This window comes from Bombus pascuorum, chromosome 17, assembly GCF_905332965.1.
Source record: "Bombus pascuorum chromosome 17, iyBomPasc1.1, whole genome shotgun sequence".
NCBI classification, from domain to species: domain Eukaryota; kingdom Metazoa; phylum Arthropoda; class Insecta; order Hymenoptera; family Apidae; genus Bombus; species Bombus pascuorum.
In genome coordinates, this window is record NC_083504.1 from 2,919,158 (window position 1) to 2,991,246 (window position 72,089).

General features: G+C 43.6%; 1 protein-coding gene across 2 annotated transcripts; it reads right to left on the reverse strand.

The window, feature by feature from the left end:
- Positions 1–414: 414 nt before the first annotated feature.
- On the reverse strand, positions 415–41,220 carry LOC132915485 (homeobox protein abdominal-A homolog). Of its 2 annotated transcripts, none has more exons than XM_060975322.1 (3): positions 39,052–41,220; positions 35,063–35,095; positions 415–11,118 (listed from the first exon to the last, which is right to left on the reverse strand). In XM_060975322.1, exons 1-3 carry the CDS (start codon positions 39,800–39,802, stop codon positions 10,691–10,693), a joined length of 1,212 nt encoding a protein of 403 aa, XP_060831305.1. In that variant the 5' UTR covers positions 39,803–41,220; the 3' UTR covers positions 415–10,690. The 2 variants fall into 2 exon arrangements, with proteins under 2 accessions (XP_060831305.1, XP_060831306.1); XM_060975323.1 differs by having other exon boundaries at positions 415–11,091; positions 39,052–41,218.
- Between the last annotated feature and the right edge of the window lie 30,869 nt (positions 41,221–72,089).

Genomic DNA, 72,089 nt, shown 5'->3' on the forward strand with positions numbered 1-72,089 from the left:
CTCCGCTATAATACCCCAGTGGCTGGAAACGGGCAATCGAGACGTAAACTTCGATACTCTCGGAATTAGCCTCGGAGAATCGACAGAAATCGCGGGCCGTTTGACGTTTCGCCACCTTTTGCTCGAAGTACAAAAAAGAAAAAGAATAAAACACTCGCAATGCCGTACACGAGAATGCATATTTGAATTTTTTAAACGAGTTCGGTCGAATGCAATATTTGCATCTAATTTTCTCTTTCTTGCGTAATTTTCGATTCTTCTTAAATTCAAATAGGATTATAAATAAACAGATAGATACAGATCCGTGTTTCTCGGTATCGAAGGATATATATATCTTTGGATATTATGAAATTCGTTTCGAATAGGAGACACTTTTGGAAGCAAAGGGCTCGTAGAGATTGATGATGCACCCTATAATTTACTATACGCTTTTATTTCGTTTGTATATCATAGATATAGCTTATGAGTATAATTCTACATCAAGTTTCGAAAATGGATACATTTACATTCATTGTCAATGGATTAACTTTTCGCCTGTCAATGTCATCGTCAATCGCCACCCTCGTCGTCGTCACCTTTTTCATCGTACGGTATAATACTAATTCTTGAAATAGTCAGTAGACACGAGACTCCATTATTCCGTTACTTTTATTACTCTTAACGTGGTAGGTAGGTATTGAAGGACAGCTACGCTCTCTTATCGTTCTAGCATTACATTAATTAGGTATCATCCAGCGGCACGCGAGGAACCGCGACTCTCTCCACGACCAACCAATCAATCGAGCGAGCGATCAACAAAGTCGCCTCTCGATCAATTATACTCGATCGATCGATCGTCGCGGTCCCTCGCTCACTGAGCAACGTTAACGTTACGTAGTGTTAATATTTACATCGAAGAAACTCTTGAAGTAATACACGGCTTTCCATTCATTTAACGTAGGTACAGCAAGACGATAATTATAAGACCTAAATATTCTCGGTTTTCTGATATTTTTTTTCGTATGTTGCCTTTTTTCTTTTTTTTTTTTTTTCTTTTTACGTTCGAATGGTACATGTGTGAGTATGTGTACGTTACGTATGTGAATTTGCACGGTGAGGATGTGTAAACACTTGTATATCGTACGTATACGTGTTCGTGTGTATGTCTGTGGAGAGATTTGAAAACGTGTGTGCACGGTTCTTCCGACGAATGGTTCACGAGTTGAACTACAACAGTACCGTGAGAAGAAATTGGATGTCGAACTGTTGTACGATAAAAAAAAAGAAAAAAAAAAAAGAGAAAAGAAAAAAACGAGGAACAATGACTTCTGTTTTTGCGCAGAGAAAACAATAACGATCACAGTACATCGCGTCGAAGCATCGAACACTCGAAAGAGAAACTTTCGATATGAAAATCCCACTGTCATTGGCGACTCGAGAGTTAAAGAATGCGACATGTGCACAAACCCGGCTACGTGGCTCTTACTTTTCTAATTACGTTCTTTTTTTCCTCCGTTTTTCGGCTCGTCTTCGACTTACTTTCTAAGAATAACCATCACTCGCGTATATTATACTTAATTCTCGAAACAATAAACAATATTTAAGTAACCGTGTAACGGCGCAGGACAATATATAGCCGAGGAAAATTATTTATAAGGACGAAGAACTTAATAAAACGGAAGTTCGAGAATCGCACGATCGTTTTACTGGGAAGAGATAAAAGGGGAGAGGGAAATTTCGCGTTCTCGCGCGCAACGCGAAAACGCGCGAATAGTCGATGAGACAGCTACCCCTTCCTCTCTGTTCGAACGTGAAATTCTCGAGGCATCATCGACCCGCTAAGAAACTAACCGGCAGGATACACACGATGTTGTACACTCGTGAGCATAGAACTACCATAAAAAAATCCTCGTTAAAGGTAACAATATTCAACGCACGCGCGAAAAATGGGACAGCTGCCAATAATAGAAACAACACTTAGAGTGTAGACCACCGACACGTTCGTCCAGCCTATCGACTTCCGGAACTAGTTGTAAGCAATGGAAGCCAAGGAATCATTATGTTTGCGTGCACAACTACGATGTTTTACATTTTAATGAAAATTTTACTTAAGTCTCCGGAAAAAAGTGCTTACATCTAATTCCGAGTCTATGTGCGTAGCGGTGTTGCGTAACACACGCAAATCGATCGTAAGATTCTCTAACGAACACAGTAAAAAGAGAAACTTATATAGAGATAATATATTACAATTAGATGCATTTTTTCGTTCAAATCGTTCTTGCTTATTCTTTTCCTTTTGTTTTCGAAAGACCATCGAATCGTTTCGTATCATGGTCGCGCATTTTTATGGCACGGAGATCTCACTCTGATGGTCTATCGCGAAAGTGCTCTCTGCTGATTACGAGACGAAATCGACGTCTTTCGAAGTCGCAACGTTTTTATAAATATCTGTACATAATCTCGGAAACGTACAAAAAACGATAATAGCATTAATTGTATGATTAAAAGAAAAAAAAAAAAGAAAAAAAGAAGAAAATAAAACTCGGCAATAGTCTCAATCACACTCTTACATTTTCGCTTCGCATTTAACAAAAACAAAACTACAAAAAACATGTAAAATAAACAGCTCATAAATAAACAATCAGATTTAGTACGTAATAAAGAAAATATAACAAATTATTCCATCGTTTTATTCTCATCTTTTCATATTTTTAATTCTATCTGCATCCTGTCAAACGGACTCCGATGTCGTGTCCTTTTAAATAATTCCATCCTTTTTCAATACCAATCAGTACGCATATATTCGATAATAGTTGAAAATTTAGATTTCTGTGAAATATGCCACGTTGCCCAACGTCTACACGTACATAGTACAATTCACGCGAATATTCCCTTTCATTCTATTTCTCTCATTCACACGCTTCCGATTAATTATTCTCTTTTTCTCATTTACGCAGACATAGGTCGTCCTCCGTTCGAAGGACACTCACATCCCCTTTTTCTCTTCCATTCTCTCTTCTGCGCTTCAGAACGCTGTGACACCGTTTCGACCAACGCTCGAGCCACACTCCACAGTGTTTCCGTTTCACACAATTTCCTTAATTCGGATTAGAGAAGTGTTCATGTACGCGCGTGCACGCATCAAATTTCCTCTTTTCCTTTAATTTTTTCTTTGATCTTCCAACACTCTCGAGAGCACCACGCGACACGCACGTATTCCATTTCATCATTTATCGAATCGTCAAATCGATTCCAGAAGAGCGACGATGGATCGTGGTTGGTTCGTCATCTTTATAATTCCTGTTCCTTTTTACGCGAGTTTGGCAAGTCGGGCAAAAGTTGTACTACTAAATAGCGATGCTTTTGTTGTCAACGTTGTTCGTGTTATTTCCTTATTTTTGTTACTTGTGTTTTTGTGAATCTGCACGTATATATATAAATATATACATATATAATACATATATAGTAATATATATAATATGTGTATATATATACATATATGCGTATGTATAGACCTAATCGATACAGTTTTAATTCAATATAATACATCTATAATAATGGTAAGAATAGAGCGAGTAATTCGATTAGATGTCAGGAGAGGAAAGGGTAAATGATTAAGGAAGTAGGTTGGCGAGGGATGGATGAAAGGATGGAGGTAAGATTAGGGGAGGGTGCGAAAGAGAATAAGGAAGCGTTAGGAAAGTTACATGATATGATTACGCGTCAATTATTTGGAATAATATTCTATAACAATGTAGATGCCATTAGGTAGCTTAAAGATAAGCCGAGAGAAAGCTTCGTATGTGGACGGCGCCCGCACAGTTTTTCTTCTGTTACTCTAAAAATTCACGTCTGACGCGCTGATCCTCTTCGGTTTTTGCCCGAATGATTTGGGAACGCGGGGCACGTTCTTCTGCGACGCGCTACGTTTTATTAATCTCATAAAATCAACGTCAATTTCCGTAACAAATTGGCGACACTGAGTATATATCACCGGGAACATAAAAATACTCGCAACGAAACTTAAAACAGAAGGGGGGAAAAATAGACAATAATGTGGACGATCAACACGAACGCTTATAAAAGAGAAAACAATGGAAACGATGCAACGAAACGATGTAACGTAAACAACTGGCAACACGCAACGAACGATCGGTTGTTTGAAACTGTTCGTCAATGGGATTACAATTAGAAACAACGAGAGGACGGCACGCAGTCGAGGCACGTCTCAGCGCGACTTATCCTTTCAGGATGAACGAGCAACATGGTTCAAGGAAAAACGTAAAATGAACGGAATTCGGTTACTAGGGTCCCGAATGGAGCGAGCCGAGCAGAGGAGTGGAAAGCGGAAACGCCTAGGTTCCCAAATCGTTCGTTCGTTTAGTCGAAACACTCGACACTGCTTTCTCGGCGAGAGGCTCGTGTGAATGCGCGTCACACACACAGCTACATTTAATTTTTTTCTTCTTTTTTTTTTCTTTCGTTTCGAACCGCAGTCACTAACGATTAAAGACTTAATACATACGTACGTATATAACATGATCGCTACGAATCTCATCGTTGCGATTACTGTACAAACTTCTCAGCTAATTAATAATGATAATTAATTATACTTAGTACGCGTTACGTATATCCCTAATTTGTCGGACGTATCGGCGCCGCCACTTCCGCTAACCACGTTTCCTGGCCAGCCGCGTCACTTAAGTCGTTTTAAAAAACAGACTCTGTACACGCAAACGGTATTAACATTCAAAACAAAACGTAACTATGCTATGTAGTAATAAAAATAATAAAAATAGTGTCGTCGATAATATTATCAATAATAATAATATTAATATTAATAATTCGTAAATAGAGTCACGTGTAAAGCTTTTCTACAAATAGTTACACCGATTCTCGGGACTCGATCGCGTCACGTGCATCTTTTCCCTTCTTTAATGTTCTTTTTTTTGTTTCCCCCGTAAAAAATTTCTCTCCCCTTTCCATTAAATTTCTTCAGTTCCCTTTTCCATTCGTCCTTTTCTTTTTCACATTCGTATTTCTTTTTACGTATACATTGAGCCGAAGAAGATTGAGGCGCGATCGCACACCTTCCTTTTTTTATTACTTTCCGTCCGAAAACTGTCGATATAGAACAGAAATAACCTTAAACCGGCAGCACGAAATGCATCACGAACAACGTATCACGCCGATCAAGGTCGCGCGTTTATATTGCTACCCCATTAAATTCCGTAACTGAGATTACGTGGACCGGAACCGATATGCGACTTGCGTGCGTCGACAATTTTTCTCACAGTTCTCTCCGCTTCTACGTCGCTACGGCCACGTGCGTCGATTCTCCTCGATCCTGCTCCGAAGAAGGTATAGTTGTGTCGCCAGGAGTCGCAATAATACAACGTTACGCACGCAGGCGAAATCGTAAGAAGTAAACCGCGACATGTCTAACATGATCGCCCTAACGTCGGACGCGAACAGAAACGAGAATCGTGAGCAGACGGACTTTCCAAGTATAACCAAGTACGATTCTTCGTTCAAATTCCTTCGAGCGAGCGCTATGAGCTTCGTCTTTCAGAAAATTCGTCGAAAGTGTTCGACTTATTGTTTGTCGTTGGAAGAAACAGAAAGGAAGAAGAAAAAATAGAAACAAAAATTATAGAAATAACATATAGGAAAGCAAAATAAGCAAGAAACAAATATTCGATTCTAACATGATCGAACGCGCGTCTCGTCGATTCTCTTAACTATCAACGTCGTCGTCGTCGTCGTCGTTCGTTGACTGTGTTCATCGAACTGCGTCAGTATTAATTGGGACCCAGCGGCAACTATATATTTTTCCGAGTATCCCGTTTCCTTGGAACGTTCCATTCCTATCAACTGAACCGTATATCCTACCGTATCTTATTATATTTTATATTCTATGTCGTTCGCGTAAACGTAATATTCTTTTTTCTTCGCTTTCGTTTATCTTGCTCGTTACACGTTTAAGACATCGTTACAATTAACGGTATGCAGAGGTATATTCTCTATGTGGAGGTCTGAGGAAGGTGGCGTGGAGGTTGAAGGAGCAAGAAGGGGACGGGTGGGGGTGAAGGTGGATGGAGATAGTTTACATGAGTACATCTCGTGCGTAAACTCGCATGCTCAGCTTAATCGTTACCTTTACGTACGGCGATATTTATGTATAATAGTACTTTAGGTAATTAGCGGTATAGTATTAATATGAATACGGTTTTTATCCATTCACTCACTCTCTCTCTCTCTTCCTTTCTCTCTCGCTCTCTCTCTCCCTATCTCTCGCTCGCTCAATATTACTTTTCCTTAGATTTTCCCCCTAAAAACGATGCGATTTCACCTTCATTACGGACGTCTATTTATTCTTTACTTTTTCACTATATAATAATAGCTGCTCTAGCTGATCTAAAAATTGTTCCTTTCCTCCCTTCGATTTAACAAAATCTTATTTTTTCCTGTTTCTTATTCTTTTGTCGCGTAGATTTTTTTTTTTCATTTCTTCTTTTTCTATTAATCTTTTGCTTTCTATGTATTTTTACGTACGTCATACGTATTCTAAATTTCATTTTCATTATGATACTACTATCAAAATCTTTCTTTTTCTATTTGTTTCTTCGTTTCCCGAGCACGGTAGAACAAATTTTCTTCCCCTTTCGTTCATATACATATATATTTATGTATGTATATATATATATATATATATAACGTACTCGTTATTTTTAACAATATATAATACGGTATTGTGTACACTATGATTTTACATCGTAAATAGATAGTCATTGAGCGATTCGTACAACAGATCCTCCGCCTTCATGGAAAACAAATCTTATGGTTTTTCTTGGTTCGAGTTACGTATATGCGTTTGTTCGCAGCGTTTCAACGATTCGTCGTAGCTGTTTCTCAAACAGATCGATAAGCAATTCGCCAATTTCTTTCGAAACTTTGAAAATCAAACGAATCGCTGGAAATCGCGAGTATCGGAAAAGGATGAAGAAAAGACGTTCGACAGGAACGAGAAATTTTCGACGCGCAAGTCTCAAGAATATTAACTTACGGAAGACCAAATGACATCGACGATACATTCTATATTGTTTCGCGATAAATAATATTAAAAACCGATCGGCATCCGAATGGATAATCGTCGAATATGGCGGAGGAATTATTTTGTACGGATCGACATTAACGGGGAGGGGAAAAAAATAATTAGGTAATAATTTATATAATCTGAAAGATCGGCATTTCTTTCTCGGTTTCCCTTACTAGTCCTCTTCATCGTTACGAATTCTACGTAAGTAAATAGCAACAACGGCTTCTATATCTATGGAAAAAGGTCTACCCTGACACCAAATTACGTATTTAATGTACTAAGAGTGAGATACTCGTCCGGTGATGTGTCTTTGTTTGCGTAAAAATCTCTTGCGTGTATTTAGAAGTTTGTTCTCTCTCTCTCTCTAGTGTACTCCCGTTTTCTTCTCTTTTTTCCCGATTTTCTCGCCCCTTTTCCTTTTTACTACGGCCACTCGTGCGTTCGATTATCGTCCGCGGAAGCACGTTGCTGTCCCGTGATGCTGGACGCGAAAGTGTAACACAGAGATACTCGGACATGGAAATAACAAATCGATGAAAAGTATTGAACAAGAAAAAAAAAAAGAAGGAAAAAGATGGAAGGAACAGAACGAAATAATCATCTGTTCATTTTTAACGATTTCGATACTCGAATTAACACGGCTATATATATAATATGCTCGATATAACTATGATAACACTACGTAAAATTAACAGACAAAAATTAACATGTGTCAACGCGAAATGAGCGAATAACGTTATTAAGAAGGAAGAAGTATGAAAAGAAGAAAGAAAGAAAAAAACAATCGTAGTTGGAAAATAAATTTCTCTTAGAAGAACGTGGCGTTCGAAATGGTCGCGGGATCGGTCATGGATCGTGACCGCGACCCAATTAAACAATGATCCTCGCCAATAGCGTAACGATAAATTATCTTAGATAATATGGAAAACGTGTTGCTTTTATACAAGTTATCTTGCATTAGTAAAAGCCTTAGCGATACCTTGCGCGATATCATCTGAGATCTAACTGAAGCGATAAATGAATGTGAATGCTCATCGACGAGTCAGCCCCTCCCGAAATTGACTACTACCTGAAACGTTTCAATTTTTTATTCGAAACACGGTCGTACTGGTCGGGTTTATCGGAATGAACGGCGTTCTCGAACGTTTGAAACGTTCGTTCATCGAGATAGTTTAAAACATCGTTATCGAGAGATCGAAAAAATACGTGGAGAAGAATAATCTCGTTTTCTGTCTGATTGATGATGATCTTTCCCCATGTAGTTTCGGATGTAGTTTCCTAACATCTTCGTGCAACGCTTCATCGCTCATCGTGGTTTCGTCAAATTTCCTCGTAAAAAAATAAATTTCCACGCCTCGGGCTTCCTCTCGACTAATACCTGGTACTAATCGAGAGGAACCGACGGACATTCAGTTTTAGAAAAGAGAGAATTTATCGTTGAAGGAATACCAATCGAAGCAACGACGCGTTCCAACGCCGATCTTTTTCAACGTTTCGCGAGAGAACATGGCCGATCCGGGTCGGAGAAACGTATGAAAAGAATGTCTAGAAGGAAAAAAGAGAAACGAAAAACTGAAGGAAACACCGATTCGCAACGGGTTCGGTTAGAACGGTTAAAGGATATTTGCGTCAGCGAGAGCAGATCTGGCGTAGTCGGCACGGACGTCAGAAATGGCAGAAATATTATCGGGAGCGACGTTAATTTACCTAATTACAACGCGAAGTCTCGAAGAGGCAATCACGAGCGTAAACCACGGTTAATTAACTCTGGAAAAGGAGCTCAGCAAATGGCATCGATTTGTACCACTAAATTCCTCTCTCGTGGAAAGAAGTCGGCCAGCGGCACGAAATTGCTTGTGCGCATACGGTCGAATGCATGCGCCACTAGTTTCGTTATAATCGGTAAGAAGCGCGGTATCCGAAGAAGGTATCTGAGGTATTCAAAGTCCGCAATCGCACGATAGGTATGTTATGTTTTAACGAGGGCGTCGAGAGTTCTCTGGTACGATCCGTTTGCCATCCTTTCCGCCGCTCATTCACTCGCGCGAGACCAATCGTAACGCGAGTTACCCCGGCGTTATCGGTTCATCCCCGAAGAACAAGCTATATCGAATCTACGCGTATACCGTGAGATTCGATTTTCACTCATCTTCTTGCCATATCCTTCTATCGGCAATAGAGAAACTCTCTTCGACCAACTAAACTTTGATCAGGATATTTCGGAGAAAGCTGGCGGATATACGTAGACGTTCCGATACGTAGACGCGAAGAAAAGATATCGCGATGATCAATGTTGGTAACTGTCGTATGGTGAACGAGAGATAATTAGAATAATCGATCGAACTTGAAATAGAGAAATTTGAAAGGTCAGGCCCGCGATCGTCCATGTTCCTTGGCATGGTGGAGAGCAACGAGTTTCGTGTCTCCCTTTTTCTTTTTTTTTTTTCTCCGTTTTGATCGTTCAGCGGAATTAGACGAATTCTTCGACAGCCTCGTTTAATTACTCCCTACCACTCCTCCGTCGGTATTAATTGATCGTCTCGTCGGCGCTGCCGTACACGGGATCTTCTGTTATACGGCAGGGCGGCGTTAATCCTTCGGCCTCTCCTCGTTCAAGCTAATTCTAGTTCGTCGGTTTCCGACGCGCGATCGTTGGCTCCTCGTGTAGTCTGTGTGGCAGTTATCACGCCAACTGATCATCCCCGCTGTTCATCACCCGGCAATCGCGATGACTCGTCGCGCCCGATTAACAATTATTACATTATACGCTCTAGGAATCAGTCACAGGCTAGGTCCTTCCTTTTGGCCCAGCCAAATAAGTACGTAGTGTTTTTTTTTTTCTTTTTTTTTTAATATCTTTTTCCGTTTTTTCTTTTTTTTGAGGGTGTGCTTCTCGCTTCTTTTATACGCTTCGCTTTTCTACTACGCTCCTCTCTCTCTCTCTCTCTGTTTTCTAACGACTACGATTACTTCTTCCGCATCCTATTTCTCCTTCGTTCCTTTCTTCTTCCGTAAAAAACAAAAGAGACAGACAACTTCAAACATCGTTGCGCGCTTTTCTCTCTCGGTTCCCTCGTTTCCTCCACAACCTTTGCAATCCCCGAGTCTCTGCCTCTTATCGACACCGAGTCTCATCGGAGAGGGGCAATGGCACAACACGGTGCACTATTGTCGTTACTCCGAGTCGTAATCGTTCGCCTTCGTAAAACCGTCCTCTACTGCGTTTCCTCTTCGTTTCCCTTTCTTCTCTTTAAACTCGATACGAAAACAAGAGAACAGAGATCACTCGATAAAGTCTTCGTAGTACGCGTACTACGTAAAGTACGCGAGAACACCTTCTTCTCAGTCAAGAGAGCGGGAGGAAAAAGAAGCCCCGAAGAGACAGGCCTTCGTGTCCTAGTCGGTTCACGCCGGAAGAGCAAGAAGAGGCGCATTTTTCGTGCTTGCCCGCGTTAGTTCGATTCTTCTTCTTTTTTTTCTCTCTCTCTCTCTCTCTCTACACGTTTGGCCAACCTCTTATCAGCTACTTCGCTTCGATGTATGCGTCTAGGCTGCTGCGTCCAGTCTCTTGTTTCTTCTTTAAAAGAAAGACAACCGGCTTAGCAAAGTCTCCTATGTGGGCACCTTACTGACCGCCTTCAGAAGATCGCTCTGCGTCTTGTCGAGACCGCTCACGTGATGTTGCTGCTGATGCTGCAGCGCGGCGTTCTGCTGCTCCTGCTGTATCTTCGCTTGCTTCTCAGCCTGCTGCTTCTTCATCATGTCCTGTTCCTCCCGTTCCCGCCTGGCCTGCTCGTTGATCTCTTTCACCGCCCTCAACTCCTTCTTCAGCTTCATCCGCCGATTTTGGAACCAGATCTTGATCTGTCGTTCCGTGAGGCAAAGGGCGTGCGCAATTTCTATTCGTCGCCGTCGCGTCAGGTAATGGTTGAAATGAAATTCCTTCTCCAACTCCAGCGTCTGGAACCGTGTGTACGTCTGTCGACCCCTACGCCTCGGACAACCGTTCGGCCCTGGAAACGTCAAAAACGCAGATTTGCCTAGGTTAGTTTTTTTATGCAGGAAAATTTGCCTTTTAACCCTTTGCACTACCACAGTCAACTCCTGCCACGTCGATATGCTTACCACGCTCGTTGTCCCCTTGGTCGAAGATAAATAAAACGTCGCGCGAGTTACTCGAATGATCGGCACATTGATAGTGAAAATTTGGAAGAATAAGTTGACTGTTGACTCGGTATAATGAGCACGCAAGAAGTGCAAAGGGTTGAGTGATCAAATTATATTCAATAGCTGTACGTTTGAAATTAAAAGCTCCCTTCGCTGACGCACGGAGGTCGATCTTGAAGACGAGTTTCGTTTACGAAAGCTGTTACTCTATATGGTGCACTGACTCCATTTTCATCATCCATTATTGATTTATTTATTAAACTCGCTTACGTAATTGCTGAGCGATTATATGCATTAGCCGGTTATTACGTATTAGTCGATCCATCAACTTCATAAATGTCATTAGCCGCGAACACCAACTATGTGCAATAAAACTGCTACTAATTTCACGTTTTTTCGACCATATAAATTTGCCGTTCTTGTTTCGTGACCGTCTCGCGAACGTAAGAAGGAAAAGAAGGCTACCCCGATTACGAACGAGGTTTTTCGTTACGTAAAGTTCAATTCTTTTTTCACAGAATGACCTGCGTTTCGCTTGTCGAGTCACAAATCTCAACTCTCTCCTCGCTTTCTCTTTCCGTGAAAAAAAGCTACACGTTCGGATGGTCAGTTTATTGCAGGGGTTGAACGAGGTAAAAAGTAGAAAGTTTTGGAGAAAAAAAAGTCTACGTGTTCATTTTAAATAGGCGTAAAGAAAGATTGAACCCTTTTTTGAAATATCTTTTCGCCCAACTTTCTCTGCACCCGCAGAGTCAAAGTCGTAAAATGGGATACGCAGAGCGCACTGAATTTTTTATGGTGTTTAGGTAGCTATCGAAGCACACGACCGCGCTAACCAGGTAAAGACTCACGCTTGTCACCTGGCTTTACCTGGTTTCGTATCGGAAAACTTCGCTTACCCAGCCCTTTAAAAACCTGCCCGAGACAACACGCGATCCCAATATCTTCGACATTTCCATCCAAGCAATTACGCAAACCTTACATTTAGCCATCCTAATTGATATCTTTTCACTTTCCATTGCTAAATACCTAAGTACTAAGAAATTACGCGAACGGTGATTTCGAAGTTTCAAAGGCACACACAGTTTGGTTATTTGCGATTTATACAGAAGAGAACGCAGCTAAGATGGCCGCGAGTTGCACCATAGACGCGCGATAAACTTCTCACGGGCAATTTTCGCAATTGGCTCGAACGTAATTTTACTTTTGGCCGGCGGCGTAGAAGGGTGGGCTCAGCGTTTTCAGTTCGTCGCTGAGAAACCGGTTCTCCGGCGCAATGAACAGTCAGCCATAATACCATCATTCTCGGGAAGACGCTGAGTGGCTATATGATTGCCACGTGATGAAGCAAATACGCGCTACCGACTACCAAAAGATAGCGAGATTTTCTGTTCGATGAATTTTGTCGTTGATTCGTACCAAAATCGTAACCGATCAGTTAAAGACGAACAACATTCGATGCTTATAAAATCTTTGCCCGTGTCCCTTTATCTATCGTTCGTCTTTCAGAGAAAATTCATTTCACTTCATGGAGATGGAGAGATAGATGACTTTGCGTGAAACTTACGCGAACCGTCGCAAATCCCGAGCAAGTATCCTCCAGTAAATCTTTAACCGGCGTATTTCTCCATTTTCTAGTTCGCGAACAATGCTTTGAGAACTGGAAGCTTCCGACACACTCTGAGGAAAGCAGCCAGTAACACGCGGCATGACCCATCCTGTCGTCATTGTTCAAAGCCAGACAAGAAAGAGGAAAAAAGGGAAAAATCGCGAGGGAATGCAGAGAATGCTGATATTGAATTCAGCATGGCCGTTCGCAGCAGTGCGGTCCAGGATTCACTGGGTGTGTATGTGCGCTTGTGCACAGCCTCCGACGAGGTTACACATATTCGCCAATTCCTATCCATGTGCTGTGTCGATGCGATAGTAGTGGTTGTGCGTACGGTGCGGGTACGGCCGTGAGATCGGTGTGCGAGGCAACAACAACGGAGCCAACGTGGTTTTTCGGCAAGCTTGTGTGCGTGAGTTTAGCTCACGTAGGAAGAGAGCCCGCGCGGCCGGTGCAGCCACAGCGACAGGGTGGTTGCTGAAGCTCGAAGGGTGGGCCATAGGTTACCTTGGCAACCGGAGGGAAAACCATTCCATCCTGCTGGCGGCATATCATGCCAGGGGCGAGTCAAGCAGCCAGAAAACCCTTCGTTGCATCCTCCCTGTCGGTCCTTGCTCGCCGCCAAGCCCTCGCATCTCTTCTCTCTCCTCTTTGCTCTACAGGCGCCGCACGGCTCTCAGAATTCGTTGGTTCCTCTCTTCTCTCGACCACCGGTGAACCCGATTGTCCCCACACACTTCAACCACCATAAATATCTACGGGACCATCGGCCGAGCGCTGGCGCGAGCATTATCAACAATTTCGCTGGATCAAGCTAATGTCCATGCAGAATTTATAGATAACCGTTCTTGCCGCCCCTCCGGAGGGAGCTGTCTGGCCAGGATTTCGTCGGACGGGGTTAACAGCTGGGCGTGAAGCTCGTTTGCTCCCGGCAATGCTTAATTTATGTACCTTCTTCCTCCTCTCCTTCGAATATCTTTCAATTTCTCCTGCTCCCTTTGCTTTCGTTCAAACAAGCGAAATACGCGGCGAGCGAGAGGTAAACGCGTCCGACGTTTCAAACGTAGAGAGGAACGAGGCGAGACAACGCTGCGAAGGAAATTGGCCGACGTTAGTTATTTTCAAACGGCGTGGCACCGATAACCCTCGATCGAAGATCGCCGATAACCTCGCACTATGCGATTAATAAAAAAAGTGACGAAAGAAGCGTGTAATATGCGTCTGCCAGTCTGGCACAATAGATAATCCCCTCTTGCTTCCCTAACACACTACAACGACCATTTTCACTCGTTTTATGATCATTCATTCTCGCGTCCTCTGTTTGTCAATAGCGCGATAAGCTGGTTTACATTTGCAATTGATAATTGATTAATCATAAATCAACAGACTCATAACAATCCTACAGCATGGCGATACAAACAAACAGAGACATGGAGAAACCAATTTTTTCACATAATTCCATACTCGTCGCCAACTTTTTCCATAACGAACCAACTCGTGCTTCGTTCTACGTTCGTGTCGAGGCATCGAAACTTCCTCGATTCTATTACATCGCAATCGCGTGACACGGAACGAGCACGGTGACAGTGATCGACGATGATACCCGTGATTTCTGCCTGCAGATATCCGTTAATTAACAGCAAGTCGCGAGTGATTCAGGGACAACGGAGTTATAGCTGACAGGCGGTGGTCCATTTTGGCAGAGGGCAGCCGTATGATACGGCGTGTGCGTGGTGCTACACGACGCAGCCTGTAAACGAGAAGGGCGAAGGCCTGCGCCTAATTGCGGCCATATATTAAGTTTAATACCTGCTTTAGGTCGCCGCACGCGGCTTCACCGTTCGTCGAGTAGACGAGGATATTGCGGAAGTTTGCCTGACTGTGTTCGCCTCCCCCTACGATTGCCACCCCTCGCTCGCGTTTCCTACTACCGAGATTCTATCAATGTTGCCCGATCGCACGGTTGTCCTCTTAAGTTCGCGAATTTATACGAAATCCATGGAATCGAACTTTAAACGCTTCGATTACGCTCGATCGTTTCTCTCGGGAAAAACTTATCTCTCGTCCACTGAAGAGACGCGAGGTTAATTCGCTGGCTGAAATAGGGCGTTCGGGGGGCGGTGCATGAAACTTGGAACATGTAACCAAGTTTATACGTTCGAGATGGATTCACTAATGGAGGGTTGGTCATTTCGGAAGCTTCGCCCCGTTTATTCGGTAGAAAACTTCGCTCTTTCTTCTTTTTTCATCCTCTTTATCCACTACTTTATTGTATTTTGCAGCCTTCTAGAATTTTCAACGTTTACCTTCCAATGCTCTAATCGACATAAAACATCGTTCAATTATTCATTACGATATCTTGTAATTATTAGCCATTTCAGTAAATAGCGATTATTTTTCATATTCCAACGACGGTTAAACTACAAGGTTTAGTGAAATAAATTTAAAGTTACCTCGATATATTCTGAATAGTCGGGAAACTATCAGCTTCACGATTCTAACATGCGAATCGATAGGAAATACGCTTCGGATGACATTCTTTCCCCTGGACACACCCCACGTTAACGCGTCATCGTATCCGGCAATCTTCGATTACTTTCCATACTCTTCTCGCCCTATACGATAACCAGAGACGCGATAAATCGTTTCCAGGGCGGTTAATGTCAGTATCAGGTTGACCATCATGAGCATCAAGGGCCATATCCGCTGCGATATCGAAATCGTGGAAAATGATCGTCCTGTGCGCGTTCACCCCGCAATACTTATCAGTCCTTCATATTTTTATTTCGTGCATGGCGGCAATCGTAGAAACGGTGGTTACGCAAGTCTGCTAAATACCCGTGGGGATACCTCGTCGAGTTTTTGCCGATGTCTTGGCGCAACGACCAAGGGAATTGCGCAACTCCGCGAAAAACGCATGGAAATCGCCACAAATTACGCCGTGCGCCAAGAATTCGCAATCACAAAGAGAAAGGTGCACGCCGCGTGGAAAAAATCATCCGCGTTGCGTTCCTCCGCTTCTGTGTAACTTCTGTACTATTACCGCAATTGTGGAAGAAAAGAATCTACGGCTACGTCGAAAACGTTTGGCGCAGTTAACGCGACAAGAACGGGACGTCGATCGGAATCAATAAAAGTCATGCTTAACGCGATTACGATTTACAATCGTGAAACCGTAATAATAATAATTTCGAGGGTCTAGCAAAAAGGAGAAAAGCGGCGTCAAGTGGAGCGGACTGTCGTTCATAGCGGAACGAAACGGTGGGCTGCCGTACGTACCACAATAGCGACGCCAATAGAGGCCCAGGTATCGTAAATCTAGACGAGCGATTAAACGTCAAGCGCGCGCCTCGTACGTTCCGTGTGGTTTTCGCTTCTTCCGAAACGCGGTCGAAAACAATGACGGCGTTGCTTTAACAGCCATTTTGAGTCTGGCCATTCGCACGACGGCGTTATCGGGCGACGGTGCTTCGTGGTTATCGGTCAACAAGCGCTTTTTCACCGTCCGTCGAATATCACCGTGCAGCCTTTATATTTCGTTGCGTAAATTACTCCGTACCGCCCATCTTTCTTTATTCGTTCGCGTCACGGACACCATTAACGAAACTCGATTAAGAATACGAAATGCGACTATTTATAAATACACGTTTGCCGTTTGTTCTACGTAAGCCACGTCGCGGAGCCGGCAAGGTTCAATAACTAACAGGTCTCCTTCGACTTTGACGAGTTTGTAGTAAGGCGACACAAAAGTAAAGGTAAATCGATTAATAAATAATGTGGAATATATCGAGCACACTTTACCGTCCACTTGCTTCGAACAGGGATAGAAATAGAACGACGTTTCGTAGGACGGATGAAAGGAGCAATGGAGGAGTTAGGAGGCGTTAGGAGGAAAGAGCCGTGCAGTTTGAAATGGAAACGAGATACAGCCACTGACAGCCGGAATAGCGTCGATCGCCTGGTAAATTCGCGTCTCGAGTTTTATTCGTCGTACGTTTCACTTACCTTGTCGCTTTTATTCGGCATTATTTACGCGACCCTGAGTTATTATTTCACCGAAAACACCGACTGGCCGTGTTCACGGGCGGTAAACACGTCTCATTCGCCGCAACACCTAACCGTTCCCATATATTTGCGTTCCGTGTGCTCGCTTTTTCCTACGCGCCAACCCCTTTCTTCCTCTTCGTGCGTCCGCTAAAAGCAACCCGCCTCGCGTTAGCGGAGTAAATTCAAGGATGAGTCATAAAGCGCGCATAACTCGCAATGACGCCGCAAAGACCCGATCGAGCCGACTCCTAACGAGATCGGGATTCGTTAAAATTTCTCTGGAATTCCTGGTGGCTCGTTCAAAGAAGTAAGAACGCGCTCGAGTAACCGGATAGCATGGAGATACAGTTGCCAACGAGTTTTAATCGTAATGCAGTTCCGTGTTCGTACGCGGTTGATTCACGTTTATAAAAATGTCTATGCCGAACTCCTATTTGCATGGTTAGGTCTTGGAATTTTATATCGACGAAGGAAAAACAAACAGGGTTATACGTCATTCCAGACGATGGAAACGTATCGATTAGAAGAAATTACACAGACGGTGCCACCACCGATACAAACAGCGGAATGTCACGCTTAAATTAAACGACCAGATTTAATCGGCCGTCCTTTCGTGTACCGATTACAATAATCACCCGCGATCGGCGGTGCGCATAAAATTACCATAAATGAATCTCGCTCGGTCATGCTCGGTATCTCCTATGTCTGTTCCGACTGTTCTCTCTTTCCCTTCCTTACATTCTCTTTCGAGCAGCTGCATAGACAGAGTTTTTCCTACGCTCATGTCGACACGGGGTGCTAGGTCGTGTTTTCCGCAATCTGTCGTCACACCTGGATTCCTTTCCAGTTCCACGTATACTTCCAACGCTAGGCGATCTCTTGGCAGCAGTCGAATAAGGGCAACCACGAGGCTACGACCGTGGAAAAGTAAGAAATTCCGGGAAGCTTTAATCGGTCCGGAGAAAGGGACAAGTCACCGCGACCAATCAACGCGAGGTTAACGTCTAGGTTCGCTAGATATTTGCGAGGGATGGCAAATCGGCCACGAAAAGTGCGAGGATTAGCCGGATAAATCGCTCGAGCATGGTGGAGCCTGGAATTGCCACTAAGTAAGAGAGAGAAAAAGAGCGAAAGAGTGAGTAAATGGAGGAGTTATCGCGACCATTTTGCCCAGTCTCCGTCTCTCTCTGATACTCGTACACCGACGTCCTTCTCGTTCAGGGAACGACAGAGGAACGAAGCCTTCTGGCTCGTTCGGCCGTTCTCTAGCGGAGGCTGCAGTGACCCGAGAAGGCGATCAAGCGATTCGTGGGTCGTGGCTGGGCCGTATCTTCTCTCCCGTTCCCCCTTCGTTCGGCCTGTCTACATTTTTCACCGGCTCGAGATTTTATTTGCCCGCAGTGCCGCGAAATTAAGCCGTTTTGAGATATTTATGAATGGATCGGGCACCAGCGCTGGACCAGCCGCTCGAACAAAGAGGCACGCCAGCGCCCTCGTCCTCCGCCACCACGCGATTTGCGACTGTTGTCAAACTAGATGCTGCTGCCTTTTCGTTCACGCGAACCTCCCTCTCTCTCTCTCTTCCTACATCCTTCCGCCCTCTCTTCAGCATTGTCTATGGAATTCCTCGAATGGAGCCGGATAGCAGGCATATCTGCTATATGATGTCACGTATCCGAATACATTAGTCGCTGGTCATACGGTGGCTTTTTTTAGACGGCAAACGGACGAAGACGTGATTAAAAGTTAAAGTCGTCGTGGGCCTCGTTAAAACTTTTGGCAAAGCGAGCCGTGTTTCATCTTATAGAATGCCATTTTCACTTTCTATATTTTACGGTACGTGCGTCTCTTATCTCTGAATGTCTTCTTTTTTTCTTTATCGTTTTTAAATGTAGCCACAAGTTTTTTTTTATTCAAGGCGCTGCTATAAGAGGTACGAAGATAAGGTTATCAAAGTTCGATGCTCTATTTGTCGGCTGGAAATTTTACGATAACTCAGATCCGTTTCGAGAAAACGACCTCTGTCAACATGTCCAAAGAGAGTTCGCTCCGACTCTTCCAGCAATTCCATTCACTCGTTTGACAAACGATCACAGCGTAATGATCTCGAAATCTCTGGCAGCGGCACCGTACCAATAAGAACCGACGTTATTCCAATCGCCTGATCACTTTACCTAACTATGAAACCCGTCGTCTACGTACCGGTTCCTAGCGTCTCGTGCCCAGTCCCGATAGCTACGTATGAGTAACAGCGTACTAGCCGCGACAGCACACATTCGAGAACTTAAAATCGCGTAGGAGGCGGTGAAATATACTTCTTTCGAATTTCCCGTCGCGTCGATAATCTCGTCATCGACGGGAAGAAATTTGTGCACCAGTTCGATGGGTAGCTCTATTTATGGCGAAGAACGCGACGAAAGATAGCGAAGCGAATGCAATCCGCGGAGAAAGATAGACGCGAGGGATCATCCATCTGTCGTCAGCCTAAAAGCAGTCTCTGCTTTGCTGTCCACTTTTAAAAATTATCGATCTCATCCAAATACGTTACACGTACCGCTCGGTTGACTTACGATCTACACATTCTCGAGGGGAACCAGAGCAAGGAGCGATAGAAACACGCGGTTGCGACGTGGGTGTCTTTAATCTGTCGGGCTGAAACGAGAGGAAAGGAAAGAAAGAGCAAAAGGTAAATGGCGAAACGATCTCACGGGAGACTATACGTACAGGTGCTCACGCACTCTTTCGTCACGCGTGAGTGTGCGTACGTATAGCATAGCTTCCATCAGGACTAGCAATAGGCTTAAATCCCGATTGGTTGGACAGCTCGTTTCGCTCTGGTGTGTGTGGCGAGCTATGCGTTCCAACACGCGCCTATGTACCGTGTCATGGAAGGGTGTAGAAGAAGGGGGGTGGATATATATGAGGGTATGCCGTTCGTATATATACGGGGTGGTAATAAAGGATTCCGACAAGGATGGATGATGAGAGGGGAGAAGTTCGCTCCATTGTTCCCGGTGGAACCCAAACGTCATCTATAAGGGTGCCTCCCATTATCTGCCGTGTATCTGCCTCACGCACACGCATTCAGCCAACCAGAGTGGGGACGCGTTACGCACACAACAGTGAAACCGGCGAGATCGGCTCTCTCTACCCAGATGCGCGACATGGCGGTGCCTTTCACGGTGTGTGGAATCGTATCTACATGGCGGCTGACTGTGCAGCTATTCCTTCTCTGGCAATAAGCGCTCTAATCTCCCACGAAATTGTAAAGTCACCTTGGCAGTGAAATTTATAAGAGAAGCCCCCGACCCGGTCTGATGGCACGAGCAACGCGCTCGCATTGCACCTCAAAAAAAAAAAAAAAAAAAAAAAAGGAAAAAAAAGGAAGAGAAAGACGGAAAAAAACGCACGTGGTATCTAGTTGTTTCTTCTGTCAGAGGATACGCCTTTCTTTGTCTCGTCTCCTGAACCGACTGTACAAAATATTGCTGTTTACGACACAACGAGAGAAAGATGATCCCTGTTCGCATTCTTTTCCCAAGAGAGAACACAGGTTTCGATTTCGTCGAGAGAAAAAGAAGCGTGGTCCTATAAACGTGGACGACGATAGAGGATGGTGGTAGCGCACGTGAGAAAGAATTTCCATTATTCGACGTCATGAAACCGTGCGAGCGCGATAATTCGAACGCTATAGCGACCCGCGTAAATTGCATCAGTAGCACCGGCGCTGAGTTGGAAACGTTAGTGGAAATGGTACAAAGCCGACAAATCGTCCATGTCCCGTAGCAATTGCGATATATCCTCGCCGAATACGACGCGTTACGAACGGTCTATGAGTGCGATTCGTGCGAGTCACTCGCGCACCAACGTCTAATTAGCATACGTGATATGCCTCGTTTATTTTTTACTTCAGTTTCATTTCCCATGTTTCATGGAATGAGACGTAACGCCGTTCGATCTTTCAAATGGCGACAATTCCAACAAATTTGATCAAAATCGTAATCCTTTACGTTTTAAATAATACGAAAAATAATATTCTCTTGTCTGTTTAGCCTTTTTCGTTGTATTTCAGTTTAAAAAGGGCGCTTACATTTGTTAATTGCGCGACACACAGCATGCATAATTCTCGTTGTTGGAATGGTATCGCGGTGAAGCGGTTGGCGACCGAATCTCTCAAAAATAAACCAGCCGGCAGCACGCCAATCCTAAAATACACGTAATCTCGTGCGCGAGCTAAATGGAGGGCCTCGATACGATCCTCCGGATTAAATTTTAATTTTACAATAAAGAATGACGTATTAGAATGCTGTTGGCAAACATTCCGTCCCTCGTAAGAGTCGTAAGGGAGGCGTGCGTCCCCTTTCGTACATCCTGGCTGACGCCACCCCTCTCCGCCCCCATAACAGGCCAGCAGCGCGAACAACCACCCCATAGAACCCCTAAAACTCTAATTACGGCCTTACATTCCCTACCGACCGTCTTCTACCCCTGCTCCTTTTCAACCCCCCTCATATTTTCCAACATTCTTCCTCTCCGGCCGGGTCCTCCTCTTCTTCTTCGCCCTCGTCACTGCTACGCAGCCCTCTCCTGTGCACCATTACATGCAAATGCCACGGCTGTCTCCTTCCGCTAATAAAAGTCGTGGCCGCGCAATTTAGAACATCCGACGTACAGTCGCAACGGCTTCCGAAAGATACTCGAGACGAGACACGGAATAAGTTCGAGGAGCTACCGACACGTCGGCGAAATTATTACTCATTAGCAACACCCCGGAACACGACTGCGATCCCGGTGTTTTATGTTACCTACTGGCCGTGCACCGTTTGAATTGTTGTTTAAAATGCTGCTTAAATTATAGCGAAGCGGGTACACGTCGTCTTCCAGCGAAGCTCGTAAACGTTTTTAGTGCGCGTTGAAAAAAACCAGCTGTCCCCTTGTGCTCCCTTATTCCTCACTAATTTTTCCAGTTGCGTACGATTGTTTCAAATATTTAAATATTATCTTTGATTTGATAACATTCGTTTCGAAGGTTTCGTAATAAGCTGGACCTCGATATATATTAATTAGACAGAAGTAAAATAAGACAAGAATCGTTCCTTTATTGAAAGAAACAATTGGAACGGATAAGATCTTGGCCGTAGGTAGCGGTAAGAGCAGGAGTAGCTATCGTCGCGGTGAGGAACGTTAGAACCCACATAATGTTTAATCAGAGCACGTTGCGGCTTTACGATATTAGTTCCCGTTACGCACCCTCCTTCACCCTTTCCTTCTGTCGATCTTTCCCATTCTTCGCCCCGCCTGTTCAACCAATGGATGGTGGACCGACCTTTCAGAATCTTCCGAATATTTCGAAAGTTACAACCCCGCAGTGTTTAACCTTCGACAGGAGATGGCTGAAATGTGTTTGCTCGACTCCCTTCCAATCCACATATGGTGACAAGGACGTGTACATTGTACATATTGGCCGAAGGATTATATCGCTTCATCGAATAGAAATTGTGGCTCGATATCAAGAAGAATGTAGTAAAAGTTGAACGTACTCTGTGTGTAAAAGGAAACGATATATCTATAAGAACGCGAATAAGATGAAGATAATTCGAATTGCGCAATGTAAATATTTTCATTCCATCGTTACAAGCCAAATAACTTTAAACTCGAATATGACGTATTTATTTTATGCGCATACTCGTGCGGGAGGATCGCGGAGAAACAGTCTGTTGGCCTAGTTCAAGCTCTATCCTATCTACCTACATGTGTTTAACTGCTAATTTAAGGTCTACCAAGTTCATTGTGGCTTATAACGGTGTTATTGAGTTCAAGGCGAACGCCATCTTCGCACTCGCTAAATAGATAATGCCTGCTCTAGATGTACCAATAGTGGACCACAGGATTTTGTGGCTCCCTGGAGGACTGACCACGGGGAAGCTCCCTATAAATCTACTAAGAATAATTCGGAGGGTACGGTTTTATTGTGAGCTATTTATCGATCTTCGCGTTACTGCATTACGGAAAGAAACAAGCATCGAACTACACTCTCGTTTTTGCTCCGTTGAGCTCCATTTACCGTGAACATCGAACCTTCCTACTTGCTGATCCGCCCACGTGCCTCCGCGCTGGTCAATAGTCAAAATCTCGCAAAAAATCTCCTGTTCAACCCAAGTTACCGTAGTTACGTTAAATGTTATAAAATTAAACAGACTCTATATCCGTTGCTTTTTACGTCACGAGGTCTTCCATAGTATCCCACATACTTGAAATTTAGAAACTCTTTTAAAATCAAAAGATTCGCTGCAAAGTCATTCTCACCCCTTTCCACTATTCTCCGCTAGTCCGATTACTTGATTAAATAAACCAGACAGACATCCATCCGCTAAAAACCGGATTTTTAGACTAGCCTTAGAATGGTGAACAACCTACTAGAATCGTTTCTAAAATTTCGAAATCCGACGCAACGAAATCTGCTCACGGATCGTGCTCCGCGATTCTAGTTGACTGCAACCGAGGGCGAAGAAGACTTTGCCAGGCAAACACGCGTATAATAAAAGTCGTAAGATAGGCGAATTCCTTCGGGAGCCGTAGCGACCGCTGCGCACTCCTCTTCAGTTTACTCGCTTCTAACTCCTGTCTCTCTCTTACTCTCTCTCATTTCTCCTCGCGATTCTTTCGTTCGTGCTCGCACGGATACGCCACGCGGACAAAGGGGAATCCCCCGCGCATGCGCTCTCGTCTCTTGGTTCTAGTAACGATTCCACCCACCCCTGTTATAACTTGTCTCCCCCACCAGCGACCTCTAGCCCCTCGTCCGACGACCACCATCAGCCTAACGCAAGCTACGGGAACGGACCTGGTGTACGTATATCTAGACCTTCGCACAGACTCAACAAACACAAACGTACACCATTCCACGATGTGCGTATGTGTACGTATTGGTTGGATGACGCGGGTGATGGGTTTGATCTGATTTTCGATTTCGAACGACCGAAATGTGCAATGTATTCAAAGCATCGAGATACGAGCCATAGCCGTTCAAAGGTTACACTTTTTTCCCTTAAAACCTAATTTCCTTTCTTTTTTTACCGGCTGTTAGCTTATCTCGCGGCCTCATGAATGGGACCGAAGAAACGAGTATCGCTATTTGTTTGAAAATCGTAAGTTATTCGATACGAGGTATTAGTCGAAGATAATAGAGAGGAAATTAGTGCGTCCCGAGGGCGGTGAGTTCATAAGGGCGTGATCAGGCGCAATTATGCTTCTCGTCGGCCGAAGGACAGCATAAACCGCGATTCGAACTGGATTAAAATATAATTGAATCGCGCCAAAGTTATAATTTCTTCGATCGGGAGCTCGTTAAGGGGACTCGCGCTGCGCACGAGGAATTAACTAAACGATCCGAGCACGACTTCAAAGTATCGAGGGATAAAAAAGAAGAACAAACGGAAATGACGCGTATATTCTGTGGCGATTCGGAGGTTAAAGTCGCGTTTAAAGCAGCGAGAGCAAAGAATTGTCATTTTTAGCGATCTTTAAACGATGCCATGGCCTTTAATTATGTCCCAATTAACTCGCGTTCGGGATTCCATTCCTTTTTTTCTTTTTGCTCGAACCCGTCACTATCGACGCGAAGCACGAAAGCAGTTTCCACGGCCAACGTAGAGAACCAAATATGTCTACAAAGCGCACGACAACGATACGTAGATGGCCTCACACAGAGTCTCTTTTCGTGTACGTGTCCGCACGTTGTGCGCGTGTGTGTGTGTGTGCATCGAGCTCTTCTCCGCGCTAACACTGCCACGAGAGAACACCCATACACATGTACGTAAGCGCAAGAACATGAAAGTACAGGGAAATACAGAGAGACAAGAATGTGCACTACGCTACCGGTCGGGTTGTTCACGTACATAAGTATAAAGAGAAGAGGCGTAATATCCTCCAGCGGAGCCGCGGGACGGTACAAAAGCTGGAAATGGAGCCTTTAGTTTTTATCGAGGGATAAAAGTCGTGATAAGCTGTATCAGGGGTGTACCGTGAAAGAGCACGGCGACGTACTCACGCGATATCTAGACCGGATCGGTGCCGGTGTGTGCAAGTGTACGTTGCCCCCTCTTTCTGTAATACGACGGGGGCCACAGTGAGCTTCGAAATTTCGAAGGTTATTGTACGAGATATTCCGTCGTGTCGTTCCACTCTGCGACCAAGGCGTCACGAGACTTCCATGAGCGAATCGTGGAAAGCGTAACGATCAGGTTCGAGCGTCGTTGATAGAATGAAATTTCTTAATCGTGCGCGTTTAACCCGCAACTTAATTCGCTCGTAACACATTTAAGCGCTATATGATATTTGTGGCTGCTTTGTCGAAACTATCTACCGCTATCATACTATCGCGCATATTAATTGGTATTCGAATTCGTTTATAATTCAATAACAGTTGCTTTCTGTTCATCGCGTAGCATTAATTTCTAATCAGAGGTGAAATATCGAGCCGTAACGCGATAATTTCCAATTTGATGAGAGTTACCTCGAAGGGCTCCAAGTTGCACACGCATCCCATCTTCATCGAACGTCAACTGGATATCCGGGGGAGAAGGCTCGATAATGGTTAACCGACCTCGAACAATTAGAACGCCGCCGACTAAATTCCGAGGGGCGTAAATCAAGCCCTGATCGTTACGCGAACGTAAACATCGTAATTCTGATCGGCAGTAAATCTACCTGACATCGAGGTGGAGCATTTCGGAGCAATTCCTTCGTTCGGTATTGGCTATCCGAAGGCATAGATTATACAGGCGAGTCTCTCGGGAGAGGAAGGAGGCTCCAGCTTCGACTCCTCGTATCCTTTTCCCTTTCCTCCGCCATTCTCTCCCAAGAGCAGAGAGCCGTGGTCTTTGCCCCTTCTCTTCGTCCAGGTCTCTCTCTCCTCTCTCTCTCGCCTCTCACGGCTAAAGGTCTATATCGCGCACCGTCAAACCTACCCGAATTGCTCGTCGTCGTGTTATGCAAACGGGCACATTTGTTACGATAGTACTCGCCAGGGGGTCGTTCTCCACCAGCGTGACATGGTATGGCGTGGCGTGGCGCACAGCCACGGGAGTAGCACAGCTATCCAACCGCGCTACGCTTTCCTCTCTCTCTCTCTTAGATCCGACGACTACGTAGTTGAACGTCTGAATCGCATTCTCTAGCCGGTGAGCACGTTTTCTCGCCTGGACAACGTCGTTTCGCGTGTCAGCGCTATGTTCGTGCAACTACGAAAGCGTTCCTCTTGAAGAACGCCAACCACTGTCGCTAACAACACAGCGCGCAATAATCAACTGCACTCGTTCGCGTTCATCTTTATTAAAGTTTCCCGTAAGCCTCTGTTCTAGCGGATAAAATAGAATTTCAGTGAGAAACTACGTGTCGATAGCCTGTTTCGCGATGGAAATTTCAAGATAGAATAGCGATAGAAAAGCAACAGCCGTTTTATGATTTCATATAATGAAAAGATAAAAAGCGTTTATGCAAAAGCAAGCGTGGTCGATTGTTCGACGTTGTCGCATTTAATTAAATATCGGTTAATTTAATCGACGATCAGGTAGAACCGATTTAAAGGATCGTCGATTTGTCGGTAGACGCCGAGGAATTCTACGGCTATTTAACGATCTTCGCACATCCTTATTCGTCACATATTTCACCGGATCGTTCTATCCTTCCCGTAAAATTTTATCGACCGTGAAAATAACACTCTGTCCGTGTTATATCTACCAAGTGACATTCTCCAAGTTTTAACGACCGTCACGCACCTCCATATCTGTCGGCTGAAACTTACCTCTTTCGATTTGATTTTTTCGAACTTCGTTCTATCGATACGAGATGTACGTGAAACGACGTGTGCATAAATTTTAACATCGAGAGAAACGATTTTTCCACCGGCTGAGATGTAAGAGGACGGCGCGTACGAACGATTACATTTTCACGAGTAGGATTTCGACGCGAGGATCGAGGGAGAAACAGGCAAGATCCTCGTTCTTTCTTCTGTCTACGATCAAATGAAATGTAAAACGCTCCCATCTTCATTTTGAAGCAAGGAACTTTGCTTCCGGTTCCATTGTGCATTCGAGCGAGCGCGAAACGCCGAGATGTCCCAAGTTTCGGTCGAGAGATGCAATTTTTCTCTTAAACGCCGCGCTAAAGTTGAAAGTTTCGGGCATAGCGATGAAGACAAGTTCGACGCAAACTCGGCTGCTTGCAAGAATAGGATACCAACGAAAACTCCAAACGAGATGTTTGTTATAGTGGAACTTTTAGCTAATCGCGGCTACGCTGTCGAGGAAATAAGGCTCGAATTCACTCGAAGAGGCGGGAATTTCCTTTTCTACGTGTATTCGCCGTCGATGAGGACAACTTTTCTCGAATTAGTAATTGGATTTTGAGGAATTATGCAGCCAACAGTTAGCCGAGAACCGGCATTGTGTAACATTATTCCTAACGAAGAGAGAAAATTACTTCTCTCTCTCTCTTTGCAAAGAAGAAAAATCGTTACGCTTTTGCTAAAATAAAGAAAATCAAGTTGGACGATTAGGATACGTTCCAAACTCGACTTCTCTTGCGATGCAAAGCGAATGCAACTTGCAATTAAGGCGCTCTCCTTTAAATCGACCGCGAAATTATTTTTCCGGTAATTCGAGCGACGACCTCATGAATTTCCAGACAGCATTGGTATGCAAGACACTGCGAGGATCCAACCTCTAAACCTAAGTTTTCATTAGAACGGTCGTACCTACCGCTATCTCAATCCTCCTTCTCGCTAGGTATAATCGTATTTTAACAAAATCCTGTTAGCAGCTGAGAGCCGGCCAAACGGCCATGGCGAGCGCACTATTTTACTCTAACTACCTACCATTGTACAATGCCTCAGTCTTTTGTAATTTCGCGAGCGCAAAATGTTACTAACTTGAATATTTACCAGCGGCCTGCCGGCTCCGCCGAGAATCAAGCCGAATTTCATGGAATAATTCAACCTGGAAATATTCTCGCCAGCCCAAAAATTGCAAAACCTCTACACACACGTTGGAGAACTAGGCGAGAGAAATAATACGCCAGACGAAATATCGTTCCTCTCCTTGTTCCCTTGTTACGTGTCTCGCGTATTTTTTCCCCCACGGTGCAGCTTCAGACGACTTCAAACGAAGGGGAAACGAAGAAGAAGAAGAAGAAATACACGCTGGTGGAAAAACGAACGAGCCAACTCGCGAGCTATCGAGAAACAGATAGCGCTGCCAGTGTAATTACGATAAATTGTTCCCCCTACGATAATTATCGGTATTCCTGGAATGGGATACGTCGCGAGTCCGTGTTTCTCCGGTTGCTGTTCACCTACAGTCTACAGTTCGATTTTTCCGACCCTTTCTTCCCGCTTGCGCAAATGGCAGCGCTGAATATACGATGGAACACGACACACACCGCCTCGGCTGCGGCTCCCCTGTTCATCTGTTCGCTGAACGAGTTTATAAATTAGAACACGCTCGTGTGCGGCTTCTTACGCCAGTCGAAACCGCAACTTGCATGTTCTCTTATTCATCCGCGTGAAACAAAGGTTCCGATACTATTTGTATTTTCATAGACTTCACTGAATTTTAACTAACTTGGTAATTTCAACTTCCCCATACATGCAGAGAACGAGAATCTTCTGAGAAATAGATTGTTTTGAACTTAAACGCTGCTGTTCTCTTCCGGTCTATACGACTCCAAGTAGATGTTATATTTCAATAGACATTGTTAAAGTACTTTTGTGTATTCCCTGTTTGTTGATAATAAAGTTATTTTTTAAAAAAGGAAGATATCTGGAATAGCAGAAAAATAGCAGAGTCAATTTAAACAATAATAATTCAACAACAAATAAAACTCTAGTGGATTAAATTGAAAAAAATCTGTTTGACGTTTATCTAATCAAATTTCCACATTAAACTTGTCCCGTTTGTAGAATACGGATTTACGTAAAAAGCTTGTGAAACTACAAGCTGACAAACACAACCTGATTGATTCCTATAACAGATACGAAGCCTTTACTTTCACTCGGCTGAAAACCACTATGATTTACGAACGTCACCAAGTGGCATCGGCTTTTTAGTTCTTTCCTTGTCGTAATAGATCTCCCCGTAAACTTTACTGCTTTTTAAGGGATGGGAAACAGCGCGCGCGACTGTCGACAAAGGGTGCGGTGAAAGTTTACGTCAGGTTTAGAAAAAAAGCCAGTTTTCCGAATAGAAGTGAAACCGTAAAAAAGGCTAAAGAAAAGGGTCGACCTTGTAAAATTCGACCAATCCTGGAGAAATTTTTTTATTCCTGCTAATAACCGGAAGATACAGCGGCACATGAACGAGCGGAAAATTCGAATCGAAAAAGAGACACAGCGTTGTGCCTTGGAGTGCCAACGTTATTTTTATTTGCCAGGTATAAAGGTAAACAAACTCCGAACAACGCATTATCGCCGTTACTTCTAATCGTCAATCGCAGTTACGTTTATAGTTTTCGTAATACCACCGATCGATATAAACACACGAACGTGCTCTGTAGGGCATTCATTATAGCGAGTTATACAGTCGACCGGCGAGCGCAGACGACGAACGACGAACGAACGACGATTACGACCGGCGTATACTACGTCTGTACAGGTATTTAAAATTATTTTAACATACACCGACTATTTTATCACTCGTCTCTTTAATAAACGAACGCGTATAATAATCCATCTCGCATAGAGGATAAAAAGATTCATTTGTTTTTTGAAAACAATCTAACAATTCTTAAAACAATCACTGCGATATATTTCTTTGGAGCTTGTTGCTTTATTCAGGAAAGAAGAAAAAGGAGAGAGATAATAGATAAATGCTTCGTAGTAAAGATACCTCGTAGTAAATACATATATTATAGCTGCGCGAAGTCGATATTCGCCATAGGATTCTATTCGATCGCATAATATTCCGACTGGATGTTTCGTAAATCTGTAACGGCTTGTAACGTAGCACGCGACATAATCGTTTGCATATTATCGTTGTGAAAATAAAGCGTATCGCCGTGAAACGTATACTTGTCGTGACCGGGCCGGAGGATTTCAGCGAAGGAAATCAGCAAAGAGGACTCGAGAACCTCGAAATAAAGCATATCGTATGAATAAGTATGAATGAAAGCAGACGATATATATGTATGTATGTATGTATGTATGTATGTATGTTTGTAACTGGCACGTTTGACGTTTAGTTTCTATGGCCTTGAGAAACTAGTAGTAGTTGATAATACGTTATCGTTATCAATTATAAGTACATCAAGTATGAAACTTGGACAATAAACAAAATTACATAAAACACACAAGACTAATGACTGATAGAATAAATAAGACTAATTGCTGTTACACACACATATATATTTTATTAATCATGATTAGAAGCTAATGAGAAAGAACAGAAAAAGGAAAGCATAGCCAACTCGTGCTTATGACGATCCCACAAGGTTTACCTTGAGTAACCGAAAATAACCGTCGAGCAGAGCGGTTCGAGGCTGTTCTCTCGACCTGAGAAAGAGACAGGAGGTATTTTTCCAAGAAGGTTTGAGTGTGAATCTACGGTGACATTTAGAATCGGCCGGTCGTCCCGAGGATTTGACTGGTATGATGGGTTCGGCACGCGACAAAACGGGGTACGCGCCGTCGTATGACCATAAAATAAACGTTTGGGGTGGCGCAGGCGGAGGCCAAACCTGGCAGCGCATAAACACTTATATAACAGCAATTAAACTGCTTTTAAGGCCCATAAAACTGCAGTTTCAATAATCTCAGTGACAACACGGTCCTGACCTGGCTCCGACTTCTCTCGGCCTCAGGAAACGAGGCTTCCCGCCGGAATTCTTGAACGCAATCACCTTCCAAGATTACCCTTAACGTCGCGTACTCCTCCAGCCTCTACCCTCGACAGAATTTCTTACTTGCGGCAATACAAACGAAAGGATACCCGAGGGGTCGAGTGAAATAGCTTTGTCGTCCAAAAAGATAAAGTTCGTTGGAATAAAATATCTATTAATTTTGTATTATGCTATTCGAAGGTCCACGATATCATCATTCTCGAGAAAAAAATGACCATCTTTTATTCGAAATTTCTCATCGTGTCGCTCTTTTTCTAAAACGTATCTACCACTTGATGGACTCTATGGTAGAACCGTCGGACGAGGACGGGATAGGTGTAAAATAGGGAAGAGAGAGCGACATAGAGAGAAAATGGGAGGGAGCGAAGGCGGGTGGAAACGAGCAGAAGCCCAGGTAGGGGAGGTAGGAACGATGAAATGGGATAATACGGACGCTGCAGGACGCGGCAGCCATCATCGAATGCTAATGAGGGGTTGGCGGCTTTTGGGGCGGAAGATTCAGTCCATGCAGTGGCGCACTGTTGCCAGAGAAACGGTCTGATTATAAATTATACATTATCTCCTGCTAGACCTGTGTACACACCGAAATCCAAGTAGACGTCCGCAGGCTACCGAGCCCTCGCATCAAAATGCACACCCGTTTACGGACTAGAGATAGATTAAAGGCTCGTTGAACCGTGGTATTATGGAAAGGTGGCTAACAAAAATTGCGCCAACCCGTCACACCCTCGGATGCTTGTTAAACGTATCGTCTGGAATAATCGCCGATCGATTTATCTTTTACTGTAATAGATTATTTGTTCCATATAACTCGTTGTCCTTGTATGTAGTCGTCGTTCGCTATCAAATAATATATACTGAAAATATTATCATGACGATATAATGGTACTTGTAAGTTGTCTAGCCGTGCTTTATATTTTCGCGACAGGAAGTAAAATAAACGCGCCATGTTTCCCACAGTACACGTCAACGTTTCAACGCTGAGGTAAAAAGAGGAGGAGCGCAGCTTGTAATTTAGAAGATTTTACTATTGTTGCTCTTCTCCGTTACGGTTACGGGGGTAAACGATTCTTGGAACGACACAGCAGCAGCGAGAGTTAATCAAGGGGTGGAGAAAACACGGCACGGCTGTGGAGTATAGTCCTGAGTAAGCTAACAAGAATGTTTGCTTGCGCACTGTTACCAGCAGATCGAACTGTTTATAAATTATACATTATCTGCTGATTGCTAACCATACACAAAATGCAAGTAGATGTTTACTAACCAACGACTCTTATCGTAAAAGCGTCAAACATTCCGCAATAAATAGAATTATGCAACTATCGCATAAATTTCCCACATTTTTATACTATTTCGAACGCTTCCAACGTCTTCATATACGATTAACAAACGAAATTAATATTCATTACCTATCCAAAAGGACCGTTGGCGATCGTTAAAATAGTAAAGATATAATTGCTCGTATTATATAAGTTATTGACTGAAAATTTGGTCGCAGTCCAGGATGAAAGTACGAAACGAACACATAGAGAAAAACAGACTCGCGGAATATCCATGGAGCCATCAGCAGGCCGCCGATCCCTGACCTCAAAATGCAGTACGTTCACATACCACCAGTGAAAGATTAGATATATACGTATCTCCAAGTTAATTCTGTATTATAAAATGGATGCGGTTCTTTCCTAATTTTACGACGCGAAACGCGTGCGTAAGATGTATGTATAACTTGTCGCAATGCGCATTTCTCTCTCCGCGAAGGAAGCTACAGCTTCTCGGTTAATCTCCGTCGACCCTCTACCATACGTTTCAAAGATATTTCGATATACATAGGTTTAAAAAATATTTGACAAAGGGAAAACGCGTATTTACGCGGGTACGTAAATTTTACCGCAGATAGAATTTTAAGGTGAGATGCCATGGTATATTCTATGGGTACAGGCTTCGAAGCCACCCAGCCACCAATCCCAATTCTATACTGGAAAGCGTAGTACATTCACGTACTGGCGATAGATTATGTCCATAGACACGACGACGGATATTGCAGCGAGTGGAAGAAAAAGAATGACGCCGCTTGAGTTGAATTCAAAGTGCTATTTTTATATTACTTCATAGCGAATGCGACTGAGTATCGCGCAATTTCAAAACTTGCCCTTTTCGACGAATTCCAATTTCGGAAATCCTTTATTTATTATCACGTCGCGAAGCAGCTTCTTCGACAGTGGACGCTTTTGTTCGAAATGCATCTGTAGATTTATCGAAAACTTGAGAATTTTCGGAGTGAAGAAGCGAATGCGAAAACACGACGTGGCAGATTTTAGCAACGAATTTATCTTCGTCGTTCCACAGTCCATAAAATAAAGCCGGGGGACGTTAATAAAAACGTCTTGACTAATTTTACAACGCAATCGCCGAGATATCCCGGTGGAGAAGATGGCGGGTCTGTGACTCGCAATTGTCGATGCAAAAGAGATAGGGGAAGAAGAAATACGCCACGGATGGACGATGCATTATGCATCGTGTGTCCCCGGGCTAACGTTGATTCGCGTACATAACTTCAATTACAATTAGTCAAGCATCCTGGAGGTCTCTGTGCAACATTCCCACAGGTATTTCGGCTGACGCACCCCAACTTCCAAATGCATTAACGTCACGTTTCCTTCGCGCTCTCGACGCGCACAGACGTCTATCGTGGATGGCGCCGGAGAAGCTACGTATTATCTCCTAAAGCAGCAATTCTAAACCTGCTTACAGAATCATGTTTAAAAAACACGAATAGATTCGCCTGGGACCCAGCTCCGATACGATGGTGACTCGATGCGAATTCGAGTCGAAGATATATATGTTGGTTTAAAAATATCGCAAATCGTAATACGATTCAGATAATAATTCTTCAAAAAGGCATTAACGTTCGATGATATTTCACTGTCGAAGATATTATCCAAAGAACAGGTTTATTCCCAGAGTACTATCGGCACGACGGAACATACAAAGGCCAATTGTGCTTCGTTTATATGAATAAATTTGGATGTGATTTACCGACAGGTAACTGTTCCCATCGTACACTGGCGACTTCCTGTCGTAATCGCAGCCGTATTCCTATTTGAAATTATGATCCACCAAATGTAAACAAAACATCGCGATAAGTCCAATAGGTGAAGTTTTAATTTCACCTAATCGCTATTTACTGCGTCATTGTGAGCCCGTAATAGGCCATATAAAACATAGTCACGGGTATAATTTGCGGCCAACATTATCACGCTGACGACAGGTGTAGTTAGCCGTATACATGTCCTTCTTGCATGCGCAACTAACATAAATGAATAGGGTACGAGTCGGTAGCACGTGCTACCGGCACCAGGATTCGAGTAAACGACCTTTAAGCGGTGCCCTTGACTTTTCTTGACACACTTTGAAGCGCCACACGGACCGCTTGCGTTCTCCAAGGACACCTTTTTTACGTCGCAATGAATCCGCGAACAGCGCCATCTTATAAAGGCGACAACTACGGGAATCATCTGGGAGAGATCAAACGGCAGAAACAGGCGTACGAATTAGCTTTAAAACAACTTATTTCACGGGTATATTGTTAGGGGAAATTGTGAATAAAGTTTAATGGCGCGCGGCCACTGTTTTTTTATCGCTTGAATCTTTTCAAGCTTAAACTCTTACTACGAAAATGAATCTTTTACGAATTGACTGTATATGTGAAAATTGGTGTATTCGTTCAACCTGTTTGCCTTCAATCTAATCCGATTAGCCATCGACAAAAGAAACAATGAGAAGGAATTAGTTGTTCATAAGCTGACTGTCACCTTTCGTTAACAAATAATTTAATTATCCGTTTTGGTATGATGGTTTTGAATACGAATCGCGGAATCGATCATAAAACCGAAAACGTGACCGACGGTTGAAATAGAAGCCATGAAAAACTGGTAATCGTCTTGTATGATTGCGTTTCGTGAATGAAACCGGCTCTTACGTTCGAAAATATGGCTGCCATATGTGGCAACGGCGCACGCTTGAGAACAGATTGGCCCCTGTGTGTTTGGGGGTCTTGTTTCATCTCCTTGGTCGTTTCAAGCTGACAATGTCAAAATTCCGCTTAGCGTTGAAATTCTTTAAAAACTTGTGAAACGTACAAGCTTCGCGTACTATGATAAGCATCAAAGTAGAAATCTCGTCTTCAATATCAACGCTCCGTAAACAAAATTTTTAGCCAAAATGTTTTAGCGAAATAACTACGATAATAACAATGAGATGGTACTCACCGCACACGACTCTGTCGAACGGGCTCATCCAATCTGAAAGCAAAAATAGAAACGTCGTAATTAGTGTCAATCGATCCGATACGGAGATTATCGGGCGCTTCAACCCACCCGTGAAAAGCATGCACACTTCAGATAAACTACCCATACAGGCAGACGAACCATACACGCATAGCAAGACCAAAACATTCGTCGAGAAGAGAAGGAAAAAGAGACAAAGAATAACAGAGAAACGAAGAGGACGCGTGTAAGTAAACAAAACTTATTCCAAGGGATACGCAATTAGAAAGTAGGAAATTCGCGGCAACTCCCAGTACGCAAAGCCTTCGCTGCAACTTCGCCTGCTAGAAAGGAGGATTAGAAGCACGATCGTGAAACGTTCCAGCGCACCAGTCGCTTAATCCCGTTCCCATTCCGTCTGTTCCGTCGATTAAACCGAAATGTCACTAGATTAACCTAAACGTTGATTTCTGTATCCGTTTCGCGACGATGATCGCAACGTACGGTCCGATCAGAACGACATAATCTCTTATTTCAGCCGGGACATAGCGGTATCTGGCGACATGCGTTGCCTATGAAGTACAGTACAACGTCTTCAATTAATCGCTCGGTAGACTAATCGCGGACACTAACCATCCCTGGCATAGAATTTATCCCAATAAATCTCTCGGCTGCGTTACATTCGAGTGACTACCGCGAGAGACGGCGTTCCCTTCGTTCTCGGCTCGTAAAGTTATTCTTACGCACTCGTAAACCAGATAAGGACTTTATTGAATCACGAATAGACACTTCTTGCGAACGTTGCCCGATAAAGCTGCGCCATGGAGGATGAAAAAAGAAGACGCGGTTCTCCGCGACCTTTTTTTCCCTCTGTTGCTTATGCTCAAAGGCAAATATTGCCGTACAAGAGCCCAATAAAAAACCAACGTCGTTATAAATTACATTGAAGCACGTGTTGAGAAAAATCAGACACTGTTTGTACCGTTATGATTTAAACGTCGATTTGATGTTATCAAGTCGATGCCATGATCGTTTCACGAATACCGTATGACAATAAAAAAACATTACAAGAAGCACGCATTAAAACATGTTAGAAAGACTCAGCGGGTATGGCTTACATAAGTCAAATTCTTCTCTTGTGCATGTTTCCAGCACCGTTAGCCGTAGGCAAAATTTTCTCCCTTCGAAAATACGCAATTCACAGACAAACATTGGTTTAAAAATAACCAGAAAACTGGTTGGTATACGATTTATGGTAAAAGTTAACACGTTAGGATGTACATTACTTACAAATATAATGAACAAATCCTTTCTTGGCATCTTCTGTTCAGGAAAATGCACGGAGGCGTGTTAATGTGGTGCAAGAGAAACGTTATCGTTTAGCCGAACGAACTTTGAAAAATAATTTGTACATTCGATGATTAATGGCTTCATCGAACTGTAGCCGTACATGGCGTACATATCGTGGCGCGCTCTATCAAATTTTGTCGTTGCTGTAATTTAAAAGATGAACGCTAGGAGGTGTTAATTCGTACGATGTGTGAAACCTACGCGCCATTTGCATCGAGCACACGATGCAAAATTTTCAAGCAATTGTTCGTTAGAAAAGCATAAATCAGCCGGTTGATAAATTGCGAAGTGAATTATATCGATAGTTATTCAAAAACACGGTCAAAAAGTATATCGTTATTGTGAAATTAAGTGTGGCCATTGTCCGTTGAAAATTCTCTGACGAGATAACATCGATTCACGCGAACGCGTGAATATCGCACGATCTTTCAAGAAAACATTCTATCTTCAGTGCATAACACAAAGCAAGTGTGCACGTATCACGAAAGCGAATTATATATGTCGGATTGGTTTATTTTCATTGGTGTGAGGCATCGGAACCGAACCTTGAAGAAGCCCCAGCCCCCCTCGTTACATTTTCGATGGAGGACGTGCATCGCCTCGTGTGCAACTCATCTGGACGATCGCGACGACACGAACACGAAAAACAATGCAGACCGGTGAATTGAATTGCTTTTAAAAACACATACATACACGAATGCTTTTCACGGGCGTCGTTGAGAAAAACACAACGTCGACGACGGATTTGTCCGACCGCCACAAATACGGTAAATGGCGGTAAAATGCCGTCGGCACTTTGTTCGCGCTAATACTGCCTCGAACAAAGACGCTTATACGAGCTGTACTGCGAATGCATTATACACAACACAGAGAATAGCTGGTCGTTGGAATCGGGCAAAAATTTCAGGTCTACGATGATCACGTAGCAAATACCGCTATAGTCCGATCAACTCTATTGTTTCTGTAAATTGGAAATCGACGAAATTTTTATGTATTGTTTGTTGCGCCGATAACAATTTAAAGCAATGAGAGGAACAAAATGGAATTCTACGTAAATTAATGAGTCTGTCAAGGAATGGGTTTATGTTCGTGTAACGTTTGAAAAACACACATGACGCTATTTTCAAGTAACAAAGTTGTACGAAAGCAGTGTGAGCAACGTACCTGACCAAGAATAATGACATGCAAATGGTAAGTGCGCGTTATGGAATAAAATTATTATCGATTCGTTATTAATATCGGATCTACTGAACATAGAATATCTAGTTAATTCCGTTCTATGTATCTGCTATGAGTTTTTCGACGAGTTATGGTAATAACGTAAATTGGGCCGTTATCATCAATCGATCGGATATAAATTATGTTCATATTGCTGATAACAGATTGAGTTGATGTTGTAAAAGTACGAAATAAATCATAAGGTCGAAAATAAGTAGGTTAATATGATTAGCTACATGAGAAAGCTACACATATTAATATCTATACCGCTACAATTAGTTTTATGGGATATTTCTATTCTAGTTGAGGTCACAATAAATGGCTCGAGCATGCTTGTAGCGCATTTTACGAAACATTCGAGGCATAACAATGTTCTAACAACTACATACTCTATAGTGCCCCCTGCAGAAAGAATGACTATAAACACGTGTACCGTAGGTCAGTTTCCATCTATCGTTCGAGATTCAACGATTTGTCATTTCCGAATAATCTGTTACACGCTATTTCTATATTTTTTATGCTCTTTTTACGAACACAAATATAGAGAAAAAGAAAGAACATGAAAGGAACATAGTTAAATGGTTAAAAAATCAGCAAAAATTTATAATTTTGCAGATAAAAGTTAGATTTTATAGTTCATGTATTTTCCATGATTCCGGCCAACGATAAAACGTTGCTATTATCAATTTTACACGAGATGATAAATTTAGATCCGAATCGAGCGTAATTTATTGTTTCGTTAATTTATTACTACGAAATGTGGTCGACGTTTTAACTTGCAAATTTCTGCCATTCTCCGCGAGTGGCGATAAATATAGACATAAATAAACCGGCAAATTCATTATTTTTTAACGATCATTCTGCTTGTACTTTCATCCAACTGTACGGATACAATTATATCGTTATCTCTGACGCTGATTATTAAGAACAACATCCGACGCTCGGTCATTAATGCGTGCAGATAGTCTGTGAAAATCATGTTGAAATAGGCGCCGCGATTATCATTAATTCTAATATTGATTCGGTTCGTTTCTACGGACAATTTAACGCCATATTAACCATTAGCGATTAAGCTGGAATCGGTGAATCTATCTTGCTTATCTTTCGATCGAAAAGAGGAGACTATAACAAAACGTTCATCGACCACTACGATCGTGTGATACACGATACCGATTTGAATACAGACAGCTAATTTTACTATCTGTACATTCTACGCGAACGATCACCGTGAAATGATATTCAAATCCTTACCAGAAGTTCATTCTACTTGCTCAGCTAGCCGATTCGAATACAAGGAAGCTACATACGTTTTAGAATCATGCTAGACATGTGAAGCGGCGTCGAAAGGAAGTCAAAGGAATATAACGTTACGTATGAAATATGAGGAAGAATCAGAAAGATAGAAAAACAATTTAAAGACTTACCGGTGATTGACATCCATGGATATCGTGGTATCTCCGAGATGCCGGGTTGTCCGGTGGTAGGTTGTTGGCATGATGTCAAAGGATCAACGACAGCCGATGCAGCGGCGGCCTGATGATAGAATTGTGCAGCTGCAGCCATGGAGGCGGACGCAGCGGAAACTGCCGACGAGGCTGACGCGGACGAGACGAGGCTACCAGGTGTAGCGCCGTTCTGATGATGATGACCAAGGGTATAATTTACCATGGGATCGGCGGACGTTGGTGCGACATTTCCGGTAAGACTGGCGGTATAACGGCAAGATTTGTCACCGGCGGTGGCGGCGTCGACAGCCGCGGCCGCGGCCAACGCGGCGCTCGAAGCCGCGGTCGAACCGAAGCCTGGCACCATGCTGGACGTGGCACCGAAGGCCGCTGCCGCTACCGCTTGTTGCTGATGATGATGGTGCGCCGCTGCCGCCGATACGTATGGATACATGCTAGAGGTGGTACGTGCAGCCGGTGACGTAGAGGCTGAACTTCCTGAGTGCTGTGGACTCGAGCCCGTCGGGCTAGGAGAATTGTGCTGTTGCGCGTAATTCACTGCCGCGGCCGCGACTGCAGCCGCGGATAAACTCGATTCTAAACTTGCGGTGGCCGGACTTGTCGTACACGCCTGGATCGTGCCGGGGTTCGCGTTCGAGAACAACTGTTGATGATGGAACTGTTGGTGGTACTTAGGTAGCATACTATCGATTATGAATTTCGAACTCATATCGGCTGTAGCCGGTGCCGATTTCGGACTCGATGCCGAAGACACGCCCGGACACAGAGACCGGGTCCAGTGTCTCAACACCGACACCGTGCCGGCAAATCTGCCAGCGGCTGCTTCATCTTCACGCACACTCTTCCACGCCGATCACCGTTCTTATATCACTAAATAATATAATTTGCCGATCTAGGATCGATGGAAATTTTCTTTGCACTCAACGCACGTACACGATACTGTTCGATTATTCGATTATTTTCTCTTTATGTCCCGTCGTTTCTTTCTCACTTTTCGTACTCAATCGGCGTCGTAATAGTTCTTCTTCTTCTCCTCCTCCTCCTCCTCCACCTCCTCCACCTCCTCCTTCTCCTCCTCCGCCTGTCTTTCTACTTTCCCTTGTTTATCCGTTACCTTTGACCCCCACTTTGATCGTCACTTACGCAACTTTACACATTATCACAGAAACGATAGCGGACGCGAATGGACAAGGATGGATATCGCTAGTAGGCGGATGATCGCGATTACCGGATAGCTCGCGACGGTAGACGGCACACCGGAACGTTTCCAGATCATTCGTTTGCCTCCGTCGCGTGTCCTTTTGAACGATGGTGCAGTCGATCACACACCGGGCCGAAGAGGATCCACTGTCCAGGTATGGTTTTCGGGTTGACGTTACGATTCCTTTATGGTAATTACGATTCCTTCCACATCGGGACGACGAGCGACAATAAAGCAGCGGGTCTTTCGTCGGTCGGGCCCACCCAGCTGATCCAACACAGCGGTCCCAGTGAGGAAATTGGGCTGCGACGGCGATCGAGGCGACGGCACGAGGAGAGAGAAGAGAAGAGAAGAGCGTGGCCCCTGTCAGGTGTTAGAAGCCGTTTCTTGCGTACTTCTCGGATAGTCGACGAATCCTTTATGGGCCATGCATGAAGGTACTATAGCCCCCTATCCCGAACGCCGCGTACTACAACCCACGGCCAGCTAAATGTAACCCCTTACAATAATGGCGCCGCTTGTCTCTCCGTTCTGTTCCCCCCTCTCTTCTACGATCCTCGAGCGCGCTGGGGTACCAGCTGGTAAACAGAGCCGACCAATCGCGCCGCTCCCTTATCCGAGGTGGACCAATCGCGGCTCGCCTAGGCGCGCCAAGATGAATGGCTCTCTCTCTCCACACTGACTCGCCTCTCTCTGATCTTCGCTGCTGCCTATACTTCCAACTCTCTCTTCGTTTCTTTTCAGCCGCGGATACCTCTCGTTTGCTCTCGCTTCGCTACACCACGCTCTCGCGTTTCGTCCATACCACACGTTTCTCACCGCTTTGCTCTCTTCGGCTCTGTGTGTTCAACACCGCTCTACTCTCTTCTCCGCGTTCTCTCTTGCCAGTGCAGTCCTGTTCACCACGTTGCCTTATACCCAACACTGTTGTGCAGCTTTCGGACGTCTCGCACGATACGTCTCTCTTTCTCTTTTCTCCTCCTCCTTCCTTGTCCTTCCTTTTCTCTACGCTCTCTTCTCTCCTTTTCTTCCTTGCCGCTCCCTCTTTTTCGTGCTTTGCTTTCTAGCCAGCCAGCAGTTTTTTTCTAGATTAGCCTCGCACGCGTTTATCCATTTTTTCCCTCGTCCGATTCTCCTTCGTTTTTACGCTTGCCACGTCTTTCGCTTCGTCTCGTGCCTCCACAGTTCGCTCGTGTCTCTCCCGCTCAGCTCGTAAACACGCCACCCACAATTTCTCCAGTTTGAAATTTCGTATCGATCTTTCTAATCGTACCCGTAACTTTCGGTTTAGCTTGCCTGGGATTCCGTTGGTCCGTCCGACGGTCGGTCTCCGGTTTTCCTCCGAGATCTCCACAAATTTTCGCTGCGTTCCTTTCTCCTTTTCTTTTTTTTTCTCTTATCTATCTCCTTTTATTATCTCGTCCCTTTTGTCTCAAACCAAAGACATTTTATCTAACTCCTCCCTTCGAGCAATCCACACCAGGCCTTTTCGCTCTCTTGTAACACGATTCGAGCTCGCTTCGCGCTTGCTCCACCGATGCCCCGTTCTATCGGATCTACGTATTTTACCACGGAAGAAGATAAGCAGACTCTTCGAATCGATCAGTTAACAAGGAATAACGTCGCCGTGTTCACAATCGGTTTCATAGCCACGGATCTCCGCGCGAGCATCTCCGTTTCCTCTCGCAACGACTTCGATCTAGATGGCGCTCGATTCTCTTACGATTTAGCCGAGACCCGCGGTTCCTCTTCTCTTTCCCGTTCCCGCGAGGAATATGCAAGCGAAACTGGCGCGTTCCGCCAGCGTCGCGTCGTCTGCTCGACTCTTCGAAACCACTGAACTCGTCCCGGTCGGAATAGCGGCGGCATTCCTGCGTTCTCAGAGTGGTGGCGAAGGGTTGGGGCAAGAAGCGACTCGCGGGCCCGGGGGAAGGGGTTACTAGCGAGACTAGTTGCGGCCAGAGGGGGGCCGAGAGGGGTGGACGGTCGCGCGAGGGTGGAAAAATAGTTACAGGGGCGGGAAAGGTTCTCGATCGCGAGATTTCTGCCGCTGCGGTGGACAGAGGTGCCTATTCGTTACTATCTCGCGTCCGCGAAGGACCTCTCCTTAATTGATCGCCTTTCTTTTTCCGTTTCTCTTTCCGCTCGTGGGACGGGCACCAAGCTTCATTACGCTCGATGGCTCGGTTTAAATATAACGCGGCTTGTTTGTTTTCATGCTGAGACTCAATGCCAAGAGGTAAATGGCTGGTCGTATTGTACGCGGTATACAACAGTTTCTTCGCCGTTCCCGATGACGCAACGTAAACTTTACGAAGCCTTTTAACTTTTAAACCGCGTGGGCGATTTTTGATTAACTTTACGATCCGATTACTACGAGCTTTTGCTCCCGCTAATTAATCGAGCGATTAATATGGATACAGTGGTCGCATCGAGTTAGATCTGATAAGATCGATCAAAGGCTGGCGTATTAACTTACCTCGGCCGCTGCTATCCGTTCCTGAAACAGAATATAAATAAAAGTGTCGTTAGCGAGTCATTTCAGAATTATACTTTTTGCGAACAGATAGAAATCTGGACGATTTAGTACATGGGTATCCCCGGTTTACTCATCCTCGAAACGTAATCTACCGAATTCGTTCGAACAGCTGATTTATTTCGCCGATTAGAAATTATCCACCATGGAAATCTTTAATTTTCAGTCGTGAACAGAAATGCTTGAGAAATTGGGAAAGGAGGATCAGAAACGAACAGGCGTGGTCCCTCAGGTATCTCGGTCTATGTTTGGGAATATGGATGGCATGTAGTGCCTCTGAAGCTAATCTATGGAGATGAATGTTCCACCCCCGGCCAGAGTCCTCCATGCATTGAAACCGCTCGATCCTTTAAGACACCGCCTGTTCCAATGATATCCAACATGGCAACTTCCAAGTACAAAGGAGAAATGCCTCGGCGCCCTTTGTTGCCGGGACGGCTCGATAGATGGAACGATACAGAAAACGACCTAAACAACAACGGATGGTTATAGCCTTTTTTATACATGGGAAACATGTGAACTGGTTTAATCCGCTCCAGGCTCAGGAAAAAGATTCACGGGACGGAGAAAGAAAGGGATAATCTTTCCTCGCTGCGATGCCTTGATAGATCTATTTTTCTTTTCGAATATTGAAAACAATTTGTAATTTGAAGCAATGATCGTCACGATTATTAAGATGGACGATCTCGCTTTTTGTCAAGGTTTTTCTATCCCACGATCAGAATGATCCAAGCTGTTTAAAAACCTATCGACGTAGGTTAACCAATCATCCATGGCCCAACGATGACGGTATTTAGTTACGTAAGCGAACGATCAAATTCGAAGCAAAGGTTTCGTCGACACAGTGCCTAAAGTCGACTGGTATCCGATTATTCGAACGATCATGACTCGATCTGAGAGACACAGAATGCACAGTTTTGTCGGTCGCTGCATCGTGTGCGTAACCGTATACATACAGGGCCCGTGTCCCAACGTACGATGGTGTATACCTGTCTCGAACACCGCGGGGTGTAAATTGCGACCATGGCACCGACAGCCAGTTAGCTAGACGGACGAATATACATAGAACCTCCGCATTGGTATGCATGCCTACAGCAAAGATGCACCATGGATAAAGAGGTAGTCTGGTTCTTTTGGAACTTTGAATGTGACGTGGAATTCCGGACATCGAGTTTCCTTCTGGTTACTGATCGAGAGAAATTCCGAGGGGAAAGAGCACGGCAGCCGCGAGTGGCAGCAAGGCAAAGAGAAATTGGGCGGTGGTTCTTTACCGAATGATCATGTAACTTGGGGTGAATCGGGGTGACGCCCTGACGATTGAAACCAGAGGCACCTAGCGCGCCATCTTCGAGGAGATAAAGAGAATTCCCGAACCGTGTGCCTGCTCGTGTACCGGCATCCTCTGTGCCCGGTCAACGGTCCAGGAATTTAGCCGCGGCGGGGAAAGGTTCGAACCGGGCAATGCAACTCGTCGACTAGCGAAAGAGAAACGTTTAACAACTGAATACCTTGGGTTGTAATTTGTAACACTATACGATGCTGCAAGATGCAACGGTGTTAGCTCTTATATACTTGAGACGTTGCGCAGGCGAATTAAGTCTCGATGGTTTGACGTAGTGTAAATATGCAATATTTTACCACGTTGCACACGATCGATGGAAATTAATTTCATAAAATTGGTAATCGCACGGCATTTCTAAAATAATGCTTAGTTTCTTTGGTCAGATATTTGACGTAGATACAATACGATTTATAATGGCATACATACTTTGCCAGGATTTAGTTTCTAGAGCTGGCGAAATAAATTTTAGTAATTCCACGTTATAGAGTATTATACAATGTACATACATCGCTTCGTACGTATCTGTTAATAAATTATGGGCTCATGGCGACCGTTTAATATACTTGACTAATTGCGTCCAATGATTAGTTGTTGATTATCGTCCGACTGCTATTAGCGACGACTATTAATGATAAATCAACGTTGAGTAACTTCACGTAACTCCACGTGTCGCCGATCAATTAGAAACTATATGTATAGTTGTTGCGAGTGAATGAAATGGCAATATATTGTAAACATATAGATACGGCGGTCTACTTTTATTCGAATAACATATTATACCCACTATATCGGACGATATATTAATGTAAACTACTAAAAGATAATGGTTACGGACAATGTTTGTTCTATTTATTATGCAAATCGTCGCAACGACGTATTACGCATCAAGGTCGTGACCCGTTTTACTCGTCACTGTTTTACCGACTCGTTTTGTCTAGCGCTAAACTTGTTTACCTAGCGAGGAGGAATTGGCGAACTTCGTGGGTATTTTACCAACAACCTTGTCCCAAGCATTTCTTGCAATCTCAAATTGCTTTCCGACGTGTTAAAATTTCTTACGTATTGCACGAACTCTTTAAATACATTGTCCACGCTATGAAAAATAAACAATAGGGTTTTATAATATATTTGTAATGCGTGAAAGGTAAAACGTTAGCGAGGTTTAAAATACGCGAAAGTTTTATTTTGTATATGCAAAATGATAGTTTCTGGATGCTTATCACTTTCTATCGTACTAGTATATTTGTGTTATCAATAATCTTTGTATACTCCTATATTAATAACTTTTTATCAGCATCTTTCGCCAAAGTAAAGGTGCACTGTATCGCAAATAAGTTTCAGAGTCACATCCAAGTCATAAGAAATGCTTAATATCCATCCTCATACATCGCACGCTGCATCGCGATCTAGAACGCGTCATCGTTACCGATTCCTGACACGATCCGAGACACGCTTAAAAAATTAACATCCGAAAAGGACACGTTTGCCGTTAACACGTTTTACGAGGACGATCTACTTGGTCGCAGATGTGCAGGGAATTCGACCGTCATCCGGAATCTCTCGTTTCCAGCGATAAAACGAAGCGGCGCGATCGAAGGGCGAGAAAAAGCGCGAGGACGAACCGATGGAGAAAGATTGGCCCTAAAACGCCGACGAGGCACAGATAAGAGACGATCCCGCGACGTTTCGTCTGCTCGTATCCTACAGATTACCGATTCTTCCAAGTGTGGGACCGCAGGAGGTGAGAAGTTCTTGTCCAGCATTCGTCGAAGACACACGTGGGACAAGTTGCCAAAGTCACCTACGTGAGTAACTGTTCTTCTTTCATTTTGACATTAATTTTCTAATTTTTGCTATTTATTTCATTTCTCGCGTATTCTCCGAACTACCGTATTACGTAGTTCAGATTCATCGTCTTTAAATATGCAGGTAGTTAGTAGTTACATAGTAATAAGCGTCGTTCGTGAAAGTGGAATGTACAACTTTAATCGCGCGCTCCGTGTACCTAAGCAACGATCTATTTTTTGCAAACGTTTCCATACTTACTCGGTGTTCCCGCGAACTATAGAAAAATGTAACGTAATTTGTTAAACAAACCTGGCGTTGTAAAAGGAGCGCTAAGAGAGTGGAGACTGGAAACATAGTCCGCGTTCACGACGCATGGCCTGTCATTACGAACAATTTTATTGGCGCTTCCGAGAAAGTACGGTGAAACCGTGATGCACGAATACGGTGATTATGGTGCGCTCCGACAATTGGTCGGTCAATTCCTGGAACGCACAGACACCAACGGCTATAATAATTTTCCATGTTCTATCGAAAAATATGAAGCATCGGTTCGCTCGGCGGCATAAAAACCAGAGCCTGGTATCGTTGAATAATAACCGCGAAATAAAAAAGAAAAAAGCAGATAAACTTTCACTGGTCGGTTCTCAAATCCCATGAGTTCCGTTAAGTGGAACGAGATGTATCTTTTTGTCGACCAAAAGAATAATTTCAACTGACGATCGTAAACATGTCAAAAGAGATTCTTATCTTCTCGCGTAATTTAATTGTCGCTACTCGGCTGGCACACTTTCTTCTACCCCTATTTAACGCTAGAAAAGTTGAAAATTACGTAAGCCCCGCATCGTTATAGTAGCTTCCTCGAAACGTACGTTGAATCGATTTGTTCGTTCCAATATTCGTCGAACGTTGCGTTGCTTAATAAATTGGTAACAATAGGCGACAAATGAAAGAAGAATAACAGATTCGACAAGTTATGGGAATACAAATTAGAAATAAACAAAGATGTCCTTCCTGACCTTCATATTTTTTAAATAACCAAACACGTTCACCTTGCATCGCAACAACACTGTTTACAAAGTGTCCATCAAGGTCGGTGTATCAAACAGCTTTTACGAAACAAGGGTTTCGTTAAAATACAGTTATGGCTACAGTCGAAAGTTTATCTCACTGTTTCCATGTAAATTGACTTCAAAAAAAAAGGGGGAATCTCTATTTCAGAATTCCCGCCAGCATCCAATCATTCGAACATCAACGCGCACGCGTACCTCCCTACTGCTCGAATCATCTCCTCTCCGTTGTTTCTACTTAAAGGGGTGCTGCGATAAAAAGACAGGATCATTTCCCACCAATTTCAGTAAATCAAGATCGATCAAAACCAAGTCACCTTTTTAAACGTACTCTAAATGAGGTATCTCGGAAGCCGAACAGATCTACTCTGTTTGTCTATAAGTTAAAACGCAGAGAGGGTTGACGATTCCAAATATCGTATTTGAAAATTCTCCTTTGAATTTACCTATCTTCTTATGACAAATAAATTTACGAAAATAACATTTCCCTGTTAAGATGCCGAATATGGATTACGTAACGCAAAATTGATAACTTTGTAAAAACAGGATTTACCCAATTTGGCTTCTAAGAATCTCCATTCATACTCATCCGATACTCGTGGTAATAAACCTATAGCTTCAGCTCTCTCCCGACAAATGCAGTTTCAATTTTAAGAACTGAATTCCTCGATCGCTGAAACGCACATACGCGCGCGTGTGTCCACTCGCCACTGAAATCGCATAATTCCGAAATGGACTTGCCTAACGTGCGCGTGCATCACGCGATCGAAGAATCGGCTGCGGTATTTCGCGACGCGTTCCTTCCGAACGAAACGAAAGAGGATCGCGAAGCGAACGACCTGCCAAACGGTGGGTTGCCAAGCACGTGACAGTCTGACGGACGCGACAGGACGCGCAGTGACGTAATGACGTGGCGGAAGGTCCGGAACGTCGGACGACAAGTGTGCGAGACGGTGACGCTGCCGCGGACGGAGCGGGCCACTTAACGACATTAGCGGAGCGAGCGAGCTCGATAGGGATAGGTAGAGATAGAAAGAGCGGACTTGTGACTCGATGCGTTTTACTGCTGCTTTACGCCGGTTTATTGCGCCATCAAAACATAAAATGTGCCCGGCCGGGAAGCGTGCACACGCGTGGGTACACCCCCACTTTACTTTTACCGCCGACTGCCGGTTAAACCGGCCGGCATTTCCCGATTTCTTGCCCCGAACAGCGTTCCAGTTCGTCTCTACCGATCTCCTTTTTCCTTCCTACGTTCCCAGCCTTCTTTATTCGACTTTGGACACTTCGTGATTTCATCTCCCATTATTGCTCGTTCGCGTCCACAGCGCTGTACCCTTGCTTCTCTGACCTTCGTCTTCTCTTTCATCTTAAACTGCATGTTACGCGTGCAAAAGGATGGTGACTGAGAGAACCGAGATTAGATACGGATTTGATTTTTTAAATCTTCGCCAGTGTTAAGCGTTCCTGGTAACACTAGATTCTGTTATTGGATGTCGAACGTGTTTTTGCTGGTACGTTTTTTGTAAACGTTTCTTGTTTCCTCAAACTTGTTGCCAGAGTAATCTGCTTTATATTTCTGACGCTGTCTCTGTTTCTAACTGTCAATTTTAATGATCTTCGTAATACATTCGTTAGTATTGGTTTCTTGATCTTACTACGTAGTAATCCTATGTACTTCTAATTATAATTAATGCTTAATTCTACATCTTTTTATGAAGTTTCTCATATCGAGTAATTTCCACGTTAATTATCCTACTTCCAATACTTATTTTACATGTTAATATTTACTTGTTCAGCTATTTTCTGTAACTAAGATCAGTCTATATACATTCACTAATCCGCATAAAGAAACTGATACCATCGTAATCGCGAAATTATGTTCCGACTTACGCCTCGAGAGGTGGAATCCCTGAGCCGGAGGAAGAGTGGTCGGAACTGGTCTGAGGAAATATTATCTCAGAAAATGGCGATCCCAGACGCTGGTCGGGCATGTTGCGCGCCATTACGGCGTTTTGTCTGGCGGAGAAAAAGAGAAAGGCGGGTGCATTCCCGGTGTTTTGCGTCTCGCCGATGGCACTGGCTGCCGGCGCAACTTTTGGGAACGAGAAAGCATTATTGAGAAATTTACAAAGACACATGGTCCGTAAATTGAACGGTCGCGCGTCGCAAATTTTATTAATAGTGGAAGTTGGGCCTGCCACGAGTCTCCTCGCCTCCACTTTCTTCTTTCTGCTCTTCGACTTCGTTCTTTCTCTTTCTCAACTTCGTTTCTAATAACATACGATATCGCCGTTAGGTTGTTATCAGCGTAGCATGTTCGGGACCTCGTGTTCCTACCTTTTCTTAAGAAACGGCCATCCACGACACGGTGGTACTTTCGAAATTTTATTTCAAATTCGACTTTGGAAACCTGTTCGGTTGTGAAATTAAGATAAAGTCGCATTTGCACCGTTTCGCTTTGGAGAAATATAACGCGGTTTATTCGCCGCGTTGCTCCAAAGTGAAACGGTGTAAATTCGGCTTAAGCTCGAACATCGTCAGCCCCCGTGTCGAATTTCGTCGAGGTAACTTCGCGAGACTGTAAATCACTGGCCGAAACATTTTTTGGTATTCTGGTTACTTTACATATGTCTACTAAATCATAGGCGTGTCAAATGTTAGCGTGAAATTTGTTGGTTCGCGGCCTAGTGCTGCTATACCTGTTTCTGTAGTCCAAATTAGTTAGTCGATTGACTACTCGGATTTACATTATTGATCACGACAGTCAGGATTCTTGCCAATGCTTTCGCAATTCAAACACCCGATTGGAATAGGTAATGAAAAGAATTTATACGCTATCGAACACGCGTGAATGGATTAGCCTAGTAATTACGAATTAATGTTGCTTAGTTGCCTCATCCGTTTCAAGGTTGGCTGTTATACAAACTTTGTCCCTCCATGACGAAATTGTTACGTTAGGACATCGAATCGATCCGGGACGCGACGAAAACTTGCCCAGGCACGTCGCAAACGCCAGGACCAATGGTATCCCTTGCCAGTAGGGTTGCTGGAATTTGCGAAAAGCTCGAAACATTGGCCGATATGGTAGCGTCATCTGCCGAGGGGTGGTCGAACGTTAGGCTCTCCCTTGTTTCGTACGTGTTGCCAACCCCTCTGCAGAACCGACCGATCAGACAAGAACTGATTGGCGAACCCTCCCTTACCCCTATGCCCCGGATGCTTCCATGGGGGTTTCAGGATACCGTCAGAGATACATAGTTCCTGAAAATCACGCCAGAGCGGATGCTCAAGGCCGACAAAACTCTGCTCCGTTGCATAGTAATAAAAACTTTTCTCAAATAACTAAACATTTTACATGTGTCGTTAAATTATAGTATTATCGAATATAGCGATATTAATAGAATCTCGTTCAAATTAATAATCGTTATAATGATATGCAGTAATAAAAAAAGATAAGATCGTATCACTTAGTAGATAAATGTTTAAAAGTCTATTGGTCAACAATTTGGAGAAGAAATTGTAAGGTTAAGAGTATGTTCCAAGTAGATTCGAGTAATATGGTCTATTCGATGTAAACTCGCAACTCTTTCGTGTCCGATTTGCTCGTCCACCTTTTATTTAATTAACATTCTGCGACGCAAGACAAATATCTCCATCGAGAAAATACTTTGTGTTTGGAAAACGTGTATTTTAAAGGGACACGTACCATGCATGATTTATTTAAAATCTCGAGGTGGAGCAAACAAGACATAGGAAGTAGCGGATTGGCGGACGTGACGAGAGGAAGCGTAACTCGTGACATCTATCGTTGCTAAACCGAAACGCCGTAGAATCGGTATGCGGCTCGCTCAACAATGCAGGTCGATGCACACTGACACGACAATCACGAAAACGTTCATAAAATTTTAACTGCTTAATAAAAACGTTACGAGCTACTGTCTCACGCAAGGAATTACCGTTGAAAGTCGACCCAGCTTTCATAGCACATGGGCGAAAGCCGTTCAAAATCCGCGCGCATCATTTTCAAGGATCCTTTTTGTGCCGCGATCGCGAACAAAGCATAGCCACTGATATTCGGTATACAGATAGCGAATATTCTTTTGTCAGCGATATTACATCGTTTAAACCACATATCCGTACGATTCCACTCTTTTTTCATTAATCGACGATTAAGAACTGTAGCCAGTAAGATGTAAATTCAGAGTTGACAGCTGTCTAATCAAAGAATTTGACTTTTCAAATTTGGACGTCAAGTTTCCAAAGTTCTTTTAACAATCCTCAAACAAAAGTTGCAAGTTTCGAGTTTTCTAATTTTCCAATTCCAAATTTTTCCAATTTCCAAATGTCTAGATTTCCAGTGCATACATTTTCAAATCTTCAAATGTGACTTTTGTGTGACTTTTCAAATTTGGACGTCAAGTTTCCAAAGTTCTTTTAACAATCCTCAAACAAAAGTTGCAAGTTTCGAGTTTTCTAATTTTCCAATTCCAAATTTTTCCAATTTCCAAATGTCTAGATTTCCGGTGCATAAATTTTCAAATCTTCAAATGTGACTTTTCAAATTTGGACGTCAAGTTTCCAAAGTTCTTTTAACAATCCTCAAACAAAAGTTGCAAGTTTCGAGTTTTCTAATTTTCTAATTCCAAATTTCTCCAATTTCCAAATGTCTAGATTTCCAGTGCATAAATTTTCAAATCTTCAAATGTGACTTTTCAAATTTGGACGTCAAGTTTCCAAAGTTCTTTTAACAGTCCTCAAAAAAAGTTGCAAGTTTCGAGTTTTCTAATTTTCCAATTCCAAATTTCTCCAATTTCCAAATGTCTAGATTTCCAGTGCATAAATTTTCAAATCTTCAAATGTGACTTTTCAAATTTGGACGTCAAGTTTCCAAAGTCCTTTTAACAATCCTCAAACAAAAGTTGCAAGTTTCGAGTTTTCTAATTTTCCAATTCCAAATTTTTCCAATTTCCAAATGTCTAGATTTCCAGTGCATAAATTTTCAAATCTTCAAATGTGACTTTTGTGTGACTTTTCAAATTTGGACGTCAAGTTTCCAAAGTTCTTTTAACAATCCTCAAACAAAAGTTGCAAGTTTCGAGTTTTCTAATTTTCCAATTCCAAATTTTTCCAATTTCCAAATGTCTAGATTTCCAGTGCATAAATTTTCAAATCTTCAAATGTGAATCTTCAAATCCGCGGATTACAACTTTCAAATCTAAACTTTTAATTCTGATATTCGAACGTTTAAGTCTTCAAGCCTGCATTTTAAAATTCAATGTTTCAAAAGGGATATCCTCTTATGGAAAATAGACGCAACATTAGCGGGTAGTGCAAGCTCGGTAGCGAGAGCTCGTACGTTTACGACGACGAGTTTGAGGGTGACGTTGAATGGAAAGAAGCCGTCCGAGCCATGCAAGGGTTGCGTGGTTGGCCTTGGAGGGTCGTTTGCACTGTTCTTGACCGCACGTAGCGGTCAGCGTAGATCGTGGTCCTTCGAGGAATGCATGAATCTCGTCGGCTATACGTGCATTATGCTCATTGTGCGCATGGAGCCGTGGTTTTCCCTCGTTTCCAGCATTTTAACCTCGTGTTTCCTTTTTTTCCAATATAATTTCTTACTCCTTCGACTTACCTCAGTCTACCAATAACCATCTCCCATACGTATAAATCCGATCGACCTTCCAGCACGATTATCTTTCGCGCTTCTATTTAACTACCAACACAATTTAATCGATACCTCACCATCTTTTTAAACCTAATCGAAACATCAATTTTTTCCATTTCATTTTAAATTTCTAGGCGAAGGAAACACAATCGATCGATTCCGATTTTTCGATCTGCGCAACTTGCCAAGTGGACTCGCAATATCGTCTTTTCGGATAAATTATCCTTTGTCTCTCGATTTAAATAACTATAAACACAACTCTTTTTGTGTTTATTTTATAATCAATTCTCGTTGGAGCATTTTAAGTAAATTTATCTGACGTGGTACTATGACATGATTAATAAATGTTTAGAATATGTTCGATTCTACTTGAATCCAGTGCTTAGGTCTACTGTCTTTTTAGCCTGCAGATCTGTTCCGAGTAGTTGAGTAATCAGTTCGAGTTTTCTAATTTTCTAATTCCAAATTTTTCCAATTTCCAAATGTCTAGATTTCCAGTGCATAAATTTTCAAATCTTCAAATGTGAATCTTCAAATCTGCGGATTAGAACTTTCAAATCTAAACTTTTAATTCTGGTTTTGGTGCTGTGTCTATTGCTGAATTTTGATATTTCTTCTTCGACTGTATCTCGGGGTCGTGATGTATCGTTTCCTTGGTAACACAACTTAATGTAAAGTTCGCAATCTTTTTGAGTCGAGCCACGAGACGAACATTTCTAATAGCCAGTCTATAAAGATCGATGGACGTTCGATTTTCGAATTTCACAAGCTGCAAAATAGACTTGGAACAAGATGGGAGAGAAAATGGTTGGAACAAAGAGGCGTCGGAACGCGCTATGTCGAGAAAAAGAATGCGTGGAGCGGACGTTCGGCAAGGCGAAGCGTGCATTCGTGGTGCCGTTATCGCGGTAAAGTTACGGCCGATCGATAAGGTTAAGAACCCCCGACGGATTTACGATGTCGGTCGAAGAGGATGATCGGCCGCGATTGCACGGCCTTGTGTCGTAAAGCGGCGATGACGCGGCCCTACTTGCGCGCATGCACGCATATGGAAGCCAGCGGCCGGGACACGGCATATGGAGTCGCCTCGCGCGATAACGACTCCTTGGAAATCTTGCCGATTTACGAGGAAAAGCCTCTGTTCGATTCAAACGTCTCGCGACTATTCTACCTCTAGCTTCTCACCGTGTCCTATCGTTGCACTCGAAAAGTTGCGCTAAAAAGCAGCTAGAAATTCTTTTTTCATCTTTCTCGTGATCATAACCCTGGAAATGTGCGAAAGTTTGTTTTCAAAGTCAGCTTGTTTTTTTTCTTTTTATTACGCGATCCTCTCTTTTCAGCGGATCCTCCGGGGTTTACGATGGAAACGATGAATTCAAGGTCGCAGCGATGCAATCTCCTGAAAATTCGACGGAGATCCCAAGAACGTTTACTTGCTTGGGGAAAGGGTTTCAAGGTTACCTTTAAGGTAAGTCGCTGAATTTTTACCCGCTGTATACCTTGCCGGATTCGTGAGACTTGGCTCGATGGTTAAAAAGGTAAAAGCAGTCGCGCGTTGACACCATTTTCCGCGTCGAATAAGCATAATGCGCTAATGATCCGGCTTGTTATTATCCTTAACGACGCAAAAGTAATCCTTCCTCCGTTCCATAAGCGAAACTTGCAGTACGGAGAAACGTTTTATGAGTCGTTACGAACACTTTGAGTCGCTATAAAAATTTATTCGGAAGAAAAATATAAGCAGCGTTTTACATCACTTGTTGCTTTCCCTCCTCTGCTCTATCTACGTAATTAATGCGCATCTTAAAGTGCGACGAATTCGCTTCACCGAGCCTTTCGAATTTCGATCAATGCCTTCGGATAATTGAATAACCGCATCGGGAAAAGTATCCGTCGCGAATCGTAAATAATTCTCTGCCGCGTTGAAGACACACGTCGAGCGATTTCGCTTCATTTATACGTACTCGGTCATACGAGCGAGTTTTAACAGAAGAAAAATGGCAAGAGTAACAGTGGAAAAGTGGAAGGTAAAGGAAGAAAAAAAGAGAGGAGGAAGGCGAGGTAACTCGGACGGAAGGTTGTTAGGAAAATTGAAAGCTTATCTATCCGTGATCGCGGCGGTGCACGCAGTCGACAGAGATTGTAGAGGAAAAATTCAGTCGCTTATGTTACGTCCGCTAATACATGAAAACGCGCAACGAGATGGGGAAGATCGCGATCGAATATGGAACGCGGCTAGGGAATCGATCCCAGCATGAAAATCAACCGACAGACATTACCAACATTCGTATGAAAATCGAGGCTGAATTCCTTGCCTCTCCGCCTTTTTCTCGCATTCCAATTACCGATTTCACGAGGTAGAAAGAAAGGACGATCCGGACGAGCTGAAAACGCGGACGCGTACGCTAATGATAGGTAACTACGATATGCGAAGCACATTATGAGCGAAACGTGGAAGCTACAGAATCGTACGGAAAGTTTATTCGGTTAATGATTTTGAGTTGTTACGACGCGAAGTTGTTCTCTGTATAGATATATGGGCAGTTATGGTATTTCTATAACAGTGCATAGCTATAATTTATATTGCTGTAATAGCGCATAGTGGTTTTCGCTCGGATCTGAGTACGTAAATAAAATATCCTAACGAAAGTAAGTAATTATGTAAATACTTGTAAAGATCGGATAGAAACCGTTTGAAGCGTACGAAGATGGGTAAAAATATGGAATCGTATTATGGGGTATTTTCCCATTTGTACAAGAAAATGTACTTCGCTGATACTCGGGTTATTAATGTACAACACTCGACATTTTCATAAGACATGTAAAACATAGAATATCGCATAAACGATATTCCTGTGCGTTTGGTTTAGCGCTATATGTGAAATGAAATCGGACGAACAGTTCCTAAGAATCTGCACTGAAAGTAATTCGTAAGAAGTCGACGTGATTGACACAAAACCAGACAAGTCGGAGGGAAGAGAGCGACTAGTCGATCTGCCATGATTCCAGAGAACGTTCAACGACGCGAAACCGCATCTCGTGGCAAGAGGAAGGGAAAAAGAAGTCCGCGATGCAATTCAGCGCGCGGCAAGTATAAATTAGAGGGTCGTAAATCGAAATTTCCGGAAATATTGGAAATATCAGGCGAATTTACGCGACGCGAAGCGCGACCGCAATCGGCGGAATAATAACGCGTAAACATGATGTAATAGCGCTTTATGGGAATCGTAATGTGATTTTACGGCCATCAGAGCGTTCGTCACCGAGAAGCTCGTCGTTCTTCGACAAGCGGAAGCTGGCTCGTTCGTTGACAGTCGGAAGATGAAAATACTCGCGTCGGCTGCGTCTTTCAGCCCGCTACTTACGCACTTCTGCGTGTTCCGCGTCGTCTTTCGATCGGAAGTGGTGAACACCTGCTGCAGAGTTGAAAACCAAACGCTAAAACAGCACCGTAAGACGATGTAAACTAACATCCGAACGAACTACATCTACGTAAATAAAGAAAACTAGAAAGAATGCTAAGAGACGCTACGAGGAACCTTCTGCAATAGCAAAAGGACAATCGCGCGAGAATTCCAGGAACCGATCGACCTAATCTCCGGTAACCGATAAAAAGGAAAGCGGCCTGAATGCGAGGCTCCTAGGTTGCGCGTGAATTGAGCCGCCGCGGCGCGATGGAACGGTGGCAATCGCGCGGGTGACGAAGCGAGAAGAGGCAGCCGCCAGTGGTGGCGTTGAATCGAACGAGGTCCGTGCGATCGGCAACGAAAGAAACGAACAGAGAGCGAACGACGAGGAGAAGGTGACGGAGGCTGGTACGACAGCAGGGGCAGAGCAGTTCGGAAAAGGATATAAAAGGAAATATATGGTAATGTGACCGGGGTGGCAGCCTCTTTCCACGGGGGTTGCGGAACGAAGATAGGGGTTCGGATCGCTCGCCGGGGGTTGGGCGTGGTGGCTAACGCACCCTCCGCCCTGCTTCCTACCCTTCCTCCGTAGCTCTTCGTGCTTCCGTCGTCGTCGTCTGCCTCCCCTCCTCCTCACCTCCCTTCGCCCCTCGCCCGGCAAACCCCTCCGCCGCGTTTCTCTCTCTAGATTCTCTTCGGCGAGCGGAACGAAGCTGTGCCAGCACGCCGGTCGATACTTTGGGGCCGCGTGCCCGACTAGCGTCGCGACGCTGGAATTCCGCGCTCGTCATGGCCGCCCTTAGTGCCCGCGTACCGACGTCTGGCTGCGCCCTTCGAATCATCGCCGTCTTTCCTTCACGAATCCTCCGGCACACCGGTGAGTCTCTTATCATAGATTTTTTCCATTAAAGTAGAACGACGTGGTCAGAGTGCTTTCGTAAGGTACGCGTATGGGCAGCTTGACAATCGACGATTTATGCCGTCCGGGATGGATCGTTCGAGGTTCAAATTGCTCTCTCTCTTAGCAAGTTTTATCGGTTCGATGATGGTACGTGGTTTTGTGGAAGAAGGTTCCGCTATGTTGAGAAATTTCGATTCAAACATGGCCGCGGAAAGTTCGACGTTAAAGGGGATGAATGTGTTTTGTAGGGGTAGGAGTGGGGAGTTTTAGGTCATTGATAGTAGAGGACGTGCGTAATTGATCTGTACGTGGTTTGAAATCGAAGAACAGGAACGTTTTAAAGCTTTTACATATTCCGACATTTACGCAGTTGGCGTGTGCGAGAGATACGTATCGTTGATTCACGAGAAAACATATTTTTAACGATCTTTTGCTATTTCAGATATTTAAAAATTACAAACATTTTCGTCTTCGTAAGATTGAAAGGACTTTTAGAACGTTGGAACGCTTTTAAACTTGGCGTTTCTTTCATTTTTACGTAGTCGTTCATAGACAGCTAGATTTATGCACTTGTATTATTTATAATTTCTCATCGAATTCAAATTTCTCGATTTTTATTTTCATTCTACTGCGAGATCTCTTGAAAAGATAGCAAATTAACATGGTTTCGAATCTTTCCGGCTCCGTGCACTTTCCAAACAGATACGAAGTTTCAGCAGAGAGGAAAATGACGTTATGAATATGAATGAGTGAGCTTATGTTCGTTTCGTTGCTGGTCTTAATACCCTGGTCGTCCGTACATCGACTTCGATGCGTTCGAAACCTTCAATTACGTCCAACTGCTTTCTCGTTTCGAATATGCCACGATTAGGTCGACGAAACTTTGAACTAATTACCTACTACATATTTTACTCTACTTTCCCGATTATATTCGACGCAACGATATTTTCAAAAATTCTATTTACTCCGGATATCATTTGCCTATAACAGAAGCTAAGTTCCCAAGAGATTATCGATCGTTACTTCAGTTTAACTTCACTGTTATCAAGTACTTACTTAAAATTTACTTATCTTCGATCTCATCGCTCACAAGCCTGATTCCTCGATCAAATCGAACGAAGAAGACTAAAATTCGCTGTTGTATCTTACCATTACGCATTAATGATTAATTAATATAATAATTAATTATCAAGTACAAAATTAACTTATCTTCGATCTCATCGCTCGCAAGCCTGATTCTTCGATCAAATCGAACGAAGAAGACTAAATTCCAAGGAATCGCTGTTTTATCTTACCATTTTGCATTAATAATTAATTATCAAGTACAAAATTAACTTATCTTCGATCTCATCGCTCACAAGCCTGATTCTTCGGTCAAGTCGAACGAGGAAGACTAAATTTCAAGGAATCGCTGTTTCATCTTACTATCGGGCATTAATAATAAAAATTTCAAGAATTGAAGACCAGAAGTTTTCAAGCAAAGGCGATACACTCGCAACGACATGTTCGAAAAGGGATAAGTCGGAGAAGACGAAACGCTTTTTGAGAGTTAACCGTTGTTGAGTCGACGCATTGAAAATCTGGACGCGCGACGCGACGCCGAGCAGCGTGGATAGAGGGCGAAGGAAAGGCGCGTACCAGAAGGAGGAGTCAAGTTGTTTATTTGATGGTGCCGTAAAAGGCCTCTTTATGTTTATCTCCCATTTAAAATGCTCGCATAAAACCGGCGACCGCGTACACAAACTATCAGCCGGCCATAAATCATGCCGCGAAACGGAGTACGTTGGAAAGTCACCTCGATTCGCGTTCCACGCGCGCGGAGAATCGTTTGCCGGCGTCTCGCGATCGCCGTCGGCCGAACATCCAATTCTTTCTGCCTTCTGGCCTTTTTCCCCACGGCTTTGTTTTATGTTGCGAGCAAATGAGAGTCGAAAAGACCACTCGCGAAGCACGATTTTATGGGAAATCTCGAGGGAGGAATATTTTGAAAAAATGCAAAAGTCGGAGAGCACAAACGTGACGATTGGCAGCTGAATTTGTAACGCTGCTTTAGAAATGTTTTCTTTTTAAAAAGTTCTCCAAGTGATAGCAAAAGCGGCAGCATAGGAGAATAGACGCGTGTTTACACGAGATCGTGATTGATATGCAAAAGATTCAGATTACATAGAGTTGGCAAAGATATATTTCACGCGGCGTTTCCCCCGAAAGAAAATATTTACGTAGATAACAGAGTACCTAGAGTATTTCAAGATTGCCAGACTAACGTGATGCAGCTCGAGTAAATTTCTACCGAACCACTGGGAAAAAAGGAAGGATAAACCAACAGATATCTTTTACGGCGTGTTTGCAATACTCCACCGATTCGCGATTATCCGATCATTTTACACTCGCGTTTACATTTACGACCCGTATGCCAATTACCGTAAACGTGAAATTCTAATCTCACCGCTTATCAACTTGTTTATCGTAGATATTCGAAGATGATCAAGCCTAGCTAACAACTCGCGCACACGTTTTTCCCACGCGAACCGTTCACCATCGTCTGTTCTTTCCGACTGCCTTCGCGCATTTTTTTTTCTTTTCCCCTTTTTTTAACTCGTGCGTCAGGTAAAAAAGAAGTCTGCGGTATTCGGGTAAGCAAAGATACCGAGTGACCTTGTCGCGAGCGTAGCTACCCCTTCTACACGACTTTACAGAGTCGAAGATACGCGCTAACAAGGTTAAATTACGATCGTGTTCTGCGCTCATGCAAATTGCAACGAATAATTTGGAGCAGGATGGCGAGAAAGCGAGAGGGAAATTCGCCACTCGACGACTCAGATAAAGTCGTTTCTACGACGGCGCGACGTTGCGTAATTTAATCTTTATACACAGGCCTCTGCTCTAGACCAGCGTGGGGATGAACTTTGGAAAAAGCTATTCCTCCTTCTTTTTTCCTTCCACCTTTCCTCTCTTTCTTATTCCACTGCCATAGGAAGCTACCTGCGCGATATTTTCGAGAGAATAGTAGCGTTCCCGCGACCAACCCCGACGAAAATGGCCGTTCGCCTGTCGATATCGTAACTTGTCGCGAATTCCGCAACGAGTTCCCTCGAATCATCGCGGGGTTCCAACCTCGCGTTTCTTCCGACCGCCGGCGGCTTACCTTCTCCAGGAAACGCATTCGTGCCTCTCAGGGATCGAATCAGAATTATCCCGCCATCGATTCGACACTTTGCTGCTCGCCACTGTTTTATTAACTTTCAGTAGCTTCCACATGAAAATAATCCGTTTAATTAGCTTTAATTTTACTGCACGCCTTATCGCACACACGCAAGAACAGAAATCGCTCTACTCCAACTTTGCAAGCTTTTAATCTCGTAATCTTGGTAGCATTACAGTAGCAACTACAGCGGCTACAAAAGGTATTGACATATGTTTTTCTTGCCCACAGTCAAAGGAGAAATATCCAAGTTTAGAAACAGATACAACCATGAAAACTCATTAGTTACCCAATTACTTACACGACGGATCAGATCCGCAGATACCCATTAGATTCAACTAGAATCAAATATGATCCAAGTACCACGCCAAGGTAATTTACTTAAAATTCTCTGTGAGAATTGATTGCAAATAATCTACTAAATAAAAAAAAATATATTTTTCTTCCGATGAAGTGTTCCATAGATATGTTTCATTTTCATGTTATTACATCTTTGTATTGTATGTGAAAGAAGGTAGCTAAACGAGTCGTTCAGAGGCTACATTAAATCTATTCCATAAATTGAAAAGAATCTACTTATTTATTTATGTCATTTTGCGATAAATTAACTTTGCGATGTATGTAATTCGTTTCTGAGGAACTGAACATTAATCGCGTAACTAAGCGATGTAATTAAGGAAAAGCAGAGTTAATCGATTTAGATTCCAAGAAGCTCCAATGATAGAAAAATTATACTCGAATCTAATTACTATCCAATATGTAATGGTATGTGAATACTTCGTGTATAACAACTGTATATTAGCTTCCATAAAACTTGTTAAAAATAGTCCAGAACATATTGTTAAAAATACGTCGGAGCCTCCTAAATCTATATGGCGTCTTCAAGTCACTATTACAGCCTCGACGATAGAATAGGCGAGAGAAAAAAAGAACCCTTGCGGTGCATAGACAGTGGCCAAGGTCGTGGGTGTCGATCCCGTCAACGTTCATGCAACGGTAAAAAAAGGGTTGTTTTGTGCGTTTTATTGCGGGGTCGCGTGAAGGCCGAGTCACCACCGTGTCAAACTGCAACCCTTCCTTCCGTACACTTTGTCCATAGGCTTCTTCCTCGGCCTTCCTTCGAGCGTTAAGAGTTAAGTGGCAAACCTTGGCCGAGCATTTCGGATTATCTCCAAGCTCCTTTTTTTCCCCTCAGGTAGTAATCGAGGGAGGCGAAGGGGGATGAAACGGAAGGAAGAGGTAAAAAAAACAGGCACGTCGCGTTTATTACGTATTTTTAAGAGGCGAACGCAAGGTGACGGTCCCTTCGGGTAACTACCAAGGATCTATCCACCTAACTCCTCCCGAGACCTTGGTTCCTCGTAAAGGGGTAATCAGCCCTCGTCGAGCCGGACTTTGACTGCGATGCCTGTCGTCCTCTCTTGCGTAGCGCGGCTCTCAGTGTGTCTCTGTGACAGGGTTTAGGCCGGTATGTGTGTCGTCACGCCGCGCTTCTGTCACTCTGTCGACGAAGTTTGTCTACGAAACACGCGGACGTCATGTCGGTGTCGACCGAATTCCCAGCTATCTTTGTTCCATCGTTTCATAAGCTAAACGTATTACGTTCGCGCCAGTTGTGTTCGTTTCGATCGTAAGATCCGCATCGTGCGAATCTACATATAATATATCATAGACTGACATTGTCTCGAACGTAACATACTATAAGACGCCTTACATCTGTGTAAAATAACTGTAACTACGTAAAGTATGGTTAACGCGTCGTATACGTAAAGTGTAACAAAAGGCAAGTTCTAAGTCTGTAGGGATAGTGTTTTTGTTTAAGTTAGTGAAAGTGAAAGATCGTCCGAGGAGGATACCAGAGGAAAAATGATTATAGTCGCAACTATCAAGTTTGTAGCCTTCGCTCAGCGTGTACTGGAAGAGTGGTCGGAAAGCTCGATTTAATTAAAACGTACACAGTGGTCGACCGTTGGGGAAATTGAAGCAACGGCAAGAAGAAGCTTGGAGACAGCTGCGAGTCGTAATTATTTCTAGTCCCACATCCGACACAAGCGTGACACGCTTGTCGAGGCCTGGCTCGGCCCATCGTCGAGGGGTCACGCTCCAAGAGCTCGCAACTCGGATGTACTATCTAGTTTAGTTTATACGTTTCTTTGCTCGCGTGTGCACGTGGAAACTTCACTCACAGCGCTTCTGCCGCTCCGTGGACAAACTTGTGGCCCGCCGCCGCTTTCCGCTGCTCAAGTCCTTCGTTTGTTGTGAGAAACGATCATCGTTCGATCACGTATTGCTTCGCATCAGTGCAGTGCGTCGATGCCGCGATCTCAAGGATGAATCGATCGAGATCCATCGCAATATCGCAGGTTTTCATCCTGGTGAGTGCATTTTCTTCCTGCCATTTTCCTCCGTAGTATTTTCTCCTTCCGCGATAAATTCTTCGTTGTATTATATGTATATGTGCAACTCGCGCACTGTTTCTGATTTTGTAGGACAAAAAACGAAAAGAACTTTACGTGGCTCGATACGATAGCCGCTATAAATCGCCAACATCGTTTTTTCAGACTCTGAACGCGATTTATTTGTACAGTGACGCTTCCTCCTACGCGTCAACGTCATTTGCTAGCACATTCTCTAGCGATTTATTTTTAGATCGAATTTCCTACAACCACATCTCGGTATTTTACGTTGTATCGGTAGCAATATCAGTCGGTGACCTTCGGCAATAATTTCCAGCCTCGATGATACTTTGAAATCTCTGTATCTACGTTTCTTTTCTATGTTTGTACCGCTTGCTTTCGTCTTTTGACTCTTCCCATTCCAATAACGGATCTTCGATCACTCGAAATTCCTTTTCTATCGACTAGTAGTCGTCTGGCGACGATTCTTCTTCTGCCAATATCCTGCTCCAACGGCAGAGATACAAGCACATAACCGTATCCAGGCTCGAAGGAAGAAGGAAAGGAGTGGAACAAAAGTTCTAATACGCTTTATCGACTTGGCTGTTGGAGAAGAGTTACGAAAGAAAACGATAAAACGTGCGTCACGTTACTGCCCGTTATCGCCATTATCGCGTCGATCCGAGCGGTGCATTCGGCCGAACGGTACGACGCTCTTAATTAATTTTGCAATATCTCAAGGCGAGCTAAGCATCGAGCTGGTTTTACGACCGTCCGTGACCATCAAACTTTTCCCTTTAAAAAATAACGATTCCCCGGGCAATTAGCGTTAATGGTTATCGGTAATGCGTACAGGATCGTTCCATCACTTTCGTTTAATATCGGCGGGACGATATTTTTTCGCCGCTACACCCTCGATAAATTAACGTTAACTTAACGACGCCGAGTACATTGTATTAAAACCGTAAAATATGCACTCGACTCCGAGGATTTCTCATTCGGCGCGAGTTAAGCGCGTCGAATCCTCGCCGAAACGGTTTTCCTTTTTTCATAAAGTCGCGACGATTCAGAACGAGCAACGTACAAGCCACATAGGTATACGATCCGAAATTTAGAATCGAAATAAAAAGGTAAAAAGTAGTTGGTTGTTCTAGCGTTTACCGTTACGTTTCTTTACACTCTGCGATAATTTGTTGAACTTATGTAGGGATATCCGAACTTTGTCGTTTACGGCAAGGCAAAAAGTATCGGTCTACGCTTTCTAGCATAATATCTAAAAGATGGAAAATAGACGCTGAAGCTTTGCGATAGACAACACGAAGCAGAATTAAAATTTACAGCCGATAGAATGTTAGGACCGTTTATCGAAGCAAACCCCTTGTTTTTGGGCAGTGTGACTCCCCTATTCCAAGTAGATAGCGTTAGAAATTATTCCAAAAAATAATTTCACTTTATATTTAACAAATGGGACAACAAGTATACCAACGTTCAAAACACTAAGCGATAAAAAGTCACCTGGAGATTTTGGCCATTGTCCAAAATCCTTTTTAAGTATTTACTCGGTTCACCGATCGATACCACGAACGTATCAAACGTTCTACACCCTTTTGAATATTCCGAAGGCAATGGCATTCTGCGAACAGCGCGCGAGATTTCGTGAAGTCACTTGTTGGACGCCATGGCGGAGTCGGCGTGGCTCTGCCTCTAAGGACGAGTCACGGTCGCCGCGTTCACGGACACACGAACACACGTGTGCACGACGTGCAGCCATTTTACCATGGCCTCGTACGCACAGCTTCGCTTCATCGGCCCCACGATCTCCAGCCTCGTAGCTTTTGTGACTAACGGTTAGCTCGAGAGGCGGCCATTCCTGAACCCAACTCAATCCAGCGGCAACGATCGAGGGAGCGAAACCGACCCTTCCTTCTAGCTTTTGAATCTTTATGCACGTTTTTTCTTCTTTCTTTTAGTTTTCCAGACGTTAAAAGCGATTTTGTACGATAGAGTTTTCTTCTCAATGGCTCCTGTTTTAGAGTCGCATACACATTGATCGAAGTTGGCATAATTCACCCTCGGATCTCAGTTTTCAGCTTTTAAGATACTCAGGTGATTCCGGACGACGCAAACATTCTCTCTTCGATAGTTCTGGCTTCGTATATCGGCTAAAATTAATTTCATATTTCGGGAATAAATTTTAGTTGCGGGTACACATATATATTGCTGTCAGATCCTAACGAATTTTCGTTTCAATTAATCGTTCAGATTCCCTTGTTACTCGATCGTACATTTATACCATTCTCCGTTGATATCTATTGTCGCGTAAGAATGGGAAATTTATGTGCTCCCTAACAATGAATTTCCAAAGACGAAGAAGACAAAGAAGACCTCGCCGCGTTCTTTCTTCCTTTGGCGACGGAGGAACGCTATCGCAAGCTCTGAATAGCAGCCGAATCCCATTTAGTCTGAACCAGAAGCGATTTTTTTCTTGTGGTCGAAGCCTGATCGGGCTACCGGTATCGAGAGCTAGCGGATAGACAATCCGGAGGTTCAGCGAAAAGACTCAAACTTGTCCGGCCATCGTGGTTAACGGTTAGCCGAGGAGAGAGAGTGGTTGGTGCGCCGCTGAAATTCGAGTCGTCGTGTTCCGGGGTGCTGGCGGCCATTCCACAGGCAGATCCTCTCCGGTCAGCAGCGGCAGCAATTTCAGCGAAACTGTTTCGAGTCTCTTCGAGAAGGAGAAGCGAGATAGAGAAAAGGAGCAACGGTGCTAGAGCGAAAGAAGTGGCGGAGAGAGAGAATAAACCGAGGAAGAGCATCGATTAGAGGGGGGCGAGAGATTCGACAATCGCAACACCCGTAGCCACAGCGAAATTAGGTGGGCGTGCATGGCAGAAAGAAGGAAAAAAGGAAATCCATGGCAATTCCATGCGTTCGTTATTTTACGTTGATAAATGCCTTTATGCAAATGGCTGTACGTCGTGCCAGGTGATCTTCATTAACCTCGGCCCAACGCTAACTGGTACTGTAAATAAGCTAATTTATACGTATTTATACGCTCGCAGCGTTTTCTATGTTCACCACCTTTGCTACAGCGAACGGGGAGAAAACACGCGTTGAGAAGCTCGCTCCGACGCTTTGTCCATACACACAGCAACTTTGGTGTAATTAAAACGTCAAATACCGAAATGACAAAATGATACTGACTCCTCGGATTAACCTTTGCTGGAGTTCCTTTTTTCTTGAAACGGTCGCTGACCGGAAATCCAATTAGTAACTGAACTTATCCTACGTAGCTCAACGGGTGGTCATTTTTTATTCAGAACCTCTGTTCCTCTCATGTCCTCTCCACTGACCTCATAATAGAAACTAGGATCCATTAGACGAATTTAGAAGATCAGATAGCGGATACGTAGTCGTATACCACACAAGGATAAGTCGTATGTAAGCTCGTATAGTGTGCCACTGACATATAGTGATAAATAGTGACCGTCGAATTATATTATTAAATCCCAACTCTAGAAACACAGTCTACGCTCAAAATACCGAGTCAAATAGGATCGAAATCGTCAAAGTATTAAGTAATCGAACAATCGCTTTGTTACTCAAACGCATTAAAGAATGGAAATTCTAAAGTAATTTCGAATAAACGATGCACTTTATCCCACTAAATATCTTACGATCTTATCGCTCATTTCTCCCCTGCATTTTGCGCGCACGTCCGTGATTTCCAGCGATCGATGATAAACATGTCCAGGAAGTTAGCGATCAGACGAACGTCCAACTGGCGGAAAACGCAAAGAAACGTAGCCATAGTCTCAGCGGTCGCGACTGAAGGGAAAAAAACGATGCACCGACGCGATAGTCCATGCGACAATGGATGCAAAACGTCTCGTTATACGTTGAAGAAAGGAAGAAAGAAGAAAAAGGAGTCGGTGGCGTGCTCGAGGTGCGTTTATTAAATGTAAACTGTTCACGGAATTCAACGTTCGCTTAACCAGCAAACTGTTATGAACTAATAAAGTGTTAAACACACGCGACGACCCGTACCGCTGCAGAAACACGGTGGACTTTCGCTCGTTGGATTTACAGGGGACCCGCGGCGTTAAGTGGAAGCTCGATGCGTTGACCAACCACCGCGGGTCATTGCAATCACGAAACGACAGCTTGGCGAATCCGATTATCGATACATCTCCACTTTTTCCTGTATGTTTTCGACTCAGACGTGGCGTAAAAAACCGGTTAGTAAATAAATTGCAGGCCCATCGACAGGCTGTGCGTGCAGATCCAAGGCTTGTGAAAACGAGGTCGTACAAAGTGAAGTGTCTGGATCGTAAAATCGTCGCTTACGAGAGGAATGAAGTCGTGAACGACGCGATTTTCGAAGCTCGATGGCTCGAAGCTCGAAGTTGACGTATCCCACCACTCGATGCTTGCTTCGTATCGCGATGCGTTTTGAAGGAACGCGCGAAAGAATCGACGATCTCGATCGTTGCCGCCGCTATCTTCAACGGCTGTAAAACATTGCGGCCGCTACGTCGGTGGCGACTTAAGTATCCATCTTTCGAATAGTCTGTAATTTAATAGACGATTACGCCATAGTACCGGCCCCTTAAACGGTTACAAATCGACGTGTAAACCGTTGTAAATCGTGACCGGATGCTTTGAATACCAGCAGCCGCTTTGACGCCATGGTCCCGCCGGAACGAGCTTGATCGCGACCCACCGGCAACGCTTTTATTCCGATTTTATGCCCGCCAGCGCGCACACGGAAACGTCAACGTTTCCAGTAATTTTTTCCATCGAGCTATCATTCCCTGAATCTCTTTCTTCTTGGGTGGGTACACGGGCTCCGTGCAATTTACGCGATCTTTCGGTCCACGACGTTTCCTTCTCTTTGTGTTTCGCTCTGGAATTTTCACATACTGTTCAGGGGAATTTAAATGCAAAGTTTCTAATAACGTTCAACGATATCGTAAAGCAATTTCAATCGCGAAATCGAGTCTGTAATAATTCTAGGGAATTAGTATAGCACGCGAAGAGAACAGAGGTTACAGAGCTGCTTCTATCGATTCCGTAACACCTCGACAGTTACAGTAACGATAAGAGACGTCGATTCAATTTTACACATTGGAACGCGAGATAAACAGAGCGAAAATTTCATTAGACTCGGTTAAGATCGATCGTTTAAATATGATTTCTTCGTTCTTTCGAATCCATCGAGGCTTCGGTCGACCAGATTTGCACCAGTTATACTCCATATTGGCGTGTATTTCAATCGATTCGGGGATGGTACAATTGAGACAATTGTCACGAAGCGCATCGGATGAAAATTGGCGTGAGGTCGTGGGCAGCGATTGGGCGCGGTTTATTCAATGTAGGCTTGACCATAAATCCCAGTTGAAAAAAGTCGATGCGCGTGCGAATTTAAAGCGGTTTATCCTTTTCAGCGTTTGTGTTTTACACGCTTCTCTTCGTTTTTCAAACGAAGCCTCGATAACGCCATCGTCAGCGCGATAAATTTCATCCGCACCGCTACGTGCTTGGTAATTAATTTCACGCGATCCTTGGTAATAAGCTCGGTTGCACGCGACATAAATCGACCTAAAAGGACAAAGTGACTCGATAAACTTATTTTCCGTGAACGGATGATCGACAATGTTATACCAACTAATTGGATTCGTTACAAGTCAATAAATACCTCGAGCGATGGACGCGTACATAGCCAAGCAATTTTAGAAAATTAGCCGAGCCCTGAAGGCTGGGTAATATGGACGTTAATCTGTGACCCGTTCAACGCATTACCTTTAATAGCATGTACGTATACGTACGGTATATTCGTCGGTTGAAAAGTTTTGTCCCGATTCGATGACTTTCGAAACGACGCCGACTGCGAACGATGTTCGAGTTTTCAGAAACCATGGATAGTTTCAGAGACGCGAAGCACTCGAGCACGCAATACGTAGACTGTACTTAAAGTACAATGTCTTCGATTAACGATAAGAAATGTTCGTTTAAAACGACTTTGTGCAAACGAGTTGCAAACAAACCAGTTATTCGAGATAGGAACAGCTGTTTGATTTTATTTCAAGGATTTCGATGTAAAGATTGGTAATACGAAGACTACGAGTATGGAAGAAATCGTGCTTAATAAGTAGATATTTCCAAGGACAACGAACTTTACTCAACGAACGATCAACAGACCGCGATAAAATTTATATTGGATAATGGATAATGAATAACTGTCAGCGATACGAGTAAATCAAGCTAAGTTGAACGCGTATCGGTCGAGACGATAAAACGATCGATCGATCCACGAATAAAACCATGGTTACGGGAAAAATTGCACGCATAGAAATTTTATTACGAGCCGGCGCTTGCAACGTGATATTGCACCATTGAAAAGTCACCGAAATGATGTCATAACGGGTATCCCGGCGCAGAAATTCAATAGATTTCAGCCACGTGTCTCACGGAAATACGTCGTGTCGTACGCGAAGATATAAATTAACTGGCGTACGACCGCGATTAGTTGTCGATGGTGTTTCAATTGGAATTTTACGCTGTCTTCCGATAATTCAAATTTTTTACTTTTTACATTCCTCGCCGCAATTTTTCCTAAAATTGTTTAAAATTGTTTGAAATTCGATTAAATTTAACCAAACAGAGACAAAGGGACAATTAGCTGATGCATATAGAAAATAATTATTGAATTCGTATTTTTGCGAATACAAATATAAATTTTGTTTTGCACACCATGTGTACCATTACGTACATTTATATACACTGTGCACATTTTTGCACCTTCAAATTCCCTATAAATGTATAAACATCCGTAGTCTGAATATCAGCATCGCGAGATTGTCCTTTCGAATAAAGCTACAAAATTCTATGGTGAAATTTGAATTCAGATATAACCTCCAGGTATAAATCTCTCTTCCGTGCAGGGAATATAAAGAATCTTTTTTACTCAGATACCTACAGATCTTAACGCTGTAACTTATTCTTTGTTAAAAGTGAAGCGAATGCCCAAGGCCATCGGAAGTTTACCCCTTTACACACCCTTCCTTTTTTCTCCATTCTATTGTTCGTTCCAAATGCATTGGAAAAGTGGAAAAGTTACTTGAACTTCAAAATTGTTCTCGCGTAAAAAAAAGCAAAAAACGTGACGTATCTTCTCCTATGATTTTCGCTTACGATTCTCGCTTACTGTAATTATTGCTCGATTCATACTCGAGTGAATTTCATTGCCACATGCGTCCCCATGGCGAACAAGGGGCTAAATTGAGCGATATTGTAAACGCGAGTGGCAATTTCGTCGGATGATTTACCGTGCATCGAGCGGTCGATTCCGCGAATCGAGACTGGCATAGGGTGTACGCGGCAATTTCAAGTGGAAACGTCGTAAAACCGCGTTCGACGTCGGCCTCTACGGTTAACCACATTCCCATTCTGGAAACGTGTGAGTCAGGCGAGCGTCACGACGCTCGGTATCGTAAATAACCTTTCAACAATTAGCACACGCGACCAAGCGGCGTCTAGCCGAAGGAACGCGAAGGAGTGGCTGCGCCCCTTCTTACGGATCGTGGTTGGAATATAGGATTCCCGCAATAAGAACGATTATATGCCCGGTTTTCGCAATAGACTCGACGGAAACGAGCTCGAGCCGTCTTACTCTCTAGCCGTCTTCGTCCAGCCACTTGACTCCAGCGTTCCCTCCCTAAAATCGTTTAACTACCCTCGCTAGGTCCACGACCATCCATCGAGCAATTAATCGTATTACTGCAGCACTTTTATTGCGACGGATTACCGTGTAACGGGCCAGTCTTCTCGAAACGCTCGTGTAAATTTTAAGTGGCGTGTTTCCCACAGCTTTACGAAGCGTTCTCAAAGAGCGTTAACGTCGCTAAAATGGACTGTAGATTTTTTTAGGGCGAACAGGAGAAACCAAGGACGCATTTGTATACTTTTTCTTAATAAACGTCGCCTTAACATCAGAACTAACGGTGTAGTCGAAATTATCGTGTCTAATTTTTCAGAATAATTTTATACGATTTGCAATTTCTTGGACAGCGTTAACGCCACTCAAACGTGGATTTGTTTAGAGCGAACAGAAGAATGCAAGAACGTAGACGTTCCTATACTTTTTCCTAATGGTCAGAATGAATTTCTGAATTACCTTCTGAATTTTTCTTCTCCTTTATATCACCTCTTTGATTTCTTCTGTACGAGTCTTATATTTTAATCGTCGATAATTAACGAACCTTGTATCGATACTTTAGATTTGAAAGTCGTATTTGCATAACGATGCTTCAGGACGTTACATTAAAATAATTAAAACGATACGTCGCTTTTGCAACGAAAAGGTTCCTTCGCTTTTCTTCGTGATAAGCTTCTGGCATTGAAAAGGGACAGAGAATGGATACTACGAGAAAAGGGAAAAGAGAAAACATCGAGGGGCGGAAAGATGGAGAGCGTGCCGGAACGCTGTCATCGTTTGAATAGCTTGGTCATCGTTCGCCACATAAGGCCGGGGTAAAGAATCGATAGACGGCGGGGATAAAATTCGAAGCGAAAATGCTTGGCGAGGATTAACGGGAATATACGCACGCCGGTTTCCAATCTTTATCAAAGGATACTGGCGATCCTCCTATACCGTATGAATCCTTTCCGATATAAACACGAGTGGAGAGAACGAGAGAGAGAGGGGAGTACTGGTTTCCTCTGCAGCGTCTGATGGCGAAAGAATTCGTGCCTACTATCCGAGCTGGAAAGGCGAATAGTTCCCATTTATGCTTGGCGTTATTATTATTAGCCAGCAGTTATCGCGAGCAAGTTTATTGACTTAAAATTGAACGTGCATGTAATGTACTCGTATGTTAGGTACTCGATAGCGATATGTTGCTACACGGATCGTTTCTTCAACCCTCGCCCACTCTTCCTCCTCTGTTATTTATTCCCCATGCTGCAACGCGTTTCCTGCAGAACTCGAAGAACTTTCCACGCGATAAAGCCTTTGATAAGCTAAGAAATACTCCTATTATCATCGTTGCAGGGATTAAAAGTTATACTTGGTTTTGGACCATGGTTTGAAGATTGTTTTCCTTTTCTTTCATTTTCTTTTTTTTTCTTTTGGTTTTCTCTTTGGTTCGCTTCGAGTATGGTGATTTCTTCGAGATAGAAGTGCCGCGAATGATTCCCTAAAAGCATTCGCTTTGGTTTCGATTCTTTGACAGACTCGATGCAAGTAGTGTTTCGGATGTGCAATAGAGAAACTCGAGTTCACCGGAGTTGCTCGGCTCTCGCGTTCCATTTGGTATTAAGGTCGCAATTCTCCTTTGGATCTCGCTTTGAAATCTCGATTCCTCTTCCTCTCGAGACCCTTTCGTCTCGACCGCGGACCGTACGCGCAAAAGTTGCAGTGTTTTCGTTCTTGGTTGAATTAAACGGCCGACTTGAACCGAGACGCGGAGGAAAGAATTGAAAGCACC

Excerpts from the sequence above, each read along its gene's own strand:
- LOC132915485 (XM_060975322.1), bottom strand. The coding sequence starts at position 39,802 with ATGAGTTCGAAATTCATAATCGATAGTATGCTACCTAAGTACCACCAA. Across the intron at positions 35,096-39,051 it reads TCCATGGATGTCAATCACCG|ATTGGATGAGCCCGTTCGAC; the intron begins GTAAGTCTTTAA and ends TTTTGCTTTCAG. Across the intron at positions 11,119-35,062 it reads GTTCGACAGAGTCGTGTGCG|GCAAATCTGCGTTTTTGACG; the intron begins GTGAGTACCATC and ends AAACTAACCTAG.